We start from the raw sequence: 72089 nt of genomic DNA on the forward strand, positions 1-72089 counted from the left end.
AGCCGCACCCCTACCCTCTCGACCTTCATGGGATTGGCGTGCAGGTGTGCACAACCCCTTGTGGCTCATTGGTTCATCTTTTTTCCTTTCAATTCTCTTCCTAAACATCTAGACCAGCCCTTGGAACCCTCGGTTTGCATCCGTCCCTCAACAATTTAATAAACTTCAAAAAATCTTTTATCAAAACATGAGATGCACATGCATGAGATTAAAAACAATCACTTTTATAAATTTTTCACACACATCAGCATACATGCAATAATATGGATTGAATGGTGCTTGAAAAAGGGTTTGAAAACATGTCTTGATCTTTTTTTCTTACGACATACGAGATACGGCGCGACGAGAGATGAACGGGACGCGAAATCTCCTTCCTTCCTCTCCTTTATGGTTCGGCCCCTAGAGTCCTAGTGTATGTGTGTGTGTGTTTGTGTGTGTGTGTGAGTGTGTGTGCTGCTGAAAAGTGTGAGAGATGTGAGTTTCTTGGGGAGGTAGGGTGGGGTTTTATTTAATTAAACCATTAAATTGTTAATTGTGCTTAATTATTCATAATGAGCTCTATAATTAATTAATTAACCACCAACAAACTAGGCCTATTAAGGTGATAATTAAATACATATTTAATCCACAAAAGTCCTAACAGTATCTAAAAATATTTGGTGCCACTCGTTTCTAGTTTCGTAAACCTGAAACTTCTTATTTTCTAGTGAACGTTTGCTACCGATTAAGTTCGTCTCTTACTATAAATAAATTTGCCGTTTTCTTTATTTGGACTTACTAAATATAGAGTTTATATTTATAACTTTCTAAAAGTAGAAACTTTATCAAAATCGTCTCCGGTTCTCTCGTCTTTGTCGTACTTCGCGTATTTGACTACAGAAAGTTCATATTCATAACATTCGATTAAAAAATCATTTAACCATGCAAATACTAAAACATGCTTCTAGACCACTCATTTAAATAAATTCAAATAGATTTTCATGCATGCGTGTGGTTAGTGTGTTCGGGTTTTTGGGACGTTACAGATATGAGATAATACCAGTAGATAGACATGCACCTCCCTGGGCTAATGATCCTAACAGCTCGACCCATTAGCACCCAAGTAGGTGTACTCTACACTGCCACAAGTACAAGAAAATAAAATTGTGCTTTGGCTAGCAACTATAGCTTTTAGTCTCGTAGTAAACTCTTGATCCTAACCACTGGTATCAGAGCTAAGTCATTGGTTCAAGTCTCCCAAGAAGCATATTTCTATACTTCTTGAGTGGGAGGATGGTGGATTAAACGTACATGAGTGATAGTAGTACTGAGAAGGTGACTGATAAGCCCAAATCTTATAGAGATTTGAGGGATTTAATTTTATAATATTTGTGTTTATATCTAATTGTTATACCTAATTATGTGCTTATTTGAATTAATATTAACAGACTTGAATAAAAGAGGGGAAAAAACCTAGTTTTTAGATAAGATGATTGTATAAGACTTCAAAAACAACAAAATACCAAAAGACAGATCTTGATAGAGATGAAGCCTCACATTTGAAAAATAAAAGCTCTACAATCTTATCTATAATTTTTGAACTTGACATGAGCTTCAAGGAGTTGGAGGATTAAGACCATTAAGAAAGATAAAAAGCGGCGTACAGAAAGGAAGCAGAGAAAGGAGGAACCAGAAAACATGAACAATGGTGAAAGAGAGGAGAAAGACCGAAGACTTTATGCAGAAGATAGCAGTAGAGAGAAAGAGAGAAATAAACTTTTTTAGCGCTTTAAAATTTTCATAATTCTCTTGTGTTGACAATAGACAATAAGAATTAGAGGAGTTTGTAAAAAAAATATGAAGAAAGGGAAGTTGATTGATGAAAAAAATATAATTATAAAAGAAAGGAGGAGAAAAGAATGTTATATGGTGTAATGATTGAAAAGAAATTAAAGGGAATGTTGTTGAGGATTGAAACAAAATGAAGAAGAAAAACCGAAGAAAGACGAAAAAAAGAAGAAAATTGGAAAATGATCAAAGTTAGACTATTGTGCAAAAAAAGAAGCTAAAGGAATGAAAAAAATATGGGGAAGATGAAGGAAAATATGTGGAAGATAAAAAATAAAAAAAAAAGATACAAGATGAAATATAATAATAAGCTGGTGGATTAAAGTTAAATGATGAAAATAGAAGGAAGATAAAAAAAAAAAGTTAGATGTAGGATGATAAAATTCAATGAGGGGAGGAAGATAAGAAATGAAGGAGTGCGCTGTATGATTAAATTGTTTATTTTCTCTCATTTTGAATCTCAATACCTTTATTGTATCCGTAAGCCATAGGCTAACATTATAAGCTTCAAAAGACCTATTGACCGAGTCATATTCCTCCAATATTTAGTGGAAAAATATATGAAAGATTAGCTTATAAAGAGTTTCTTAAAAAAAAAATCATAAGATACAAGCACTCCTTGAACCAAAACACATTTGAGGAATATGAGTTTTGACTTTCACACTATACATGTATCATTATCTTGATCTTTTTTAGTGAATGCTTGAGTTATGAAGTTGCAACGAAAGTGAATTTTATGATTTTTGAAGTGTGATAATTTGACTGAGTGTAACAGAATTTGGTAGGTTAAAAAGTGTTGATTATGTCATTTTTGTGACGAATCATCGAATATGTAAAGTCCAAAATTTAGACGACGTAATCCAACTACATGCAAATCTAGGGAATATGAAAAATAGTTAAATAATTGATTTTAGTTGCTAAATTGATTATGCGACATGTATACATGATGTTTTAGTAGTTTTCTACTTACATGCATTAAAAATGTATTTTTTAGGATTATTCAAGTTGCGATCGAGGAACGGAGACCGAGGGCTGAAAAATAGAAAATATTTTTATTAAATAATTAATTTTAATTATTTAAAATATGGTCGATACTTTTTCATATTTTTGAAAATAAGGGGTTTTGAGGTGATTTTATACGCCGAGACGTAAATTTTATCGGTTTTGGTTTTTCAACAAAAATACGAACGTTTTGGCAACCCGACTAATAAATTCACAAACTTTATTAAACAAAATAATTTTTAATACTTTAATTAAATACTAATAGGCCTAATTAAGCTCCACTAATGAGCCTAAGCTTGTTTAATGATTAATTAAATTATATAATATACAAACCCTCCCCACACGCCCCACTCTCCTATCAAATCAAAAACTCTCCCCCAACCTACACGACACACACACATCATATTATAGGGGAATTTCGAATCTTTCAAAGGAATAATCAAGCCAAGGCCCTCCTCGTTGTCGTTCTTCAATCGTCAATGGATATTCATGCGTAAATTACGCAAAGACACGTCATAATTCTTTCTTTTCTCATCCACCATACCCTAATATGTATTTGTTTATGATTTGCATGAAAAACATGTTCCCTTGATATTTATTTCGTTTTTATGAATATGGGTTGTTTTTACACAAGTTAAAGGGTCCTAGAATGCACTTAATATGCTGCAACGAGAAACGAAAAAGCTGGAACAAAATACACACAAACATGATGCAATAGGGTTCGGCTTGAGGAAGTGGTGGCTTGGCTTAGCCTTGGCTTGGGTCCAGGGCTAGCCAGGGTCTGATTGAGTCAAGGAAAGAGTCCTAGCCATGCTAAGGCTCGAGACCAGGGGCTGAGCTAGGACTCCAACCCGAGAGTGAGCCAAGGCAGCGTGCAGGGGGTTGAGATCTCGGCCAGGAGGCTTCGGACTGGGCTAGGTTGACTCTTCAGGGTCCTAGGAGGGTGCAGGGGAGGTTGGTCCAGGGGTTGGTTTGGTTGGCTAGGTCCTATCCTCACAAACATAGAGTTCTAGTGCATGAGGACTCTCGGCCATGGCATGTGCAAGTGTTGTGGCTTCGGTTTTCAAGCTTGGGCAGAGTACGATGGTTCTAAGGCTCCAAGAGGGTTCCTAAGTGGTCTGGGAAGGGGTTGGCTCAAGGTGGCTCGGGCGTGGCTCTACAACACCAGGTGTTGGCTTGAGGGTGGTAGCTAGGCGCGACTTAGGGTTTGTTCCTTTGGGAAATAAAATCGAAACATGACTCACGGGGGCCGAGTCGTGGTTCACGAGGGATAAAATAATATAAAAAGTTTAAGTTTTAAATTTAAGAATTTTATATTAAAGTTTGAAATTATTCGGGATTAAAACGCCTTAAAAACGAATAATTAAAGATTAATTAAAAAGTTTAATATTTAAGCTAAATAAAATTATGAGGAAATTAATTTAAGCTTAAATAATTATTTGGGAAATGTTAGAGTCAACGAAATTAAGAAAAAGTCAAAAACGTGAAAAATTTTACACCCGAAAATTAGTAAACGTCATGACAGTGCTCTGAATGCTGTTTTATATGCTAAAATGTTTATTTTAAATGTTTATGGAATTTTATGATTATTTATGGAATCTATGATGAAAAGATAAAGTTAAAAGAAATGTTGCATGCTTGTTTTTAAAAGAAAAGATATTAAAAGCATGATTTTTATAAAGTGATGAAAATGTGAAACATTGGAGGAGGTGAAGTAATTGTGACCATTGAGGATATGAGGATATGAATGGGGATATTGTGAGGGGAAAAGCTCCCGGACGGAGCCCATTTATGGGAGAAGGCCCCAGAAGGAGCCCGACGATCGTATTTTCATTCGACGAGGATAGGCCAATGCTCAATTGACGGGTGAGAGTGTCGCTGATGTCCCCGCCGCCCAGTACTGTGGTTACATGTAGATGGATCCATCGATTTTATGAGGAAAAGGAAAGTCACGATTAACGCTCTGAATCCAATAAACAATAAAAAGGAAAAATGTTTCTGCTCGTGATGAAAGGATATATGATATGAAATGATAGAAAGGAAAATATTGAGGTTTAAGTTATGCATGTCATGAAAATGTTATTTTTACGTAAAAGTATTTTCACTGTTGTTTGGGGTTTTATACGTATTATTTGTTATCAAGACTATGATGTGTTGAGTCTTTAGACTCACTAGGTGTGATTGATGCAGGTGAGAATGATAATATTGTTGAGGGAGGCTTGGATGCCTGATCTGACTGGACTGGAGGTGCACATGACCCGATGACCATCGCTTCTACTTTTCCGCATTTATGTTTAAGACTAATGTTAAAAGATTTTATGACTATTTATTTATACTTTTGAGGGATTTTTGAGAGGTTGTTAGTTTACATCAACTTTGCTATTTTAGGAATTTTCAAACGTTTGACGATTTCATGTTTTGACTATTCCCTTTGATTTTCAAATATTAGTTGATTGTTTTATTTTAAAAATGGTGCAAAATTATTTTATATATTTGTTAAGGGTTCGGCTGAAATCTTGGACGGAATTAAAAATAAAAATAAAAAATTTCTAGTACTTTTTAAAAAAGCAAAACGAATAGTGGACGTTTCAGAATATTCTTCAATTATATTTTTATTTTCTGATTTGTTCGAGTAAGAACAAAGATTAAGTGTGTGGGGATTGATAAGCCCAAATCTTATAGAGATTTTAGGGATTTAATTTTATAATATTTGTGTTTATTTGTAATTGTTATTCATAATTATGTGTTTATTTGAATTAATATTAATAGATTTGAATAAAAGAGGAAAAAATCTAGTTTTGGAGATAAGATGATTGTATAAGACTTCAAATGCAACAAAATACCAAAAAAAAAGATCTTGATAGAGATGAAGCCTCACATTTGAAAATAATATATATAAAATCTTATCTACAATTTTTGAACTTGATATGGGTTTCAAGGAGTTGGAAGATTAGGCTCATTAAAAAAGATAAAAGGCGGCGTGTAGAAAGGAAGCAGAGAAGGGAGAAAAAAGAAAACGTGAACAACAAAGAAAGAGAGGATAGAGGCCTAAGACTTTACGCAAAAGATAGCAGCAGAGAAGAAGAAAGACTTGGAAGAAGACGGAAGCTGTTAGATTTTGAGAGAGGGAAGGAAGACAACTTTAAAGGAGAAATCGCGCCAACCACATTGAGATTTTCTTGATGCTTCCTATATTTTATTCTTATGATATAAAAGAACTTCAGACTCAACAAAACAAAGGCAGAGGCAGAGGCAAAAGTTTTCTCTTGAAGGAAGAAAAAGCCTATGGTTGAAAAGCTGGAGGAAGACCTCAATATTCTCTGAGGAACACACACCTAAATCACCGAGAATTCTTCTTATTCTTTCTTTATTATGTTTTTTCCTATTAATTTAAACATGAGTTTTTGCTTTTGTTTTGAATTTATGGAGTAGAATTTTGTAGACTAAGATCACGATAAGGCCGAGACAAGTTATTTTTGATGTTTTGAGTTTGATTTGATTTGATTATTTATTTTTATTCATTGATTGGTATTGTTTAATACATGTGCTTTTAATCTGACCAATTAAATTACATAATTGTTGGTTAATCTAAAACTGGAATGCGATATATTAATATTTTCTTCACTACATTAATCAACATATTATTAAACTAACTAGAAATAATATTCGGTTTCAATGTGCGACTTTAGGTTGAAAAACTTAAATTCCGTAGCGACTTAATGCAGTTGAATCTAATTAAATTCAGTTATGAATAATTGAATTGTTAGATTTAATTAAGTTTATTAATTCAAGGAATCGTTTAATAAATAATTTAGGAATTTTGTCATGAATTAAGTAATTAATTATTGAATTTGAATTTGAGACGTAGATTATATACTCGTCTCAGTATCGTTGTGCGCCTTAATCGTTTTTAAGAATTTGAATTTTTGTCTAAATTAATCTTCCACCATCTTTAGTTTTGGATTTCTCGCATTAGTTAATTTATTTTAGTTGTTTAATTTAGTTTTAACTAATTTATCTCATCTCATTTGATTTTGATTAGCCTAAATTAAGAAAAATAATTCATATTCTAGTATTTGAATGTTGATCTATGTGAGTATGATACTTTGACTTATCATTCAATTATTATTACTTGACATAATCCGTCTGCTAGATTTATTCTCAACCGAAATCACCGTTCAATGGTTTTCTTAGTTCATTACAAACGACAATCAACTTGTTTCGGATCTTTGTATGATGGTGAACTCATGTTTTGACTTCTTTGGGAGAGTAAATTGTATAAAATTATTGTTAGTTAGCAATCAGTAATATTAGTTACTCAGGGCAAATAAGTGAAATGACTATAGAACTAGTGAAGTAAATATGATATTATATTATTTTCTTTTTTTAGATTTTCTATTTCTTACAACCACTGCTAGTCAAATACCAGCAGATAGGATAACAGCACCATTATTTCAATTATAATTTAAATAAAAAAAAATTAGAATCCTCGATCTCTATGCCATGTTGCATATGTTGATGTTCGTCATATGCTACATAATAGGTAACTTGAAAATGTTTGGCTGTATAAAGAAAAAAATGGAAGAAACAAGCTCCTTTCTAGTCCCCTGGAAGCTCGTCTTTTCTTCCCGAAAACGTTCTACGTTATGACATATTAACTACTCGTCTCTCCAGTAATCTCTGCAATAACATTGTCCACTTGAAAATCGTGAAATCGAATATCATCTGAACGATGACCTTTTTGTTCAGCATCTTGGATATGAACTTTGTAGCAGTATGCCATGATACATACTCTGAGATTCTTGACCACCCGAATTGACGTTCTTTGAGGACTACCAACAACGCCTAATGCTATCGCAAGATGTTCAATGTGTACAAACAATGCGTCTTTTCACTCCTCATCAACATCATACAGCTCCTAACTTGAGTCTGGAACATGGTCTCCGAGTTCTGTCTGCTCCATAAGATCTTGCAGTGCCATGTTCATCTGTTTATCATTTGAGAGGCTTCCATCTCCTGACACAAAAAAATGTATTGATTTCTCGACTTCAATCCAGCTGCAAGCTGGCAACTTTTTCATCCCCTTTTTTCTCATTTTAGTTCTCAACTTCATCGCATCTTTCCATCTCCCAGCAGAAACATAGACATGAGACAGGAGAAGGTATGGCGTGGTATCTTTAGGATCAATTATAAACATTTCTTTTGCAATCTTTTCAGCCAGTTCAATGTTCTTGCGTACTCGACATGCAGACAGCAACGTGGACCAAATACTACTAGTTGGTGCAACATGCATGCTGGATATGAACTCATAAGCTTCATCCAGTCTACCCATTCGACCAAGAAGGTCTGCTACGGCAGCATAGTGCTCCAGGCATGGAGAAATTGCATAATTTTGAGTCATACTCCTAAAATAATTCAAAGATTTATCAACCAATCCAGCATGGCTACAGGCGGTCAGAACAGCCAAGAAAGATCGAGGATTGGGCTTCACCCCCTCTATTTCCATCTTCTCAAACAACAAAATTGCATCTTGGGCGTGACCATGCACTGCATATGCCATTATCATAGAAGTACATGAAATTGCATCATGAAATTCCATTTTATCAAAAATCCACTGAGCAATCCTTATGTTACCACATTTTGAGTACATGTGCACGAGGGAGCTAGCTACATAGATATTATTATCAAACCAATGCCTCATAATGTATCCATGAAGCTGTTTACCCAAACAGAGCATAGTCAATTGGGAACATATTGGCACAATGCTTGAAAATGTGAAAGCCACAGGTTTGATATTTGCCATCAACATCTCCCTCAGCAATTCTAAACCTTTATCAAACCAGCCATTGTCCACACACGCGGCTATCATTGTGTTCCAAGAAACCTTATCCTTCTGAGGCAATGATCTAAAAATCTTATATGAATCTTCCACCAGTGAACTATTTGCATACATATCGACCAAACCACTTCCAATAAATACATCTTTATCAAAACCATGCCTAATGGCATATCCATGAATCTCTTTTCCGTTCATGGACTCCTGACGATATGCGAGTATCGAAAGTACACTAGACAAAGTGAAAGAATCTGGCTTCAGATTCCCTATTGCCATCTCTCTAATTGTCATAAGAGCTTCCTCATACATTCCATTTTGAACGTATCCTCCAAGAACTGTGTTCCATGACACCAAATCTCTAATTGGCATCATTTCAAAAACTTTAGTCACGCTATCCTGGGGCAAAGTCCCCTTCTTTCTCTCTTTCAAACCATTGAGGATTTGTGTCTCTCCACCACAAGGATTCAACTGATTCTTCACGCTACTGTCGAAATACTCTATCTGATCAACATCAAACACTTGCCCTCCAAAATGTTGACCTGTCTCATGTGAGCCATCGCCAATCATATGATCACTACTACTACTTTCAATGACAACGGCTAAACACGACTCAGAATCTTGAATAAATTCACGTGAATTTCGTAACTTCTTGATAATCTTTTCAAATCCACATGTTCTGTTTGTTTCAGAAACACCATCCAAAACATTTTGACCATCCAAAGACTCCAACTTTGCATACATGTTCATCAACGCATTCCCAGTGAAAAGGTCAGAATCCAACCCAAGCTGTACAATGCATCCATGCACAGCCTCACCAAGCTTTAAGTCCCTCAAATGAGCACAAGTCTTCAGCACAGAAGGGAACACATTTCTACCAGGGTTCTTCCCCAAGACCATCATTTTCTTGAAAAAAGTTAAAGATTCCACAAAATGACCAGTGGAAGCACAGCACTTAATGATGGATTTCCAGGCCTTGGTCGGTGGCGATCGAAGGCCTTTGAAAAGTGATAGGGAGTCTTGCAAGAGGCTAAAATTAGAGTAAATGGACAGAATGATAGTAGTAAATTCAAAAAAAGGAACACCTCTTCCTTTAAACTTAATTATCTGGGCATGCAGTTGCTTGGCTTGGGAGCTTGTTTTGATAGATGCAGGATCATTCATCAAGGTCTTGACGGTTTGCACAGGACTTCTCATGGGTGTAAATGTAAGCATGTTAAGAAAAAGCTAAAGGTGTTCGCTAAAATGCCGACCTGAAAAATCTCCCTAACCTTAAGCCACCGTAAGTGCTTCCATTGTTACTAGTATACACCAGCAGCTACGATGGGTTCGAATGGAAAGAATCCAAATCAGAATTGAAATTCGAAATTGGGTTTTTGGTTTCGATTGCAAAACCAGAACCGAAATGCATCACTTACTTTTTTAGTTTTTCTTGAGAAACATGAGTGTACTTCAATTGGGATTTCATATACATGAACAAATTCATTTTTATAAAAATTTTATCTTTTTTAATAGAAATTCAGATATTCATAATTTTTGGTTATATAATTGCCAAATAATGAAATAATTAACTTTAATTTGTTCTGATTATCCTAATTTGTATCGTTGCTATAGCGATATTTACGACCATTATTATGAGATCTTATAATTATATAACAAGATTTTGTATTCAACGTATAATAAGATTTTGACAAATTAATTTTTATATTATATAAATTGATGTACAAATTTTAATGTACTTGTAACATCGATTAGGGGTGTGCAACGGTCGGTTTGGTTCGATTTTAATAAAATTCGGTTTTTCGGTTTACGGTTTTTCGATTGCTTAATCCTAAACCAAACCATTTTAATTCGGTCCGATTTGGTTTTTTTGTATTACGGTTTGGTTATTACGGTCGGTTATTACGGTTTGTTTAATAAATTTAGTCATAAATAAAGTTGTACGTTATAAATTTTTAAAAAATATAATAAAAAATCACAATCAAATTGGTTTTGATTATCTTACAAAAATCAAAATAAAGTAATAAAAAAACAGATATAGCTATAATTCTTCTAACCAATTTGTTGAGTATCTCACAAACATCAAATAAAATAATAAAAAATATAGCTATGACAATTGTAAGCAATTTGGAATTTGGATGTGTTGATAGTGAATAATTCCAGCATTGGATCCATCAACTCCTACAAAAAAATCTTCATATGTAGGAAAATGAAAATGGCAACCTATTATGAAAAATAATAAGTTCATATAAATTATATCAATTTAACAAACCTGATTGCAAGTCACAATTATATATCAATAAGGCAGTAAAATAGTAAACATAATGAAATTACTTATATTAATTATTTTATTATTTATTAAATTACTTATATTAATTATTTTATTATTTATTATATTTTAAATGGTCGGTTCGGTTTTTTCGGTTTTAAAATTTCAAAAACCGATAACCGAACCGAAAAACCGAAAATACAAAAACTCAAAACCATAACCGACCGAAAACCATTTAAACCGAACCAAAAAAACCGAAATTTATGGTCCGGTCAGTTTTTTCGGTGCAAACCGTTTAATGAACACCCCTAACATCGATTATTTGATTTAAAAAAAATGGGGGTTTGAATTTGAAATTTAAATATTTATTAAAGTAAATCATATGATTTTTTTAAATTAATAAATCTTGCTCCAATTTAATCTTTTCCACCGCAAGAAAAACCTAAACCTAAACGACACAGTTCCATAAAAAGTTCTCTTTTCTTCTTGTTAAACCCCGTAGAGATCGCTTCTTCCATCCAGAAACAATAGATTGAAATAATCAGGCGAAGAAAATCTAAAGGGCGGACAAGAGATTCTGTTTCACCGTTTGCTGGTAATATTTTTTTCTCTTTTTTCTTTTTATTCACGTTGATGTGTGATTATGGAATGGGTCCTACCCGCGTGGTTCCTGAAGCAGATTTTGGGAGATGTATATTTATTTTACCAGGAAATTCTTCCTGTGAACTCAATATTTGATGTTACGGGGCGTAATCGAAGCTTCCTGATACTTCAGTGTGTATCTCGTATTAATTCTGAGTGCACAAGTCTCAATGAGATTATATTGCGGAACAAGGTTTATTTTTGTTAATTGGGGTATGGGCAATGGTGCTTTTTTACTTTATTTGTTTTCCTGGTGCTGACAATTGCATTGTTGATGATGCTTGTTTCTATGTGTTACTTAGTGCTTAACAAAGACCTGCAAATGGTTGGACATTGGCTCCCTATCACTCAATTTACCTGTTTAACTGCTACTAATTAGTGGACTTTTTGTATTAATTTCGATTTTTGTCAATTCGTGGCAGCAAATCTTTACCAGGCCATTTTTATTTTGTTTACATGCAGAATAGTTGAAGCATAGTTGTGCACGATCTAGGTGGCTGGGATTTGTGAGGTCTCGAGTGCTTCAATTGAATTAGCTTCCTCACATCTTAGAATGGATGCTCAGATATCTTGTGAAATCAACGTGCAAGAAATACCACATAAACAGGTAACTCCTCTTTTACCGCGGAGATATTTGATGTAGCAAAGCTTCCCTCTCTGCTTATTCTCCATTAGTTTCTCGCAGAAGCTTCTTTTAAAGCATGTTTAAAATTGAATAAGTTGGAATAGTTGCTCTCGTGTCCCTGTCTGTTATAGTTGGAGGCTAGGCTGAGAGGCCGCTTGGCCGAAGATAAAGATACAACCGTGTTTCACATCAGAAGTGCTAGTAGCGTCATAACATTGTATATGTGTTCAGTTAGTTTTCTTTAGTTTATTTGTCAACACACTAGACTAGATACTTTCCATTTTCTGTTCAGAAATGAATAGAAGATTCTATTTGAATGTGCAGATTCTTTCTCCCTGAAGATGTTTGTGGTAAGCACCAATTGTTTTGAAAGGCATGGTAATCATATAAATTACTTTCACAAAATCGAGAAATTGCTTGAATTCACGGAATCATCATGAAGTGATGGATATAAATGTTACTGTGTCCATAAATTATTCACAGAAACAGAAAATTAGATATGGAGATTTAGGAATAAAATAACCATGCGGCCAGATTCCACATGCTTAGTGCTATATAAAATAAAGGGAATTTTTGATAGACATTAGCATATTAATAAAGAGTGGTCACCCGAAACATTTTAAAGATTTAAAACCTAAGGAATCTGACTCAAGTAGTCAAGTAGTTGGATTAAGTTGATATCAAGAGGAAAACACTTGACAATATGATACTGTTAAGGGGAAGTATCCAAATTATCTAGTAGCAAAAAGAAAAGCGATTAGAAGCTAATTTGTTGTCTGATTTTTGCTTGTCAGGTCTTGGCAGAGAAGAATAATCCATCCACTGTTCATGATAGAAATGATCGCAAGCTGATCCGGAATATTTGCATTCTTGCGCATGTTGATCATGGCAAGACTACGCTTGCAGATCATTTAATCGCATCTTATGGTGGTGGCCTGCTCCATCCAAAGCAGGCTGGTAAACTTAGATTCATGGATTACTTGGATGAGGAACAGCGGCGTGCAATAACTATGAAGAGCTCGTCGATTGCCCTTCAGTTCAAAGAGTATACCATCAATTTAATAGATTCACCAGGCCATATGGATTTCTGTTGTGAAGTTTCTACAGCAGCTAGGTTGAGTGATGGTGCATTGGTTCTAGTGGATGCTGTGGAGGGTGTTCATATTCAAACTCATGCTGTGTTGCGTCAAGCATGGATTGAGAAACTGACACCATGTTTAGTTCTGAATAAAGTCGATCGGTTGATATGTGAGTTGAGGTTGAGCCCTATGGAGGCATACAATAGGTTGTTGAGAATCATACATGAGGTTAATGGGATAGTCAGTGCTTACAAGTCAGAAAAGTACTTATCAGATGTGGATTCTATTTTGTCTCTTGCTTCATCTGGTGATGCAGGTGACGATAATTGTGAGCATATTGAGAATGATGAGGAGGATACTTTTCAACCTCAGAAAGGAAATGTTGTCTTTGCATGTGCTCTTGATGGGTGGGGATTTGGAATAAATGATTTTGCAGAGTTCTATGCTTCTAAGCTTGGGGCAAGCTCAGCTGCGTTGCAAAGAGCATTATGGGGACCTCATTATTTCAATGCTAAAACTAAGATGATTGTGGGCAAGAAGGGAATCAGCAGTGGTTCGAAAACTAGGCCCATGTTTGTTCAGTTTATATTGGAGCCACTTTGGCAAGTTTATCAGAGTACTTTGGAAGCAAGTGGAGATAGAGGGGTTCTTGACAAGGTAATAAAATCTTTCAATCTATCTATACCTTCACGTGAACTTCAAAATAAGGATCCTAAAGCTGTGCTTCAAGCTGTCATGAGGCGTTGGCTTCCATTGTCGGATACAATCTTGTCAATGGTGGCCAAATACATTCCAGATCCCCGTGCTGCACAGTCTCTTCGAATATCAAGATTGCTACCTAAAAGAGATGGCTTGGATGATAGAGATATCTTAGGTGCCCTTACGGAGGCAGAATTTGTGAGGAAATCTGTTGAGAGTTGTGATTCTGGCCCTTATGCACCGTCTGTTGCATTTGTTTCTAAGATGTTTGCTGTTCCCTTGAAGATGCTCCCACGAGAAGAAATTGTAGATAATTCTTTAGATGATGGAGATTCAGGAGAGTGCTTTCTTGCATTTGCAAGGGTCTTCAGTGGGGTTCTCTTTGCGGGACAGAGGGTTTTTGTGCTTTCAGCATTATATGATCCACTGAAGGTGGAATCAAATCAGAAGCATGTCCAGGAAGCTGAGTTGCAATCTTTGTATCTAATGATGGGTCAAGGACTGAAACCAGTAGCAACTGCTAAGGCAGGAAATATTGTTGCTATTCGAGGGCTTGGGCAGTATATATTGAAAAGTGCTACTCTTTCATCTACTATCAATTCCTGGCCTTTCTCTAGCATGGTTTTCCAGGTTTCACCTACACTTAAGGTCGCAATCGAGCCATCTGATCCTGCTGAAATGGGTGCTCTGATGAAAGGGCTGCGGCTCTTAAACCGTGCAGATCCTTTTGTCGAGATTTCTGTTTCTGCTACAGGGGAGCACGTTCTTGCTGCTGCTGGAGAAGTTCATCTAGAGAGGTGTATTAACGATCTGAAGGAAAGATTTGCAAAGGTGAGTTTGGAAGTATCTCCTCCACTCGTATCATATAAAGAGACAATTGAGGGTGGGATGACTAATCCTCTGGAGAATCTGAAGTTACTGAGTGGGAGCTCTGACTATGTTGAGAGGACAACACCGAATGGTAGGTGTGTTGTACGAGTGCAGGTCATGAAACTTCCAGCTACTCTTACCAAGCTTCTAGATGAAGTATCAGAGTCATTTGGAGATATAATCGGAGGTAAATCTAGGCATGTGAATGACTTGGAAGGTTTGAGGTGTAGTATTGTTGAAAAAGCGAATCCAAATGAGGCCATCAAGAAAAGGATGACAGAGGCCGTGGAGAGTGATTTCTTATCTGGAACTTCTGAGATAGAGAAGGATCAGGTTGAGAGATGCAGAATATCTTGGAAAAACTTTTTCAAAAGGATCTGGGCTTTGGGACCTAGACATATTGGTCCTAACATTCTCCTTACTCCAGTGAGAGAAAATTATACAGAGGGTTCTGTTCTTATCAGGGGCTCTCCTTATGTTTCTGAAAGATTAGGTTTTCTAGATGCACGTGACTGCAATGATGCATCTAGAGAATCACCATTTGTAATGGATGGAACGTTGTTAAAAGAAGCTGAGAGTTTAGAGACCAGTGTATTGTCTGGATTTCAGTTAGCCACTTCCGCTGGTCCTTTGTGCGATGAACCTATGTGGGGTTTGGCTTTTATTGTTGAGACTTACATATCTCCCATGGAAAAACAGTCTAACAAGAATAATTCTTCTCTACATCAACCGGAGCATTATGGCATTTCCACAGGACAAGTTATGAGCACAGTCAAGGAGGCTTGCAGAGCAGCTGTTCTCCAGAGGAAGCCTAGGCTTGTTGAAGCTATGTACTTTTGTGAATTGAACACCCCGACTGAATATTTGGGACCAATGTATGCAGTACTTGCTCGAAGACGAGCTCAAGTCATCAAGGAGGAAATGCAAGAAGGTTCCCCTTTATTCACTGTACATGCATATGTGCCAGTCGCTGAAAGTTTTGGATTTGCTGATGAGCTAAGAAGATGGACTTCTGGAGCATCAAGTGCTCTACTTGTTCTAAGCCACTGGGAAACACTTTCGGAGGATCCTTTTTTTGTACCCAAAACGGAAGAGGAACTCGAAGAATTTGGAGATGGTTCCAGTGTCCTGCAGAATACAGCTAGGAAGCTCATTGATGCCGTTAGGCGACGGAAGGGTCTTCCGGTGGAGGACAAAGTTGTTCAGCATGCAACCAAACAACGGACATTGGCTCGTAAAGTATAGAAGTTAGAATGCCCTATGAAGCATCGCATTTATAACAACTGTAAGGCTGTTCATCAAAATCACTTTAAATAGATGGTTCTCTTGTAGAAACTAAATCATGTGGTACTCTGTATTTTGTCAAGTATTCTTCTTGACGCATCTATTTTGTATGAATATTCACGTATTTTTATTTTTTTATCCTTTACTTAAAGAATGCTTGTTGTTTTTTAGGGGAAATAATTATGATTGAGGAAACACAGATTATTGATTACTAGCCTCTCATTTTTGTTTATGTGATCCCTTTTTTCTCCATCGTGATTGCAGTGGAATTTCAGTAAAAGAGGTATGATAGAGTCCAGTCTGTCTTATAAACATTAAAAATTTTAGTACATGCTATTCTGGAAATACGTAAAATGCCTCAGAAACATCTAGGTTATCAGCAGCTTATTTTTATTCCTTACATTTTTCTCTCATTTGGCTTGTGAGGCTCAGTTTAATAGAGTACCTTGTTCAGTTCTGAGAATTGTGCTGGGTAATCATTCAACAGACTAGTGTTGACATATATATTTTACATGTATTAAATTAATATATGGCATTAAGATAAATATTTACAAGTTTCATATTCATCTCATTCTCTATCTGGAATTTCACATCATTGTTGATACGTCATTCTTTTTTGCCCTAATTGTGCTATACTTTTGCATGTATAAATATTTTGCATTAAAATAAACAACATACTATCTGCAAGTTTAATGTTCATCTTATTCTCTATCTGTAGTTTCTATTCATTTTTGAGTTGTCAATCTTTTTTTTCCTAATCCATACTCAGCTTGTCTTGCCTGCATCCTGGCTCACTGTATTTAGCTATTTTCTTGCTGTTTTGGAAAAAATTTCTTATTGGATCTTGACAACGTGTATGAACAGCCTCAGCTAAGTTGATGACCCAATGAATAAAAATCTCACAGTGAGTAGTAAGTACATCAGGTTCTCCAAGTTTCATCCTTCATTATGATGTTAACTTTGGGAACTTTCTTTTACAGAATTTCAGTTAATTTGCATATGTTACCATCGGTGGTTGCACCCCTCAATTTCAAAGCTTTTTAGTCTCTTTTTTCAGATCCATAATCTGTTTAGACATGTTGAAAAGGTGAATCTTGCTACACATTAATTGGTTGGATAGACGAGAATGTTTTTGATTAACGTAGTGCTTACTTGGTGGAAATGTGACTATATAATGAAGAATTCTGTTATGAGGGATACACATGTTGCCTTACATTGCAAATGGAATCCTTAACTACTTGTCGCATGATTTAGTACTTCCTTTTGGTCCAAATATTGATACCAAGCATCGACTCTTACAGAGGAGGAAGTTCAAAAACATCAAAGGCTGGACACTTTTTTGTCTTTCTAGAAATCAAATGATATCTGAATAGATATGAAGTATAGCAGTTGCGCACCACATGTTCTTTAGAAGTCAAACCAATAAGTGAAGTGCTCACACCTGTGCAACCATACAGTTTCCGTCAGCTGACTTTGAAGGTACCCTTCTGTGTGTTCAGTGCGTCTGCAACTTTCCCGTGCTTTGATGTTTGTATTTCATGTCACACTCCATATAAGTATAGCATATTTTTTGACAAACTCCGAGAAATATGGTATCCTATTTAGAATTCATTTACCAAGTTTCTATACATCGTAATGCTTTTTTGGGTGCCAAACGTCATACACCAACAGTAGATTCCACCTTTCACAACTCTTTGAGAATAACTCAACTTTGGCTATTATAGTAGGGATCTTTTATGCTTGGATATTTCTAGCACTTCAGCAATGTCTGCACTTTGCAATTTTTTTTCAAGTAAATAAATTTTGTTTAAGCTGCAAAAATACATATTGACATCAACATTGAGGACTAAATAAAGGCCACTCACGAACTATGATTTATCTGCTAGGCGGGAGTTCACATTCCAGTGATATCCGGCTAGAGGACGAATAGGCTGGGGGGTCCTTCTAGTTGTAGAGGGAGTTGAAATAAAGTATGTTCTATGGATTGATGAGAGGATATATTGTGTACGCAATACATAGAAGGGTGGGCAAAAGGCTGAGAGGGCTGTTTAGATTATTTCATGCTACACCTGGGTCAAATGATATCAGTCATTGTATCACCCAGCAGTATGGAAAGAATGTTTGGTGGAGTCACAAAGTGATTGAATATATGTTACGGATTTGATAATCGGGACTTTGCATCGATGTTTTAAATAAAATTTCTTATTGTATTCGTTGTTCGAGTTCTGAGGGTATTGTTAAATTTTCTTGTGTATTTGTAGGTTGATTGAAAGCATGAAAGTGGTAAAAAGATGACGAAAGGCCAACAAATCAAGTGCCACGTCCATCAAAAGGGAAAGACACGGGAAAAAAGAATTTTGACTGCTTGGCATGGAAAATAAATTACTCATCAGAGACGCCTGCAGATCAAGCATGAATATGTGGGATCCTGAATCAAGGCTAGGTGGGGAAGCCACGACTCTGGACTATTGTCCGCGTCAAGGACAACACGTAATTAGTTTCTGAAAGAAACAGGCACCAACTCGTGCTGCGTCTGTGCAATGTCTATGTCTACGTCGACCTTCCTTAGTTACAATCTTACAAGCATTTTTCGAAATAGTATGAATGAAGAATATTGAATTTATTTTGAGGGGAAATTTTTGTTGGATATTTTGAGGTTAAAGCAGCTATGTAAGTGATTTCTGAGAGAGAGTGACAATGTTGAAATCTTATTACTTTCTCTTTTGAAGTTATTATGTTTTCGACTAATCTTTTTATTGATTTGTCTTGAATTAATAAAGTTGATTCATTTCGACATAGTTCATGTACCGAACAAGTATTCCTTATAATCGAATTCCTTTGTTTGTTGCAATCTATTATCACAAAAACTCCCGTGAGACGGTATCACGGGTTAATTTTGTGAAACAGATATTCTATGTCATCCAAAAAAAAAATATTACTTTTCATGTTAAATATATTAATTTTTATTGTAAATATGGACAAGATTGATTCGTCTCACGAATAAAGATCCGTGAGACCGTTTTATGAAAGAACTACTCATCTATTATTTGGTATTTAATTTTGTGTACGGGAAATTGGCCTTCAGTTTCCAGCCGTCGATTTTTTTTGTGTTCAGTCCCTGGGTACTTTTTTAGTACCACATTTCCACATGAAGTGTACCACATTTTGTATGACATAGTACCACAATTTTGTGGGTAGAGAGTGAACCCAAAAAAATATTTTGATTGGGGATTTTTCACCAACTTCCCCTATAAAGAACTTGATAAATTATTTGCCCAAGTTATTTAATTTCATTACTGAAACGAGAGATCAAAATTTGCTAAAAAAATATCAAATAACACTCAATAAAATTTATTAGTATTAAAATTAGTCAATCATCGTTTTTACGAGTTAATTTTGTAAGACAAATCTTCTATTCAATCTGATCATAAAAAAATATTAATTTTTATTAAAAAATTATTACTTTTCACTTAAATAACGTAGCATCACAAACCTTGGCTACAAACTGACAATGCATATGAGAATATTTTGTCGAAAATAAGATTTTAGCTTTTATATTTTGATAATAAAAATCAGAAACTATGAAAAATATCATAAAGGCAACGTCTCTATTTAATTAGATAAACTCTTTAATTACACACACACACACACACACATAAATTTTATTTAACTCGATATTTTTTGTACTATTATTAAAAATATTGTTCTACAATAAAAGGTAACTATTTGTAGATTTTCTTATATTGATAATAAAAAAAAGACAAAACTTGTGTGAAACGATCTCATGGGTAGTATTTTGTGAGACGGATCTCTTATTTGGGTCATCCATGAAAAAAATATTACTTTTTATGCTAAGAGTATTATTTTTTATTGTGAATATCGGTATGATTGACCCGTCTCACAGATAAAGATTCGTGAGACCGTCTCACAAGATAACTACTCTAAAGAAAACTATTGGTAATGTAAATCCTTGGAGTTGAATAATTAAGCTTGTTTTCATTTAAAAAAATAGCTTCTATGTAACAACCTGATTAATTTGAATCCAATTTGAGTAACCTAAAGTTAAAATAGTTACTTAATATTTTTTAATCCAATTTAATAAAATTTAAAATTGAATTTAATATAAAAATAAATTATATCGAAATAAACAAATGGGTGAAAAAGTAGGAAAACTAATTGTATTTTGAAAAAAATGAAAATAAAAAACGGCCCAACTTCATCCACGTGGCACCGAGCATGTGTTGGGCCTTTTTTCGCTCAACGGACCGACAAAGACTTTTACCACGTGCAGCTGGCAAGGCCCGTGGGCCCATTAAAGAACTTTATGTAAAATCTCATGGGCCAGTTCGAACCCGCACTTGGGTAGAGATGACAACGAGAGTTTTTATAAAATCTCATATATTTATTATATCCATCCTCATGTTTGTTCTCATCCCCGTCAGTTATTTAATTCATCCTCGTACTGATTGGAGGATTGAATATCAATACTCTATCCAGATATCATATTATCACATATAACTGTATTTTTTCAAATTTGAATTATTTTTAGTAAGTTATAGATACTTACTAAATTGTTGAGAACATTAAAGAAAAAGAAATTTAATATAAAAACTAACAATTTAAACATTATAGAAAAAAATATTAAAAACAATTTATCCTAACATCATTATCCAAAAAATAACATCAACTCGGTATTAGTAATTTTCTTCATTCCATCAAGCTAATATCATTCAACAAAAATATATTAGAATTAACACAATATCCAAAAAATCATATACATACATTTTTACTATGAAGCTTAGCAACTTTATCAACCTTGGTGACCACCAATGAGGTGTCACTTATATATTGGATGTACAATTTTGATATGTTTCATCACATTCAATAGGTGAGTGACACATCATTATTGGGCATAAAGGTAGACATGGTTGAAAGGCAGCAGAACAATACTATATATATACATATATTTATTTAATCTGGTATTCGGATAGGTATAGATATGATTCTTTAAGACCCGTATGCATCCTCATACCCAATTTCCCATTTATTTAATCAAGTAAAAAAACTTCTCCATACCCTCCTCCATTCAGGTCGAGTATCGAATTGTTCGTCGAATTCGGAGGAAATTGTCATCCTTACAGTTGTGGAAATGTATTTAAATTCATGGATTTCGATTACAATTTTATTGTTTTCAATGAAAAAATAAATGAATTATTAAATTCGCACTTTACTTATTTACACGTTAGTAATGCATAATATAACAAATTTCAAATGACACAATTATTGCGTGAACTTAAAATTTATCATAATTATCATGAAATGCTATATAAATTTGAATATGTTGATTTAAAATTTATGTTCTTACTTCTCTATATATCAAAAATACATTTTGAAATCAATCAAAACATAACCTCATAGTTTTCACTAATGACTAATTTAGGGATTCTCATACCCATTTCTTTTTAGAAAAACATAATTGTATATTGTTGATATTATGAGATGGGAAAATAAAGTTTTTGATAACGACAATTTAGTTGAATTTAATTTGACTTTTAATATATATTTGAAAAATCTATTTACATATGAAGAAATTTATTATTACTAGTGAATCTTGGCGTATGATAAGTGCATATACTATACATATATAATTAAAATTAAATATAATTTATTAATATATTATGATGTAAGTGCATTTGAGTACCTTTTTGCTTCTATTTTTATTTTTTTTTATCCATAGGCTTTTGTGAAAATAACGGTATTACGAGAAATATGTGTCAGTTCACTATGTACCCGAAGTATTCATACAATGTTTATAATTAAAAAGTTCATATATTATTTTTTTTTCATGTTATCAATGCATTACATCACATTTAAAAAAAAAAAAGACGTGGCATTTACGTACCATCGGTTTTATTTATTTTAAAAAAAACCTAAACATAAAGAAATTAAAATTCAAACATAAGTGCCAACTTTTTCAAAATATTACTTGGCTATTATTATATTTTTAATATATAAAATATATTTTATATCTAAATATAAATATATTTAAACGAGTATGGTACGAAGATTCACTAGCTAGTAATTGATAATCGTGGTATTTTCGGCAGTATACATTTAACCTAGGGAAAACAATTACATATGTAGCACTTTCTCGGTAACATAATTAATTATTAATAAATAATTGTTTTATCCATATGTTATTTATGTAATCTTGTTGCTAAAAAAGTTTTCTATTGTTATTAATCATAGATTAATCATGTAATGAAATTGCCGACATAAGATTATATATGAATAATCACCATTAAAAAATGAATAAGATTACGTCCGTACTATGAAAGATATATATATAATTTAATGATAGAAAACAGTAAGTCCACTGCCAATAACAATTAATAAATTAAAGAGTAGGTCTCTTGTGAGACGGTCTCACGAATCTTTATCTGTGAGACGGATCAACCCTACCGATATTCACAATAAAAAGTAATACTCTTAGCATAAAAAATAATATTTTTAATGGATGACCTAAATAAAAAATCTGTCTCACAAAATACGATCCGTGAGACCATCTCATACAAGTTTTGCTTTATATTAAATAACCTAGAGATAATATTATAAGAAAATGGTTAAATAAAGTTCTACCATATGGGTCCCAAATATTCCGTGAAGCTTCTTGATCTGATGCTGCTAAATTAATTTATAAAAATATATTTTGTAATCAATTTGGGGAAAATAAATAAATAATAATTGTTAATAATATTAATAAAATATTAATAATTGTAGTAGATAATAATAAATTTTCTGTGATAAAATTTGAAATAATATAAATATAAGAAGAGATGTAATCTAGCATCACAAAATTGTTGGTGGTTGATGCAAAGTTAGGTCACATGTGTTTCTTGGATACCAACAAATTAATAAAATGAATGGATCTTGAAAGATTGAGATTTTTCTTCTTTAATTTCTTCCCACATGTAGATCAAGATAGCTAGCTAGGTCCTAGCCTTGAAAGAATACCTAACTAAATTTAAATATTCAAAATAATTAATTAATTAATTAATATGAGTACATACAAATATATAACCCTTATTAATAATAAACATGCCAATTTGTGCTCAAGATGTCTTGATTTTACCAAGTCATTTTGTTTTAGAAAACTTTAAAAATTGTCATTTAAGATGATCTAGACAATATTTTACTTTTTTAATTAGTCAAAATTTGATTCTAGTCAATCAATTGGTTCATTTTGCAGGTTCAAGCCGATTTTTGTCGATGTGTTAACATGACAACGAATGTTAATTACATGTCTAAGGAAACTATTGAAATACCAGACAATATTTTAAACTCTAAAAATAAAGAAGATTAAAAAATATAAGTTTGTTTCGCTACCAAGTTATGTGGTGAAGTGACATAAACCTTTCCCGGTTAAATGAGGGGCTTCGTCTCAAATCCATGCTAAAACAAAAACCCCTTCGCCCCTCTTCCCCGGCGGAGTTAAAGTTCATGCTAAAATAAACTCCCTTGGTGTGATTAAAACTCTTACTCGAATCTTTTTAAACCACTTGGTTTTTCCCTTTAGTAAAAGAAAAATTCTCCAAAATATCTCCATCGGTTATAGCAATCCATTCATTAGAACTTCATGTAAAAATCCTAAAAATTTGAATTTTTGAAATTTTCTTTCAGCATGACCAGGAGGGACTCGTCGGACGATATATTGGATTGTTCTAGGAAAAATGACGAGCATTCGGAAAATAATTGCACGATAACTTGAATCTAAACCAAAACTCAAAGAAAACTCATCTTAATTAGTATGGTTTGATCTCATATATATTTTTTTGTTTGATCTTTTTCTATTGCTTGCTTATTTTCTCACCACTAGGAAGATTTTAGTATAATACCCTCTTACGTATTGGTTTATTGCTTTGAATTTTTTTTTTTTAAAAAATTTAATTTTGGTATTCTATGTTATCTAAATTTCAATCTTAATGAGTTATCTTTGTTTGTTTTTTTAGTTATATATCTTCTAACGTGATGTTGTTCTGACATGACGTTGACGTCTGCAGTGCTGCCTCACCACTCTTAATAAAAGTAAAATTATCAAAAATTAAAAGATACACGAATGATGAAGATTCGAAAACATATCAATCCAAAATCACAAATAAACAATATACATTACTAACATTATAATTTTTAGGCATAAAATAATGTAACATGTAATTTGTTTGACATAGATTTAGAAACACACTCAATCTTTATGAAATGACAAGTTTTTCCTCTTATTTTTTTTAAAATCTAATTTTCAACCACTATCTGGTTGATTTGCCAACACCTATAAAAGAAATCTTTATATAATAAAGAAAAGACACAAAACATGATATGCAAATCTATAAAATGTCATAAATGGCTATGCATTTGTACCCAAAAGACAAGCCTTTGGTTTTCTGTATTTGTACACTAATTCATGACATGTTGGTTGGTTAAACAGTGCGTCACAGTACCTTAAAAACTACCACTTCAAAGCAGTAAAAGTGATCACTTCGAAATTTTAGGCAAAACCAGATAAACTATGCTACGGTTGCATGTAAACTCCAAGAAGGGACCAATTCAGAACAAAATTAGTCTGCTCGGTATGTAGGAGAATATGTTAAACTCGGTTCGTTTGACCGGTTGATCTAATGGTTACTCGGGATCACATCATTTTTTCATGTGCTATAATGCACCGGAAAACATGAAAAAACATATGTAGCTCGATCATATACATCAATTATATGAATACTTTGGATAATATGCCCAAAGGGTAGAGTCGAATAAATCGTTAACCTCGCGTATATCTCTCTACCCAATTTTTTCCAAGATGACCAAGTGTAATAAAAAGTTAAATTGTGTACTATCTCTTAATTAGGAATTATGAAAGAAGCATGAGAAAAATCACAAAAGATGTGAATTTTGCAATTTACTCGAGTAATATCAGGTGGAAAAACTGGTGGGTATCATACAAATTATAACCATAAGGTGGTAAACTTCAATATTATTCTTGAAATTAAATGAGGAATCTACCAATGTTCATTCAATAGTACAAGAGCACTTCACCCTTCCATCAATACTACTATTCAATCTTTTGGTCAACTTGAATCTTGAAATCTATCCAAAAAAAAATTCTCTTAGACAATTTGTTTAGTTTAAAAGAAGACACTAGCAAATCTGTGCACACAAAATACTGATCAAGAAATTTCCTTAATTTTATGTCAAATTCATTTATTAATATAGCTTCAAGGTGATTATAAGCAAACTTTATTCAATATCGATAGTCTAAAAAACATTGTAGTTAATTAAAGTCTATATAATCTCTATTGGATTTCATTTTAACACCCCCCCCCCCTCTTCGATTCACAGTCTTGCATGGCGTATAACAAACTGGATTTTCCAAGAAATCAAGACATATGTAGAGAATTAAATAGCAGTATTCAAATACAGAAATTAAACTACTGAAAACTCTCTTTTGTAATGATAAAAAAAGTGCGAAAATTGGATAAAGAAGCATTTTTATGATAGCACATCATCAAATATCATATAATTTTTTTTTACCAATTTTTTTTTATTTCCAAAAAAAGAAATATATTAAAGCTTAACTCTTACAGAAATGGAAAACTTAGGGTACCTTTTACTGGACTGGTACCTGAGCTGGTGGCAGATATGCTATATATATGTAATATATTGCATGTCCATCGTACTAACATTGACTCGGCGGTGGCATGGAAGAAGAGCCATCGGTAGCAGAGGGCGGCGGCTTCTTTCTCTTCTTCTTCTCATAACTAATCCCTCTTGCCTTGGCCTGTGAATCACGAACTTCCCGTAAATAAAGCCTGACTGCCCGAGCTCCAAAAGGGTTTGCTTCGGGCTTGCCTCCATTCTCCTCGTACGCTGCCCGCAGGCGTCCTATGAGAGCATCGAGGCTGCCCCAGGCCTGGCGCAGCGGGCAGGGGCAAGGGGCCGGCGGGTTCGGGTGCCCGTAAAAGGGACAGATCGGGGTGTGGACCTTCGTTTTTCCGAACTGATCCAGGTACCGGAGGAATTCGAGGACGTGGGCGCCGCTGCAACGAGCGAGTGAGAGTGGGGGACGGTGGTTGCGGAGGTACTGGCCGAAGGTGTTCCAGTCTCGGCGTTTTTGGTTCTCGTATCGGCTTGTGGTCGTCGGGGATGTGGCAGAGGCGGGCGAGGAGGAGGCGGGCGTTAAGCTACCGGAGACCTGTGCGGCGGCCGTGTCGGTGGTGATGGTGAAATTGATAATTTCTGGGGTCGATGAGTTCATTTCTCGGTATGTATGCTTTGCTTGTGCCTCTAGAGTTAAAGAAAATGTAGTGTAATGTTCTTGATCATGAAGTTTAATGGGATTTCAAGAAATTGGAGGAGAAAATATTGGTGGTTTAAGGCATGGAAGAAGATAATATAGTTTTTGGGTAAATTTATGTTTGATCAGTCCTAGAAAAAGTTGGCCATTTCTATGATGTTTGTTAAGCTTTATTGCTTAGTTCTTATGTGCAGACACGTGAAGGGATTGGATGATTTTTTCCCTAGAAAAGGGGGAGACACTGTAGTAACAGTAATGATTGGGTAAGTGTGGGGGTGGGTGGCAGTTTAGTCAAGCTATGTCGATTAGGATATTTGGAGGTACATTATTAGGGTTTTTTGGGAAATAAAAACACATTGACACTTGAGATAAGTAGGGTAAGGTTTGGGAGATGTTGATGATTTTAGAGATCATAGGAAATTACGAGAAAAGTCGTAAATTTGGTTTTTTAATATTTTTTATTTGTGATTTTAATAATTTATATGGTTAAAATTCAGTTTTAATTCGATATATTTGTTGTTTTTGTATTTTAATTATTTTTCTAATTGTCGTTGATGTAGTACTGACGTGATGTTGACGTAACACTCATATGTCAAGTGCAGAGCCGTATCTGTGTTGAATGAGGTCTGAAACAAAAAATGAAAAATGAGTCATCTTGTTGTAGTAATAAATATAAAATTCAATTTTCAAATAACAAATATAATAATAAATACATAAATATATCAAAACCAATATATTACATCAATAACAACTCAATAAATATTTAAAATAACTACATAAATACTACTCTTCTAGTTTTTTAGAGACGAAAATATTTATCAAATCTGTATAATCCAATTGTCAGACCATTTCTTTCTCAATCGACAACATAGTTATCTCATTTAATCTATCTTGCGACATTGTTGATCGAAGATAATTATCGTAGAAACTACACTTTTAGTCTATATAATTGTAGAAACTACAAAAGTCGCGCATAAAATTTATATAAAACTCATAATTCAATTATAACTCATTAAAAATTTAAATCATACGATGTGTGCTTTAGTTATATATTTAATTAACATGATCTCTAAGCACATTATAGTGTCCATATCATAAGTAAATTTTGTTTTCAGTAAGGATGTTTTAATAGAATAATCTACAAATATAAATATAAATGTGTATTTATAAAGAAGATTTGAAATGAAAATAAAGCATAATTAATGAAGAAAATTACTTACATTCATTCTTAAAAGAAGTATGAGACCATAAACTTTATTTGTTGAATGAGAACAAAAATCAGGGTTGAGATTTGGGGTGGTTTAGGGAACAAATAACATATACTATACATATACAGATATACATATATACATATACATATACACATATACATATATACACATATACATATACATATATACATATATACATATACATATACATATACATATATATATATATACACACACACACACATATAAATTTGGGCCCTTTATTAAACCGGGCCCTGAGGCAACCGCCTGGTTGGCCTCATAAAAGGTACGGCTCTGGTCAAGTGTCATGTAAGAACTTTCACACCAAAATGACTAAAATTTCAAAATAAAATATCAAAATTACAAACGAAAGTGTGGGAAAATTTAAGTTTTGGTGATGAGTTAACCATAAGGAATTAATTCAAGATTATTAAATTCAGCAATCCGAAAAAATTCAGTAGCCGGTAGCCGATAATCTGCTAAATGTTCAGAGAATACTGAATTTAAAGGACAAGCAATTACCTAACATCCACGGACTACTGAATCTTGACAGCGGTCATTTATGTGCATTGATTATATCCTCGTACTTATTGATGCATAAAATCAGCATAAATAACTTTCAGAAAATGTTCAACATTCTAGTTAAAAAAGACACTTTCTCACTGATTTGACGGATATTGTCAAGCATTTAATGCCGTTTTTTGCTTTTGGAATAGGACAAATTATAGTTTACAAATTGGACAAGTGCATTAATGATCTTGATATGACAAATTTATAGTCGTTCATATCCGAATATTTGAAGATCACTTATATAAAGTCACATCATATTTCAGCAAGTAAAAAAAAGAAAAAACACACTCAGCGTGAACATATCTTATTATTCAAAAGCATACTCATACAAGTTTTATCAGATCTTCTAATATATCATCTCGTGCTATATTCTTCTATCTGTAATCTCATTATTGTATTAACATTTTGAATAGATCTTTGCAACTGACATAATAAAATTCTCGATCAGAAGTCAATGTGTAAGTTGTAAAGAAGTTAATATTAAGAGTTTCATAGATAGTGTTAATTCCTACTGAAGTGGGAGTTTACATAAACTGTAAATATCAAAGTATTTTAGTGAATATCTTTAGAAACAAAATAAGGGGAGACGTAGAAAGTCTTTATCCTTCGAACTTCCAGAAACGATCAATGTATCTTTTCATTACTTCTATTATTGTTCACAAAGTTCAGTAGACTCATTCAACATTGCTCGTCAACTGCTTACTGATATTTGAAGATTAAAATCAGATTTCTGCTATTAATACCAGTGGAGGTCTCCTGAAGAAAATAAATTCAAAATACATAGTGCTTTACTCACCCCCTTCTAAAGCACCTCCGCCGATCTTAACAGAAAGATACATAACTAAAACTCAATTTTAATAACATAAAATTGCAAATAGTCAAGCATAAAGAATAGGAAAAACAACATTTCTACAAATATATTACAATGACACTTTGAATTCAATCACACAAAACGTGCTTTTAACGAAAGAAAAAGAAGACAATATATGACGAGATATCTCGAAAAAGCCAGGTTACGTAACAGTTCAATTTCTAGAAGCTAGTTCAACAATTTTTATTGAGTCAGGGAGGGGATGCTTTTGTGCTTGAAGAATCACTGGTATTTTAATTCTTCTTCTGCTTCTGGTAAATCAAAGGTTTACTCATTATTTTTTTAATATAAAATTAATTTATTTTTAAGCACAAATTTTGGTATTTCATTTGGTACATATTATAAGGCATATTTGAAGTTAGTTTTTTTTGTATGGAATTACCCATATCTATACAATTAATATGTTAATGTTAAAATATTAAAATTGGAAACTACTGTATACACAATCATTTGAATGCTTTTATATTCAAATTATGTTCACTTTCTGATCATCTATATGCTTCAACATAAAATACACAGAGTAATCAATAAATCTTAATTTATATTAACACAAAAACTCTTGTGAATGCGTCTCACGGTCAATTTGTTAAGACATATTTCAACCCGACTCAATTCGTGAAAAATATTATTTTTGGTGTCAAAAATATTATTCTTCATGTTAGATATGAGTCAATTCGACCTGTATCATGAATATATACATGTGAGACAGCTTCGCAAGAGACCTACTCTTTTATTAATTGATGTCAAATACTTATTAAACTCATGATTCAATAATAGCAACATAAAATGATGCATTCTTCGAAACAACAATAACTAAACTTATATATAAGCAAAATCCATTCCATACATTGGGCTAAATAAGATTTTGATAATATAATTAGTTGAAATTCGTTATTAGACTATTATTACAATAAATTGGTTTATTTTACACTTGTAGCCATATTTTGGCAAAGTATTGTCGTAACATTAGATATTGTTGACATATTTGTCGCAAGACTCATGGAAAAAAAAAAAAAAGAAGTAAATGTGAGAATATAATTTTTTTTGTGAAAACCAAATTTTGACAATTTGAAATACGAAAAGTCTGTATTTCATCACAATCATTGATCTATCACCTCTAAAGTCCATAATATGAGATTAACAGGGAAAAATAAGAAAAATAGAGATCTTAATTCACATTTTTTACCTTCAAATGAGTAGTGCCAATTAAAAAAAAAAACAAACAAACAAACAAAGAGGGAATAATTATTCATGAACATATAAATCAAGAATTTTGGTGAAAAATATCTCAATAATTGTTCAGCTTTTCTCGGATTATAATAATCAAAATCAATCAAACATGTGAAGTCAATAATCACCATGAATCAAAGGGGAAAACAACAGTTGTTTTGTTACCAAATACTGCTTATAAATTATAGCTAGAAGTTCATGAGTTAAAATTTGTCGTAATAATATTAAATTGAACGTGCGTGTGACAACCTTCTAGCATCATATATATATATATATATATATATATATATATATAGACACACACACACGAAACTATAGATATAAGTCTTCCTTGATTAAAAAGATTAAGAGTGAAATTTGACAATAAAAAAGATAAATATATAAAATCAAAATTGTAAATTTTCAATTAAAAACGGATACACCATGTTTGTCATTTCTCAAACTTCAAAAGGAAAATTAAATGGAATTGGTAGTGTAATTTTGACACTTGAGGAGAATTACTGATGTTCTTGTTAATTCTTAAATACTTTAAAATGTGACATGATTGGTAAATAAAAAAAAGCAAAAACTTGTGTGAGACGGTCTCACAAGTCGTATTTTGTGAGACGGATATCTTATTTGGGTCATCCATGAAAAATATTACTTTTTATGCTAAGAGTATAACTTTTATTGTGAATATGGGTAGGATTGACCCGTCTCAAAGATAAAGATTCGTGAGACCGTCTCACAAGAGACCTACTCATAAAAAAATACATTTGATTGGTTTTTTTTTTTTTTACTAAATTCATTAGCTTTCAGTTAATTTGTACCAAGAAAACTCAAAAGAAATTTTGCAAAGCGCAATTAATGTTGGCGTCCTTGTACTTTAAAACTCAAATTATTCAACAAATATGATGGCTATGTAGTCTATGATAACTAAAGTAATTAGATTCTTGAGCTCTTGTCAAGTGTCCGAGGAATTAGGTTTACGTGGACACCAAATTTCTTAAGCTCTTCTGTTTTCGTCCTCTGACTAATTATCAAAATCGAGTCTTAGTCATGTAATTTTTTTTAATTTTTAGTTTATTTTATTGGAGTGCTAAAGTGGTACGTCACAAAACATATTAGCAATTTTGAAAAGAGTATAAAAGAAGACAATTTACGGAACGAATTCAAAACTACTATATGCAATATATGATGAACTAGCACAAACAAATCGAATTAGATTCAAACTTTAAGCATAGATGATGCTGTAAAAAGGTCATTTTATGATTAAATATTCTTATGGTATTATAAAAGTACAAAATATTACATTGAACAACTTCAAGAAATGTAATCTAACGATTTACTTGATAAATATATAGTTACAAAATAAAATAAAAATACAACTACTCATTTATAAAACTACTCCAATTCAAAAAAAAAAAAGAAAAAAAAAGAGGGTCAATGTTAATATGAGAATCGAGATGAATAGTTTAAATACACCGAAAAAAGTATCAAAAAAATGATTTATATTTCTTTTTCTTTTAAATGGGAATTTTAAAAAAATATATATGTTGGGAGCATTGACCTTGCTAGGAGATATTAACACATGATTGTTGTCAGATTTAAAATATTTAAGTTGTAGCATCATCGTTATAACTATTTGTAAAACAAACACATAGATTGAAATGAATGTCATTATTAGAAGGAAAATGATTATGGATCAATAATTTCCACTGATAGGAAGCAATCAACATGTGATTTTTGAGTTGTTATACGCTTTAAAAGTTTCGAATTGCATCTTTACTGTCAGCTATAATTTTTTATAATGCGACAAGCGTTCAATCCTACAAAATATAATTTAACTTCTTAATATATTTTATTATTTATTACAATTGATGCTTTACCATTTGACACTATTAATTTTGACATTTGGAGGAAATAAGACAGAGATCCAATTACGTAAAACATGGGAATATGAAAATGCATGATTTATAGAGGAAAATTAAATTATTTCAAGTGGTGAACAAGATTTGACAGTTTATTAATTATAACAATGAAAATAAGTACAGTTAAATTAAATAATTTCAAATTTAATGGAATCAATTTGATACCCCATGGATGTGCCCACTATCCCTGGCCCATCCATAGCCCAAATGGAAGACAGGCTCATCAAGGGCCCATGTATTCTCCTATAAATACCAGGTTCGGGTGTCTAACTCAGGGATTCAAAATATTATTTTCAGCAGCACCCTTAGTTGTTCTCACCTTATATCCTTAGTCTCTGACTTGAACGTCGGAGGGGCTACGCCGGGACACCCTCCCGGCCCCCTTCTAACGATCTTATTCGTGATTTCAGGCTCAAGACCATTTCGAAACTTGCGTTTGGACTGGTGACACTTGCTGGAATCGGACCCTAAATTTTCTGTGAGTATCACTTGGCGCCGTCTGTGGGAACTTGAGTTGAGACGTAGAGATAGTAGGCAGGAGAGAGAGCAGAAGAACTAACTCAGCATCATCGCGTCCTCATATGGGACCCGAATAATCTCGTCTTGAGACGAGACAAGAACAACCTCGTCATGAGGCAAGAGCTGAACAACCCCGTCATGAGACAATTGCCGAGAAACCCAGTCCCAATGAAAATGTGGGGAACTTGACCATGGAACAGTTGGGCCAATTTATTACCCGGATAGTAGATGAGGCCGTGAAAGAGAACCAAGAGTCTGTTTTTGCTGAAGAGCAGGCCACTCGTCAGGAGCGGGAGGAAAATGCTGAGAGCCACCAGAGCAGGGTTGAAGAGACACAGCCCCTCCAAAGTGGGGAGATTAGTGAGATGGGAGAGATGTAGAAGGAAATACGGATGTTAAGGCAGCAGTTGGGAAGCAGATCGCCGGCACCCAAGAGAGGAAGTCTTTTTTCACTTGCCATTTTGGAAGATGGGCTTCCTCCAAATTTCCTACAGTCAAACGTGGGAGAATATGACGGACATAGTGACACCAAGGAACACTTGGGGAGGTTTGAGAACGCAGCTCTGTTGCATCAGTATTCAAATGGAGTCAAGTGTAGGGTGTTTCTGGGCACGTTGGTAAGGTCAGCCCAGCAATGGTTTAACACCTTGCAGCCCAACTACCTACGATCTTTCGAGGATTTTTCAGTTGCTTTCTTGCATAGATTCGCTAGCAGGAGAAAGCACCAAAGAAATTATTTGAGCTTGGTTGTGATGAAGCAGCAAGAAACTGAAATTCTGTGAGAATTTATCCGGCGTTTCAACGATGCAGCACTCTGGATATGCCAGCTGCTTCACCTGACATCATGATAAGTGCCTTTACCCAAGGACTGAGGGGAGGAGAATTCTTTAAATCGCTGGTCAAAAAACCTCCATCAAGTTATGATGATCTGTTATCTCGGGCGGAGAAATATATAAATCTAGAAGATGTCCAGCGACATAAGAGGACGGAGCAATGGCTTGGGGGAAGTAGTGACAAGGTGATGGAGATGAAGGAGGCCGAGGGGAGATGGGAGAAGTCGCAAAAGGTTGAGAGCAGTGCTAGATTGCCTTCGCGGGACAAACAAGAAGGATCCTCATCTGGGAGTCGACCGAGGTCTCTCCCGTCCCCTAGGCATGGTCAAGGCTCTCCATGGATAAATCAGAGGGTCAGGAAGCAGAGAAGAGAAGGTCGATGTCAAGATGTCCCTCAAGAACCTGTCGAACCGAGGAGGGGAATGGATGATGATAACCACCCTACGAGAGGAATGATTCATATGATCTCGGGGGGTGCTACTGATGGAGACTCTGGGCGAGCTCGGAAGGCACATGAGAGAAGGTTGGAGAACTTTGAAATATCTAGAGGTGCAGAATTACCGCAAGACCATGTCATCAGCTTTGGGCCGGAAGACCTCCGAGGCGTTGTGACTCCACATAACGATGTCTTGGTGGTGACGGCCACCATTGCCAATTATGATGTGGCAATGATATTTATTGATAATGGAAGCTCCGTAAACGTCTTGTTCAAGAGCACGTTGGATCAAATGAAGGTGGAAGGATTTGAGTTTTAGCCGGTCTCCACCCCGCTGTATGGGTTTGCAGGACACGCCATCCCGCCTTTGGGTCAGATTGTTCTTCTCCTATCCTTGGGGACTGATCCTCGACGGGTAACAAAAATTATAGCCTTCACCGTGGTGGATATCCCTTCAGCGTATAATGAAATTCTAGGACGGCCAGCCCTGAAGGATTTTAGAGCCGTAGCTTCCATTTATCATCAAAAGCTTAAGTTTCCTGTGGGAAAAGGAGTCGGAGTTTTGTGCGAGGACCAAAAATTCGCGCGTCGTTGTTATGAAAGAATAGTGAAGGAAGAAGAAAAGAGAGGTCATGAGCATTCGCATGGAAGCTTAAGCTCAGTCTTACAGTTGTAGAGTCATTCAGAGAAGTTTCTAAGTGAGTAACTTTGTCCTGTGGAGGTACAAGAGGAGCATAGAAGAAAGTTGGATAATGCAATGTGCAAGGCTCTAAAGAGGCCCGGGAACGCTTAGCACATTAGAGAATATTAATCTTGACTTTATTTTTGATGTATTTCGTTTCTGAATTTGTCTTATGTTATCAATTGAAATTTAATAAAGCCAAGTTCTTATATTAAGTTCGTGGATGTTGTTGTATTATGAGGATGATATGAATTAAATTTTACCTACTTAAGCTGCGCCTAGTAGAGGAGAAGAGTGGGAGAGGAGAAAAGTTAAATTTTTCATGCTAAAGCGTCGCATAGCAGAGGATCAGAATAGAGGAGGAAAATTAAATTTTATCTACTTAGGCTACGTCACTAGAGGAGAAGAGTGGGGGAGGAGAAAAGTTAAATTTTTCCTACTAAGACGTCGCCTAGCAGAGGAGCAGAGTGGAGAAGAGGAATTTTATTTTCTTGCTAAAGCATCGCATAGCAAAGGAGCAGAGTGGAGGAGGAAAATTTAATTTTCCTCCTAAGGCATCGCCTAGTAGAGGAGCAGAGTTTGGGAGGAGAAAAATTAACTTTTCCTGCTAAAGCATCGCCTAGCAGAGGAACAGAGTTTGGGAAGAGAAAAATTAAATTTTCCTGCTAAGGTATCGCCTAGCAGAGGAGCAGAGTTTGATGAGAGAAAAATTAAATTTTTCTGCTAAGGCATCGCCTTGCAGAGGAGCAGAGTTTGGAAGAGAAAAATTAAATTTTCCTGCTAAGGCATCGCTTAGCAGAGGAGTAGAGTCTGGGAAATTTTTCTGCTAAGGCATCACTAGCAGAAGAGCAGAGTTTTAGATAAGAAAAACTAATTTTTCCTACAAAGGTATCGCCTAGCAGAGGAGCAAAGTTTGGGAGGAGAAAAATTAAATTTTCTTGCTAAGACATCGCCTAGCAAAGGAGCAGAGTCTAGAAAATTTTCCTAATAAGACATCTCCTAGCAGAGGAACAGAGTTTGAGAAGAGAAAAATTAAATTTTCCTGCTAAGGCATCGCCTAGCAGAAGAGCAGAGTTTGGGAGGAGAAAAATTAAATTTTTCTACTAAAACATCGCCTAGCAGAGGAGCAGAGTTGGAGAGGAGAAAAATTAAAATTTACTTACTTGGGTTGCGCCTAGTAGAGGAGAAGAGTTGATGAGGAGAAATTAAATTTTACCTACTTAGGTTGAGCCTAGTAGAGGAGTCAGGGATGAGGAGGTGAAACCTTTATTTTCCTGCTCAGACATCGTCTAGCAGAGGAGTCAAAGGGTGAGGTGGTCGATGTTTGATTTTTCCTACTGAGGCCCGGCTTAGCAGAAGAGTTAAAGGATGAGGAGGTGGAAGTTTTATTTCCTGCTGAGCCATCACTTAGCAGAGGAGTCAGAAGGTGAGGAGGTGAAAGTTTTATTTTTCCTGATCAGACATCGCCTAGCAGAGGAGTCAGAGCGTGAGGAGGTTGATGTTTGATTTTTCCTGCTAAGGCCCGACTTAGCAGAAGAGTTACGAGATGATGATGTAGAGTTTTATTTTCTTGCTAAGACATCGCCTAGCAGTGGAGTTAGAGGGTGAGGAGGTTGAAGGACTATTTTTCCTGCTAAGTACTATTTTAGCATAGAAGTCATGGGCGCGTGGAAGTGGAAATTATTTTCCTTCAAAAGTTTAGTAAAGGACCTTGAAGATGGGGGCGACGAGGGCATACCGTGTTAGAAAAATTTATTTGGTTTGTCGTTAACGAATGATGTTTACCGCTGTGAAATTACGGGGATCGACCTGCCCAATCAGGTCGTGGGGGTTTGGGGGCAACGCCCCCAAAAGCTCTTGAGAAAGAATCATTCGCAAGGGCAAGGGCGTGCTTGGGCGAGGGCGTGAGCGAGGGTGTAAGGGTTGGCGAGGGCGGTGACTGGCAAGGCAGGCGAGACGGGAGATTGGCGAGGGCGATTGGGCAAGGCGAGGGCCTGCCCGAGGTGGAGGCCAATCGGGGATGGAGAGCGCGCGGGCGAGATCTTGCACGATGGGCGAGGGTGAGGCGTGGCTGGCGAGGCAAGTGCGGCGAGGCTGGGCAGGATGGGGTATGAGCGCAGGCGCTCAGGCAAGAGGGTGAGGCGAGCACGTGTGGGCGAGGGCAGGAGTGCAGGGTGAGGCGAGAGCGCGCGGGCGAGGGCAGGAGTGCAGGGCGAGGCGAGGGTGAGGCTATGCGGGCAGTTAGGGCAAGGGGTGAGGGTTTGCGACGAGGGATGCGCTGTTGGGGAGGGCGAGCGGGGTTGTGAGGTGAGGGCTGTCCAAGGGGCGGGGCTGGCGGCGAGGTTGGCGAGGGCTGTCTAAGGGGCGAGGGGCGGGGCTAGCGACGAGGTTGGCGAGAGCTTACGAGGGCTAGGGCGAGATGGCGGGAGGTAGGCGAGGATGAGATGGTGGCAAGGCGGGGCAAGGGGCGAGGCACTGGAGAGCTAGTGATGGAGAGCTGGTGAATGAATTGCAGAGGAAATTCTGTGTGGAAGAAGTGAGAATGGAGTAAGGAGAGAACCTAATGGGGAAGCCCAGACCAAATGTTTCCTTTCAGAGCAGGATTGCGGTTTGATTTGTTTCCAAATTTTTGGAGACTGACGAGCGGCAGGGAAAAAATCACAACTCGCACCCGATGAAACGAGGACAACACAATTAATCGAACTTCGAACCTATGATTCAGTTCGACTTGGGAGGGGGAGACTGGTGATACTCCAAGGATGGGCCCACTACCCCTGGCCCATCCCTAGATCAAATGGAAGACAGGCCCATCAAGGGCCCATGTATTCTCTATAAATACCAGGTTCGGGTGTCTAACTCAGGGATTCAATATATTATTTTCAGCAGCTCCCTTAGCTGCTCTCACCTTATATCCTCAGTCTCTGACTTGAGCGTCGGAGAGGCTACGCCGAGACACCCTCCCGGCCCCTTCTAACGGTCTTATTCGTGATATCAGGCTCAAGGCAATTTCGAAACTTGCGTCTGGACTAGTGACATTTGCTGGAATCAGACCCTAAATTTTCCGTGAGTATCATAGTTGATCCTTAAAAAAAGGCTTTTAACTCGGCGAAAAAAAGGAATTTTCTTTGGTAAATTCAGTTATTAATCGATCTCCACTTACAAATATATTATCATCTCTTTTCTTAAGTATATATGTTTATTAATAGTTCTTAATTTATAAATTAAGTTATTAATTTCTAAATTAAATCAATAATAACATTATCTACTCAAAAAAAAAATTTAAATTTATCAATATCCTTAAATTAAAAGTAGAAGAAAATTCATTCATGAATAATTAAACTAGTTATTGCTTCTATTTTATTTTCTATGTGAAATTGAAAATATCTCAATTTTGGTGATAACAAACAATATCAAATTATTTATAGGTATAACTGTTGGGTGCAATAATTGTCATTGTTTGGTAGAGCGATCGAACTGTGGTGCTTGAACTGCTGTGCGATTTAAAAGATTTGAGCTGCAATATTATTACCAGCTATAACTTTTGGTAAAGCGGCAAACGCTCGGTCCAACAATTAGTATCAGAACCAAGATCACGGATTCGATTTTCATTGATTGCAAGGAGTGCAATTATTGAAAGTGAGATTATTAGGTGCAATAATTGTCTTTGCTTGGTAGAGCAATCGAACCGTGGTGCTTGAGCTACTATGCAGTTTAAAAGATTTGATTTGCATCATTACTACCAACTACAGCTTTTTGTAAAGCGGCAAGCGTTCGTTCCTACAACAACTGCTATTTCTTTGTATTTACAAGTTTTTTGTTGAACATCGTGAAGTCAAGCCGGACAACGTAATCTTTAAGATCAAGCTGGACTGCACAAACAGATAGTCATATTAAAATTCAGGCTGCATATCTATATCAATATCAAGTTGTTTCTAAGACTTAAATCAGAATGCATAAATACACTCAAATGGCATTGTAATATCTAGCTGTTATGCTTGAAAAACAAGTCAATATGTACACATAGAAGCCCGACATTTCAGAAGATCATTTGACTAATGAATGTACATTATCATCTCCAGTTGTCCAAGAATGTCTTCTAATAAGACAAAGATATACACGTACTTTTATTTTTCATGTATCATCTTTTTATAAGTAGTTAATTGTCATATTTGGATACATGTATGGGCGGAGCTTCCATTGACCTAGTGTGGGTCCCACTCTGCAGTGGCATAGTCAGAAATTTGATATTACTCGGGCTAAACATTTTCTTAGCAAAATAAAAATTAATGCATATAAATTAACTTCATATCAATTTAATTTTATGAGCTATGTTTTTTTTTCCATGTTTTGAGTTAAATACAAGTTGAGTTAGAATCTCAATGTACAAAATTAAAAATAGAATAGTCCACCTAAACTATAGCCGAGATGGGCATAAATGTGGCTCCACCTTGCACTTGGCCCAGAAAAAACATATAATTTTTTAATCAAATTTTATATCATTGTGTTGTTTCAAATTAAATTTAATCAAATTTGTAAAAATAGTAAATTATCTTGGAAATGGTCAATCTATAATTGAATTATTAAAATTTTTTGGATCAATTGTCCCTGCATAGCTGCACTACCTGCGCGCCGCTGCATATTCTTCACGGGTACTAGGACTCCTTCCCGGCCCTGGTGATCGAGTCCTAGCATGGCTAGGACTCCCTCCCTGACCCCTCACGAACCTTAGCTACCCCTGGCCCCAACCAAGCCCAAGCCTAGCCAACAATTCCCAAAAACCGAACCCTCCAGACACACATACGCATGATCGGTTCCAGCTCGTGTTCATGTGCGTGCAGCATGTTTTTGTGCATCCTAGGACCCCTTGAATCATGTAAAAACAATTCCCTTTCACTTCCTAATCATGGCAGCCCCCTTTAACACATAACAACATGATTTTGGAACAAAAAATCAAGCTTTAAAAATCACATGAGATGCTTGTACGAAAATATAACATGATGTAACTTGTTTTTCATGCAAAACTCAATTAAATAAATACTATGGTTTGATAGATGTTTGAGAAGAATATGACATGCTTTTGCGTGATTAACACACGATTAAATGTTGACGATTGCGAAGAACGACGACGAACAACCTAGGATTGAAATTACTTGACAATATCGATGCTTTCTCTTTTTTTTTCCTTGAGTGTCGTGAGTTAAATTGAGGGAAAAAGAGTCCTTGAATTGTTGGGGAAGGGGGCATGTAATAGGTTGGGAATATGGGGTGGGTTTGCACTTATTTATTCCATAAAATCTTAATCAAACTCCAATTGCTAGCTTAAGCTCATTAACAATGTTAATTAAGCTCATTTAGCCCATTAGTGTTTAATAAAAATATTTTGTTTAAAAAGTTTGTGAGTTTATTAGCCGGTTGCCAAACCGTTCGTATTTTTAAAAAAAAAACCAACACCGATAAAAATTACGTCTCGACGTATAAAATCACCTCAAAACTCTTTATTTTCGAAAATAAGAAAAAGCATCAATCATATTTTAAATAATTAAAAATAATTATTTAATAAAAATATTTTTCATTTCAGTCATCGGTCTTCGTTCCTCGATTACAACTCGAATAACCTTTAAAAATACATTTTTTTAATGCAACCATGTAGAAAACTATATTTTAAACATGTCAACATGCACAACATATTTAATCCATGCAATTAAAACATTTAATTAAAATACAAGTGAATTTAATAGCTTGCATGCATGTGGTGCACGTGGCCCTTCAAATTTTCGGGACGTTACATGATCTTTTTCAGTTGTTGCAAAACTTATTTTGTTCAGCTGAATTATTTTTCTATATATAGTTCCTGAAAAAGTATACGTTGATTTGTGTCCGTTGGCTTGTTTTTAATCCATATCAACATGTTTCTGACGGTTGTACACTGTTGCGATCAGTTTTGTATTGTACACTATTGCGATCGGATTTTGTCTTTTGGCTCAAACCGATCCTAGTAAACTAATATGAGAAAAACTGATATTCTGATAAGAACTATTTCAATTGCAGTTGGGGTCATATCTGTTTTGTTCAATTCGACCAGTTCAGCTTGATTATTTGTTAACACCAAAACATGAAATGGTGGTCAAGTGGCTAAGCAAGAAAACATGGAGTCCTAGTCTAGGTGGGTTTCTCGGCCATGCTTGTGATGAAGTGGGGGGCTTCGGTTTTCAAGCTTGGGGCTGAGTCCAATGGTTCTAACGGTCCAGGAGGGTCCCTAGAGGGGTTGGGCAGGGTTCGGCTCGAGGTGGTCCGAGCTTGGCTCGAGAAAAATTGAAGATGGCTCAAGGGCTCGGTTAGGGTCTTCTTCATGGTTTTAAATTCGAAACATGGCTCACGAGGATCAAGTCATGGTTCACGAGGGCCAAATAATTATAAAAAGTCTATGTTTTTAATATGGGAATTTTATATTAAAGTTTTGTTTAATTCGGGATTAAAACATATTAATATGTTATATTTAAAGAATAATTGAAAAGTCCTCGATTTAAGCTAAATAAAAATATGAGAAAATTCATGTAAGCTTAAGTAATTATTTGAGACATGTTAGAGTCAAGAAAATTAATAAAATGTCAAAAAAGTGAAATTTTATGTATAGGGGTAAAACGGTAATTTTACACCCGAAAATTACTAAACGTCATGGCAGTGTCCTAAATGCTGTTTTATATGCTAATATGATTATTTTAAATGTTTATGAAATTTTATATGTTAATATGATTATTTTAGTTGTTTATAGATTTTTATACGTTAAAATGATTATTTTAAATGTTTATGAAATTTTATATGTTAATATGATTATTTTAATTGTTTATGGATTTTTATACGTTAAAATAATTATTTTAAATTTTTATGGAATTTTATATGTTTATGGATTTTTATGTCAAAATGTTTATGATTTAATATGTTAAAATGTCGATTTTAAATGTTTATGGATTTTTATGATTTAATATGTTAAAATGTTTATTTTAAATGTCTAAGGATTTGTATGATGAAACGATAACGTTAAAAGACATGTTGCATGCTTGGTTTAAAAGAAAAACGTTATATGCATGTTTAATTTTATTAAGTGATGAGAATACGAAACGTTGAAGGAAGTGAAGTAATTGTGACTAATATGATGATATGTTGGAGATATCGTGAGGGAAAAGGTCCCAGTAAGAGCCCGACGATCGTATTTCCATTGACACGTGATACGATGATATGTTAATACGTAAGGCCAAGGCCCATTTGACGGGTGAGAGTGTCGCTGGTGTCCCTCGCCCAATACTGTGGTTACATGTAGATGGATCTATCGCCCAATACGAATACGAAAGTCACAATTAACGATCTGAATTCAACGAAAACGAATATGAATACGAACATGAATATGAATATGTTGATATGAATATGGATATGAACATGAATATGAGTATGACTATGTTGATATGAATATGGATACAAATATGAATATGGCTATGATGAATATGAATATGTTTATGTTTAAAGTTTATGCATCATTATGAAAATGTTTATGAAAATGTTTATGTTTACAGTTTATGCATCATTATGAAAGTGTTTATGGTTATGCATGTCATGAAAACGTTATATTACGTAAAAGTATTTTCACTGTTGCATGTGATCTGTATACGCATTATTTGTTATCAAGATTATGATGTGTTGAGTCTTTAGACTCACTAGGTGTGATTGATGTAGGTGATTATGATAATAATGTTAATGGAGGTCTTGATGGTTGACTTTGCTGAACTGAAGGTGCACATAACCCGATGACCAACGCTTCTAGCTTTCCGCATTTACGTTTGTGATTTATGTTAAATATATTTTCACGACTATTTATTTATGCTTTAAGTAGGTTTTGGGAAGTTGATAGTATGAGCTGTATTTCTCAAATATATAGTTGGTTTTTTTATTTTAAAATATTGTCAAAAATATTTCATGTAATTTTGTATGTGGTTCGGCTGAATGCTATGTAAGGTTTAAAAAAAATCTAGTACTTTTTAAGCAAAACGAATAGTAGACGTTTCAGTTGGTATCAGAGCATTGGTTCTGTAAAGGATTGTGCCACCATTATTGCCGGGAAGCTCAGTCGTCAAGCCTCAGTTTGTAAGTTTACATGCTTTATATGATTTATATGATATTACCTACATGTTTACATGATCTATACGTTCAAGATACATGAGCATACACGTTTTGAAGTTGAATTACGTTTATGTTTAAGGTTGCATGGTAAATGATTTTATCCTAAATGATTTTGATATGCTAAAATATTAGATGCATTATGATTTTTATACGTGTTATGTTGTGGAATAAAGAATTATTATGATGTTCATGCATGCTGGCTACGTAGTGGAATTGGATATGTTTAAGAAATTGGTTATTGGGCATTAGGAAAAGATGAAAATATTTTGGGGTCATAAGTTAATCGTGAATATTATGAATGCTTTTGGGACACGTAGATTTTCTAAGAAAATACTGATGATTCGTGGTTACTAGTTGAATTAATTTTTGAGAATTTCACCTAAGGAATAATGATTCGAGGATTGCAACGACTTTATGAGTATAAAAATGTATAATTTGGGATGTTAGGGTTTAATGAAAATGTAAGATTGGTTATGAGGATTGAATTTTTGGATGAATAAGTTTAAAATTTTCGAAATTATGTTATGGGAAACTTGTAGAAGGAAATCAAGAATGTCAAAAACTTAGGGGTTAATTGTATGAATTTTGAAATTAAGGACCAAATGGGATAATTTTTGAAGAAACTAAGAATTAATTTTGCAATTGTTAAAGAAATTGGGGACTAATTTAGCAATAAGCGATAATTTAATGATTTAATTGATAGGAATTTTTGATGATTTGGGCTCGAAAGGATATTTAGAACTCTGGAATATCTTAAGTTATAACATTATAAGGGATGTTAATCAAGGGTGTTATAAGATGAATCAATGTTAGCTTTAAAAGCTAAGCGTTAGCGGATGCGTTTGAGATTTTAATGTTGAAATATGATAAGTTGAGGTACATTTTGAGTATAAAATAAGGAAAGTAATATACGATAAGTATGGTTATCCATCTTTTAATATTTGGAATTGTAAGAAAAGTTGAAAATCGATGTTATAAAAAAATGGAACTATGTCACCATGGGACGCATTAAGTTGAGATTCGCAAATGAGGATTTAGAAGGAAGATTTATTTGGGATCAAGGAGACGTAAGGACACCCTAAAATGTATTATTTTATCAGAGTAGTGCAGCAGAAGCGTGGATTATTGGGATACTAGAACTAAGTCTAAACTTTTGATTATCGAGGATAAGCGAATTTTGGGAACGAAATTCAATTTAAAGGGGGAAGATTGTAACGTCCCAAAAATTTGAAGGGCCACGTGCACCACATGCATGCAAGCTATTAAATTCTCTTGTATTTTAATTAAATGTTTTTATTGCATAGATTAAATATGTTGTGCATGTTTAAAATATACTTTTCTACATGGTTGCATTAAAAATGTATTTTTAAAGGTTATTCGAGTTGCGATCGAGGAACGGAGACCGATTACTGAAAAATGGAAAATATTTTTACTAAATAATTGTTTTTAATTATTTAAAATATGATTGATGCTTTTTCTTATTTTTGAAAATAAAGAGTTTTGAGCTGATTTTATACGTCGGGACGTAATTTTTATCGATGTTGGTTTTTCAACAAAAATACGAACGGTTTGACAACCCTGCTAATAAATTCATTAACTTATTAAACAAAATATTTTAATAAATCACTAATGGACCAAATGAGCCTAATTAACATTGTTAATGAGCCTAAGCTAATAATTAGAGTTTGATTAAGATTTTATGGAATAAATAAGTGCAAACTCGCCCCATATTCCCAACCTATTACACGCCCCCTGCCCCAACAATTCAAGGACTCCTTTTCTCTCAATTTAACTCACGACACTCAAGGAAAAACAAACAAGAGAAAGCATCGATATTGTCAAGTAATTTCAAGCCTAGGTTGTTCGTCGCCGTTTTTCGCAATCGTCAACGTTTAATCGTGGGTTAATCACGCAAAAGCATGTCATATTCTTCTCTTCAAATATCTATCACACGATAGTATTTATTTAATTGAGTTTTGCATGAAAAACAAGTTACATCATGTTATATTTTTGTACAAGCATAACATGTGTTATATCAACAATATCATGTATAATGTCTCCTACCAAGTGAATACTTTTGTGATGGAATAGGACAAAGAACAAAAAAAAGAGTGACACTTTACTCTTCCCAAAATTTGACTACTTTAGATATAACCTCTCTCACAGACTCAGCGAGTGAAATTAGCAATTTTCCCAATAAAAATTAACCCCTTCAAATAGATATTGATCCGAGGATGGGTCGATTTAATACCAAAATTTAACTAAGATTTATTTGCTCGTCGTCTCAGTACCAAACAATGCCTCAACAAACAATTTTTTTCCTTCTCTTTTTGGTTGATATCACACAAGATTCATATCACACCATTTCCATGTTTCTTCTCAACAATACGAAAAACACAAGTCGAGAGGCGTTTATATACATACACACACACATAAATGGGGGTTTGCACATCATAACTACAAAGCTCACCGGCGAGACTAGACAGAATATATCCTTACGATTTGGTCGATGTTGGCACGACAGAGGGGGCAACCCCATTTCTTCGCCTTAATCTCATTCAAACAAGACATGCATCCAGCCATGTGGCCGCAAGGAATGCAAGCTCCCTCGAGTGGGGAGTCCAGGCAAATCGTGCAAGATGAAGCACTACCATCTTTCTTTTCAACGGTAACACCAGATATGTCACCAGCAGATAAATCAACAGGGGTCATGTTGATTGATGGATAGTGGATTGGACCATTATCAATGGCAGCGTCTGAGGCAGGAGCAGATGGAATCGAGACAGTATAAGGGACGTTATTTTGGCTTTGAAAATGCGGAGTCGGACTAGCACCAGAAATGGTTTGCAGAACCTCGTCTTTGCTCCCACTGGGACTATAGCTGGTTGAGGCTTCGGTTGTGCAGCACTTATCATGGGTGGGGGGGCTATTTGCAGAGCTGGCTGAACTCGAGGATGAGTCGACTTGGGATGCAAATCTTTCATGTTCAGCAAACTGACTAGAGGCGTTAATTGCCATAGCGAGCTGATCATCGTCTGAAGGTGGCGCATTTGCTTGAACACTAGGGACTTGATCGTTGAACGGAAATATTGAATGCATCACCTGATATTCAAACTGTTGATGAGTTCTATAAAGTCGAGAAAATGCTAGTCAAAGTATTAGTAAGAATTTAGTTTCTCATAGTATCACCAACCATGTTCAAAATTGGCCAACTAATCCAGCAAGGTATCACAAAACATGAAAGCGTAAGCGTTCAGACACAGATCAAGCAGTCATTGCGGCCATAAATACAAATGCACTTTTGGGAAATTCTTTTCTACATTATACTCATGGTGTATACCATATCCTTATACATCTCCTTGACTGATAAGTGCACTTATACACATTTTTTATTTGGAAAAGGAAACACTGGGCTTCCAAGATGTTAAGAGAAATTTGCTATACTCAAGTTCAAGTGCATATAATGAAAGCCAGGTTCGAAAATGTGATCAACCTGAGGAATTCCTTTGCAAGCATTGCAAAACTGCTGCAGTTGCTGTTTTTCGCTTTCTTGCACAGGTGCCAGTTTAATTCGTCCACCTGTCATGTTAGGAGTAAGTTACAATCAAACGCCATATTTTATCATCGAACAAAAGTGCTTATTTGACAGCATTTTATTATTACTAATTTGATCCTGTGTTAGCAACTGAAGATTTAACAAAGAAGCGCCCCTTAAAATCTGAACTTCCTAACTCCAAGATATTTCATTTTTGACATTGAAATAAATACACTTACGGCCTGCCTCCTGTGAAGACTTGATGCAGCGCCTTCTCTTCCAGCGTCTTGGAACTATTATGCATAAAGATAAAAATTTTCTCACTTATCTAGCATATTTATACACCATATATGAGAATAATGAATAACAAAATGGAATCCCTTACTTCTTGAAACGTTGGATATGATCGCTATAGGATCAGACTGGTTAAAATTTGGCTCCCCAAGATTGGCTTTCCAAAGTGGAATAATTGTCCGTGGCTGGGAATCCTATCAACAGGGTAAAAATTCAAGTCGAGGAATAAATTAACTTCGCATAGTTAGGTGACGCATACACACATGATTGGAAGAATTTTGTGCTTAGTATTGCATCTTCAACATCATGTATGCAATCACTCTCACGAGAATCTGACTAGCCAAATGGCCCGGTGGTAGAATTAATAAGTTTCAGCACTCGTGAGTTTATATCTGTGCATGCAAGGCGACTAGCTGAAAGGTAACAACTAATATATGCAAAATCGAAAAAAAACATGGACTGACAGAGAAATGAATCTAAAGCAAAAGGGCACCTGTGCACCAGCATATATAGCAAGCTCCAACTTGAAAGGTTTACTAAGATTCCGGGAACCACAAGGTAAAACGACCACCCATCTGTGTAGAATTTGAAAGATTAATTAGCATTTGAGATTCTTGAAATAAGTCACTAATTCGATATGAAAATGTCCAATGAAAAATGCATAGACAAGACAAAGAAAAAAGTAAAACGAACTGTTTCACAAACAAAATCACATGTTCCTACCAATTAATTTAAATAATCAGTATGTCCCACACATGCATGAGCAGTAAGATGACAACTTCTAGACAACATAAATTATTTAAATAAGAAATTACAGCAAGGTTAATTCTTTGATAAAAGTTCCAAACTAGCGATTATTAATATGGGGCATGTATGGTACTCACACTTTTCTTGAAAGCAATTGAGGTGCCAGATGGTCCAAAAAGCCTGGGCCAAAAAGTTCTCTCAGCCAACCAGAGAATAAGCACAATTTACCCTGAGCAGCAAAACACAAAATGTCAAGGTTTCATTGTTATTAAATGCAACTAAACTAAACCAGATAATTTCACTACAATGATAACAAGTCTGATAATAGTACCTCAATTCCTCGGACTACATTGCTGTATCCTCTCATTCTGGCAATGTCAAGTGGTGTTTGGCAATTGTCATTTATTTTTAGTGCATTTGCTGAGATTTACAGAAATCATCGATCAAACAAACAAGACATATTTTGTGGCAAAAAAATCATGTACTAAAAAACAAAATAAAGTGTGCATACCTCCATGTGAAAGAAGCAACTCTACTGTCCGTCCAAGGCCTCTTTCCGCAGCATGATGCAGAGGAGTTCCAGCTTGGTGTCCTTAAAATAGAAACCATGAAAATAATCAGATGTTCTGTTAATAAAAGATGATATCAAGCACTTGGTTCTATAATAGGCTCAACAGATCACAGTTACATGAGGTACGTAATAAAGACATTAAAAAGTTAAAAAAAAAAAAACATTTTTACTCATGCACAATCACAAGTTACCCACGACCTTTCTTTTCTTTCTTTTTTTTTGAAAAAAAGGAACAAAACAATAGCCCTTCGATCTGGGTTCTGAATGAGTTTCTTAATATCACTTTCAAATTGATATAAAGCATCATGATAAGTCAAACCTGAAAGAGTAGCACATTAAAGTATAACCAATGACTTAGCAACCAAACCAGGGCTGGAGCTAAAATCTTATTACCGCTATTTTGCATGATAATATAAAATGTCGTGGACATTAAAATTGTATATCATATACCTGGACGATAAGCGTTCACGTTGGCACCTAATTCGATCAATGTTTTGGCGACATTGTAAAACTCCGGACTCGTGCAAGCTAAAATCAGTGGAGTCTTTTTTTCGCTATCAACCCACTGCCATCACAATGACATTTTAGCACAAAAGATTCAAGCCCCAGAGCATGAAACTTAGATCAATCAGTCAGCTCAATTTTTTTGTGGTTTTTCACTCATATTTTCCCTACCAAAGATGCTTATAAAACTCTTTCAACTCTTAATTTTATGAGTCCTACTTTCATACAATTGACAATTAAACGAACAATTTTCTTGCAAAGGCGGCTTCATCGTCGTACTTTTGTAACCACCATCCTTTCTACCCAGCAACTTTACTCAGCATTTAGTTATGTAGATACAGCCAAGGACGCGAACATAACTTTCAAATGCATCCTCCATTTCAGCTTGAAATGTTTTGGCATCAATCAGACTAGAAAATGACACCTCCATCTTTAAGATTAACAGAGTTAAGAGCTGACAAATCATAATACTCGAGACTATTTATATAACTGCATCACAGGATAAAATCAAGCCTAAAAATCAAATGCAGCGACTTAGAATTTAACTCTAAGCCTTCAAGAATTTGCGGACATATTTGACTCTGTATGTCTTAATATAATCGAAAGCTAAGCTCTCAAATTTTACCATACCCTTCTCAAACATAAAACGAGGAATCAGGGATAGACCCCAAAATGAAAAAGATGCGATTTTTTTTCAAAAAATTCAACTGGCCCTCCTTTAAATTTCAATTGTTATACTCTGAACCATAAATTTTTCAAAATTAAAACATAAATAAATAATAGACAGGAGCAAAACATACATTCAGAAAACACCAAAAAAAACTATTTTACATGAAATCATATACCTCAAGCCCAGCGCCTTGACTTCGTAAAGCTTTGATGCCTTCAATGTTTCCCTTACTCACTTCTTTATACAACAGCTCGTCCTTAGATTGCTGCAGCCCCATTTTCACTCTATTGCATATTATTGAAAGATCAATCAAATATTAAATAGAAGACCCCCCAATTTCAACAAGGAAAGAAACAGGAATTTCTTGGAGAAATGATTTTCTAGGGAGATAAGACGAGGAAAGCGTTGGCCGTTGAGCAATCTTGGAGTAAAGGGCTTTAATTTCTGCTAAATTCATTAATGATATGTGGGTCAGCAAAATAAATATGCTTAATGATGAAGATAAATTACTCAAGCTAAAGCTCTTCTAGATTCACTGCTTTTCTTGGAATTTTCCACGACAGTTCGCCTAACGCGGAGAATTTTTTTAAAAAAAATAATAATTTAAAATAGTACAAATTTTATTTTTATTTTGAGAATGAGTGCAATTTTTTTTATACAAAACAATAATTTTTAAAAATAATTCAATTTAAAAGCATAATGAAATTTACTTTATTTATATTTCACTTTTGGAGAATGTTTACTTCTGATTGAAAAAAATGGGATTTTAAAAAACTTATAAATTGTAAGAAATTCACGGTCGGCATCTTTCGATGCACACAAAATAAACTTTTGAACTAACATAGTAATATACAAATCATATTAATTAGGAAAATCACGTTGGGCAAGACGTGTCTAACAAGCTTGTATGAGAAAACGTAATGAGATAATCGAACTTCTGACTATTAAGAAAACCAAACACCCCTCTTAGTTGCATGTTGAACCAGAATTTTATATAAAATACAATAGATATATTTTCTGTTTATTTGTAGTTATTGTGTTAAATAGGGGTGTGCAATCGGTCTATTTGGTTACCGACCGAACCGAATAGACCTATAACTGATTTAACCGATTTAATTTTCGAATAACCGAACCGATCAAAATATTCGTAGAAACCGAATTAACCGAACCGATTTTCAAATCGGTTATTTCGGTTACCAACAAAAATAACCGATATTTAAAATATGCGAATTTTAACACATAAAAAAAGAAAACAATGGAGAGCTTATAAATAACTAGAAATATTGAACAAAAAATATCAATAACAAATAAAAATATTGAAGATAAAATCATTGGATGAATGAGCTCCCTTCTAATGCATGAAAAGTTGAGTTTCTTTCTAATGTATTTTTAATGCTCATATACAATTTAAATTAATATATATACTAATTCGATTAATTTGGTTTAACCGAATTTTTCAAATTAAAACCGAACCCGAACCGAATTAACCGATTTTTTAAAATTTCAAAACCAAACTTCCGAATTAACCGAACCGATTTTTCTAAATAATTCGGTTCAGTCAGTTAATTCGATTTAATCGAAATTTTGCACACCTCTAATGTTAAATACATATATTTTCTTTCAGATTCACAATAATCTACAATTAAACTAAAATTTTGTGGAATTTTCATAAATGGTCTCCAGGAAACTACCATATCAATTTTTCAATTTTCGTCTTAAATTAATTAATTGATAAAATTAGCCAATTAATTGTGTTAAATTCCAAAAATATCCTTTATAAAATGTTTAGTAAGAAGGCTGGTTTTAAAAATACAATTTCAAGATGGGCTTAAAAAATAATTAAATTTCCTAAAAAAATTTCCTCTACTACATTAGGGATTTATTTTTTAAAAAAAAATTGAGGAGGTAGTGTATCAATGATCACACATAGATATCTAGAGATGACAATTTTTCTTGTAAGTTTAGGTCCCGCGGGGAAAACCTGAAACAGAGCGGGCTTGAGACTAATGTTCAGGTTCGGGCTCGAGGATGAGAATAAAGATGGGGATAGAAATTTAATCCTCACAAGTTCGAGTTCCGGGATTCTCCGAACTCTCCCCGAACTTGAAAGAATCAAGGATACAATTCGGGGGCGGGAATGGAGCGTGAATACCCAAAATTCCATGTATATTCATGCACATAAAGCATTGTGCAAGCTTTTTAATTCCTTGGAATTTTCGAAATTTAAACACCTTGGTATTAGATTTTTTTTATTATTTGAAATGACAAGTTAAATGCTCATTCGAGCCTCATTCTGTCTAATTTCAAGCAAAATCAACCAAACACCAAAACTAATTATCCATTACAATAAACCAATAGTACAAGTACGATTTACCCGTGGAAACAAAAAAAAAACATTTTTAATTGATTTTTAATAACTAAAATATTTGGTGAATATATGATCTACAATTTATTAATAGATAAGTAAATGATAATAACTAAAATATTTGGTGAATATATGATCTACAATTTATTAATAGATAAGTAAATGATAATAACATTTCTATAAACTAAAATTCACGTTTTGCACACCAACTTTAATTCACGTTTTGTGTCTGGAGTAGGTCTCTTGTGAGATAGTCTCACGACTCTTTATCTGACAGACGATCAATCCTACCGATATTCACAATAAAAAATAATATTCTTAGCATAAAAAGTAATACTTTTTCATGAATGATCCAAATAAGAGATATATATTTAGTATAAAAAATAATTCTTTTTCATGAATGACTCATATAAAAGATTCGTTTCACAAAATACGACCCGTGAAACCATAATCACGAATTTTTGTTTTGTGGTGCGAGTGATTTGTAACTCATTTGTATAAAGAAACAGCCTTTTTACCATTTAAGACATCGCGATTTTTTGTTTTTGTAAGACTCCATTACTTTGTTTCAGCGATGGCGTATGCTGTTCTTGTGTCTCTATTGCAAACTTCGGAGCGGATTCTTGAATTTGATCCATACTTCCTCCCTTGTACTAGGAAAAATTTCGAATCTTTTAGAGAGAGTATTACTTCCCTGATATCTTTTCTTGATGATTGCTCGCCTATTTGCACCCGAGCAACCAATGACTTGATAACAAAGATCAGGGATGCATCTTATGAAGCAGAAGACGTCCTCGAATCTCTCATCGCCACTCACTTTCTGCACAAGTATGGTAGTGATAGGCATGAGAGATTCGAAAAATTTCCTCGAACCTTGGAAGAAGTGATAAAGAATATAGAATCCGTTGCAAAAGAAGTGAAGGAGTTTCAGTACGATGGAAGTGGATTACACGAGCGGGTGATTTCTACTATTGCCGGTTCGTCGGGGTCAGCTTCGAGGGGCAGTAAATCCATGGTGGCATTAGACAATGATCTGGAGACAAGAATACTGGAACAATTAGTGGGAGGACGAACGGCGCTCGACATCATATCGATAGTCGGTATGGGTGGCGTTGGTAAGACAACTCTCGCTTCGATCTTGTTTAATAGTCAGCTGATCAAGGAAACTTTTGACATTCGTGGGTGGGTTACAATATCTCAAACGTATAATGCCCAAGAAATAGTTTTAGCCATTCTAAAAGACATTGGAGTACCCTTGGGTGGGCAAAAGAACGGTGAGCAGAGTCTATATCAAAGTTTATATGGTAGAAAATATTTAATTGTATTGGATGATGTTTGGAGTACACAGGCATTGGATGATATAAAGAAGTTTTTTCCACAAAATGATAATAGTAGTGGAATCATTTTAACGACCAGGCAATCGAAAGTGGCCACATATGCCAACTCTTGTCGCTCTTATCATGATATGAAACTTTTAGATGACGATTCGAGTTGGCGTCTACTTTGTAAGGAGATTTTTTTGGATAACGATTGCCCGCCTGATCTGGTTGAAATTGGAAAGGTGATAGCAATACGTTGCCAAGGTCTTCCTTTAGCAATATCAGTTATCGCAGGACATCTAGGAGAGCATGAGTAAAGAATACTGGAAATATGTGGCTGAAAACTTGAACTCGGTCTTGAAGACTGCCGATGATCTAATCTTAGAGATATTATCTTTAAGTTATGATTACTTGCCCCATCATTTGAAAGCATGTTTTCTTTATATGGGCTTTTTTCTGCGACATTTTGTTGGCATACCAGTAGCTACTGTGATCAAGCTATGGGTTGCTGAGGGATTTGTGAAACCAAGTGGGTCTAATTGTGTTGAGGTGCTTGCAATGGAGTACTTGATAGATCTTATTGATAGAAATCTGATCTTCGTCCACCAACATAATTCACGAGAGGCCCCAAAGTATTGTGGAATGCATGATCTTTTGAAGGATTTATGCACCAGGGAAGCTCAGAAAGAAAAGTTTCTTTGCGTCATGAATAGCCCGGAGACCTTTTTTATTGAAGAATCAAAAAACCAACGACGATTAATTATTAATCAAAGAAAAGTTTATTTGCGTCGTGATTCAGACGATCCAAATTATCCTTGTGATATTATTAGAGCAATGCCACTTATCCGTTCTTTTGTCCATGATGCTTGTGTTTCTACGTCATTCGTTAGATTAATCTCAGGATTGCTCAAGGTATTGTCTGTCGATGGGATAGATACCAATGACTTCCCAGTACAAGTTCTAGAGCTAGTTAACTTTAGATACCTTGAGCTCGGGTTTGTTAATCAAGTTCCTCCCTCGATATCTAGACTATGGAATCTGCAGACCTTAATAGTTAGGTCCTTTGACGATACAACTCTACCTCTCGAAATCTGGGAGATGCCGCAGTTGAGACATCTCCATATTTACGATTTTTATCTGCCAGAAGTTCTTAATTTTCAATGTAGAGAGACAGACACGTCGTGTTTTAAAGGCCTTCAAACACTCTCAAATGTAATAAATTTCAGGTGCACAGAGGAGGTCCTTACAAGAATCTTGTATCTCAAAGAGCTGAAAATCAAGTTCTCTCGTGACACTACTGATTGGTCGTTTTGCTGTCTAAACAATCTTGCCCATCTGTGTGAACTCAAATCTTTACGCTGCGAGTTCTGGCGGGGCCCAAACAAAACTATTGCGCAAAACATCATATTCCCGTCTTCGTTAAAAAAGTTGGTTTTACTGGGCTCCAGGATCCCGTGGGAAAAGATGACCATTATTGGTATGTTACCCAATCTTGAAATTCTCGAGCTGAAAGATGGAGCCTTTGAAGGATCGCTGTGGGAGGCGAATGACGACGAATTCAGACAACTGAAGTTCCTATTAATCGAAGGTTCACATGATCTAAAGGAGTGGCGTGCCGAAGATGACCATTTTCCACGTCTCCGCCATCTTTTGCTTCGAGACTGCGAAGCTCTGAAGGCAATCCCATGCGGAATCGGAGAAATTCCGACACTTGAAATAATCGAGTTGGAAGCATGTAGGCGTAGTGTCGTGTCTTCGGTGAAGGACATGCTTGGAGAAGACTCTGAAATTCAACTCAAAGTTTCTGAATGTAGATGGGTCTGAGGAATAGCACTATATTATTAGTTTTGTAATGCCAATGATTTATTACTATTCCATGTGTGAAAATATGAAGCAACTCGTAGTATGTGGGATCATTTTATTTTTGTAAGGTATTTTGGGTATCTTTTATTTTTTGTCTTGTTATCGATCAATTAACTGTTTTAGTCTATTGACTTGTATTTTTTTTTCTAATTTGTTGTCTTTTTCGTCGGAATGCTTATGCGTCATCGATAAATACTTACGTGACACTGAAAATACCGATTTGCCATCAAAAAATGTTAAAGTGTGCGGTGTCACGTCTTCAATCGGAAGCAAAATGATTAGTATTTTGATAGAACTCGAAGTTTATAACATTTATTATCAAAGGATTAATAAAACTCTAGCTAGTTAAAATTCGTATTTTGAGGACTCTACAAACCACTTGAGTTTTTAGATATCGAGGGGTCTTAGCCTGGAGAGATTTTCAACAAAAAAAAAAAAAAATAGATTGGAGACCTTTTTCATTGAAGAATCAAATAACCAACTACGACTAATTATTAATCCAACTATTCAAGGAGATGAGAATAATGATTTGGAGCAAAATTGTACTATATCATATGATGAAGCTTCTCCAGGTTCAGATTATGAAAATTGGGATGAACGACGCTGGTTCGGAGCGTGATTGTGATTCAGATGATGGTGATTATTTTGATGATTCAGGTGATGATAATTGGGAGAACGACGATTAATATCTTGGCGATATTATTGATATTAATCGAGCAATGCCACTTATCCGTTCTTTTGGCCATGATGCTTGTGTTTCTACATCATTCGTTAGATTAATCTCGGGATTGCTCAAGGTATTGTCTGTTAGTAGGATAGAGATCAATGAGTTCCCAGGACAAGTTCTAGAGCTAGTTGACTTGAGATGCCTTCGGCTCGGGTTTGTTAATCAAGTCCCTCCCTCGATATCTAGACTATGGAATCTACAGACCTTAATAATTTGGTCCTCAGTCGAAATACTTCTACCGCTAGAAGTCTTGGGGATGCCACAGTTAAAGACATCTCCAGATTTACCAATGTTATCTGCCAGAAGTTCTTGATTTTCAAGTTAGAGAGACAGACACGACGGGTTTTACAGGCCTTCAAACACTTTCACAGAGAAGGTCCTTCCAAGAATCTTGTATCCCGAAGAGCTGAAAATTAATTTTGAGGATAACACTACTGATTGGTCATTTTACTGTCTAAACAATCTTGCCCAATTGTGTGAACTCGAATCTTATCCGCTGCGTGTCGTATGACAAGCCAAATGAAACTCTTTTGCAAAACATCATCTTCCCGCCTTCGTTAAAAAAGTTGGTTTTAAGGGGCTCCAGGATCCCATGGGAAAAGATGACCATTATTGGTATGTTGGCCAATCTCGAAGTTCTCAAGCTGAAAGATGGAGCTTTTGTAGGACCCTTAAGGGAGTACGACGAATTCAGACAACTGAAGTTCCTACCAATCGAAAGTTCATGGGATCCAAAGGAGTGGTGAGCCGAAGATTACCATTTTCCATGTCTCCGTCACCTTTTGCTTCGGGACTGCGAAGTTCTGGAGGCAATCCCATTCGGAATCCGAGAAATTCCGACACTTGAAATAATCGAGTTGCATGGATACATGTCTAGTGTCGTGATGCTTGGGGAAGACGGTGAAATTAAACACTAAGTTTCTTACAGATACCGAAAATTTGGTCACAGATGGTCTAAGGAATTGTACTCTGGTTATCTAGTGCAACATAAACCTTAAAATAATGGAATATTTGCAACAAATCAGAATTCAACTCCTACCCATCAACTATTAAAAGACAATATTCTCTGCGATTTTATTTAATCCGATATTTTTTAATTAATTTTTTTGAATGATATCATTTTCTATTCACACATCACACATTTTACCATCAAGTTTACAAAACCTTTATTCCTTTTACCATTTATATACAATTTTAAACAAATCACTCATCTCAGTTTATACATCATCCAATCGAAAACCCGACCTAAAAAAGAATACACTTCGTAGCCTCATGTCTTTGCTTGCAACAAATATACATTTACCAGATGATGTGAAAGATTAAAGACATGACTAAACGTCGTTTACAAGTGGTAAGTCTGTATGCGAGCGTGTATGCATCCATATATGTACACGTGATGGATGTTTTCCTTTATAACACTCATCGGACGAGACTAAACAGCATACAAACGTACAACCTGATTGATTTTGGTGCGACATATGGGGCAACCCCATTTCCTGGCCTTAATCTTCTTCAAACAAGACATACACCCTGCCATGTGGCCACATGGAACGCAAGCTCCTTCGATTGGGGCATCCAGGCAAATAGTACAAGTTGAAGCACTACCATCTTTTTTCTTTTCAACGCCAGGAACAGAAATGCCCCCTAGAGATAAATCAGTAGGGGTCCTTTCAACAATGGCCGTGCAGGCATTGTGGCTGGTTGAGGTATCAGTTGTGTAACTCTCGTCAGTAGAGTTGGCTGAACCCGAGGTCGAGTCGACTTGTGATGCATATCTCTCGTGTTCAGCTGACTGAAGAGAGAGGTGAATTGCCATAGTGAGCTGACCATCATCTAAAGGTGGAGCGGTTGCTTGAACATTCGGGACCTGATCATTGTAGGGAAATTTTAAAAACATCTATGACACCGAGAGATGCAAACCAAAGCAATAGCAAATAATTTAGTTTCTCACAACATCAACAGCCGTGTTTAAATATGGTAAACTGATCCGGTAAAAGAGAGGGAATGGCCAAATGTGAAGGCATACGCATTCAGACATAAATCAAGCAGTCATTTAAGCCACAAATATGATTGCACTTCTGTGGAAATTCTTTTCTATGGTATACAAGTGAAATAGACCATAGGCAATAACTACGTCCCATGTGAGACCCCTATAATCTTATGGTATAGTGCTACATCTAGAAACCCATTTTCTTCGATTACAATTCTGTTCTAATGTCCTTGACTGCTAATTGCACAATGCTCATTTTTTACTGGAAAAAGAAAACCATAAGCTCAAAGATGTTGACACAAAGTACTACATGAAAGTCAAGTTCGCAAAGCATGTTCAACCTGAGGAATTCCTTTGCAAGCATTGCAAAACTGCTGCAGTTGCTGTTTTTCGCTTTCTTGCACAGGTCCTAGTTTAGTTTGTTGGCCTGCCATGTAGGAATAAATTACAATCAACACCGTCTAAATGGTCTTTTGTCATTGAATAAAACTAGAGCAGTATTTCTATAATGACCATTACTTTTATTTGCTTATTTAATAGCATGTTAAACATTTCCACTTTGATCCAATATTAGCAACTGAAAAATTAACAAAGAAGCACAAGAACCCTTTTTTAGTATCTGAACTTCTCAACTCCCAACTCTTTGGTTTATGATAATTTGAAATAAAAGACACATATGTCATCCCTCTTGTAAAGGCTTCCAGCGTCTCAGAACTATGCATAAAGGTCAAGATTGCTACCTATCTAGCAGATACATACACAGTTGAGAAAATGATGAACAATAAAGTCGACTACTTACTTTTTGAAAGGTCGACTATAATTGCTACAGGACCAGGCTGATCAAAATTTGGCTCCTGAAGATCGGCATTCCAAAGTGAAATAATCTTCTGAGGTTGGGCATCCTATCCATAAGGTAAAAAGTTCAAGACAAGGAAATGATCTTCAAATGATCAAGGGGGTGTAAATACCCCAAGATAGGAAGAATTATTTACATACTGTGGATTTTCAACAGAAGAAACAATATCATGTATGTAACCAACTCTCGCAAGGAATCTTACTAGCCAAATAGCCCAATGTAGAATTTTTCATTTTCAATGAGCATGAATGTGATTCAGCGGATGCAAGGCAACTAACTGAAAGGTAACATCAAAGTACAGGTAAAATTTGAAAAATGAAATGAAAAGCGAAAGGGCACCTGATCACCAGCATATATAACAACCTCCAAGTTGAAAGGTTCTCTAAGATTGCGGGAACAAGGTAAAACGACCACCCATCTGTACAGTATTTGAAATAACAATGAGAACTTGAGTTTCTTGAAAATAAACAATAATGCAAAAGGAAATCGCCGGATAAAAAATGCGTGTTGTTTGGGAAACAGAAGCCCATTTTAACCACATAATCACATGTTCTCACCAACTAATGTACGAGAAGATTAATCCAATAATGGAAATTCCAAACTATAAATTTTTAATATGGGTATGTATGGTACTCACACTTTTCTTGAAAACAATTGAGGCGCCAGAAGGTCCAAAAACCCCGGCACTTTAATTCTCCTCAGCCAACCAGAGAATAAACACAAGTGACCCTGAGTAGCACAACACAAAAAGACAACATTAATTGTTATTAAATGAAACCAAACTGAACCAGAAAAATTCACTGTAGTACCTCGATTTCTCGGACAACATTGATGCATCCTTCTGATCTGGCAACTTCCAGTGGTGTTTGGCTATTGTCATTTATTATTAGTGCATTTGCTGAGGTTTCCGAAATTATCGATCAAACAAACAAGAAAATCACGAATGGTATTCCATATTTTGTGGCACAAAAGTCTCATCGTAAAAATGAAAATAAAGAGCACAAACCTCCATGTGAAAGAAGCAACTTCACAGTCTCTTCAAGGCCTTTTCTTGCAGCATGATGTAGAGGAGTTCCAGCAAGTAATCCTTAAAACAGAATCCAGAAAATAATCAGACACTTAACTTGTAGTAAAAGGTGTTAGCAAGCACTACAACAACGTGGTTATCGGATCAGAGTTACGTAACATACAGGGAAAAAAGAAATAATATTAACAATAATGGACCATTTTTGTTCATGCATGATCACAAGTCACCACACCTTTAATATAAAGAAAAGAAAAAGGAACTAAGAAACGGCCAGTAGATTCGGGCTCTGAATGTGTTTCATTATATAAGTTATCAAGAGCAATATGAAGCATCATGATAAGTCTAAACCCAAAAGGGTAACATCTTCAAGCATAACGATATTAATTTGAACATTAAATCGAACAAAAAATAAATGCTGCAGATATTAAAATTGAAAATTATATACCTGGACGATAAGCATTGACATTGGCACCCAATTCGATCAAAAATTTTGCAACATCGTAAAGATTCGGATTTGTACAAGCTAAAATCAATGGAGTATTTCCTTCAATATCAACCCACTGCCACCACAATCAACATCTTAGCACAAATATGTCAAGTCCCAGTACATAATAATTAGATCACTGAACCAACTCATTAGGGTCTTTCATTCACATTTTCCCTGCTAACAATGTTTCTGATACTCGCTACTACATATTACATATATGACTGGATAAAGCCAAAAAACTCAAAGGTAGTAGCTACTTCACTCTAAAATGACAAGAACATATCAGTTCATGCGTGCAAAACGGTATGTCGAACTAAGTTCCGATCTTAATCGATCGAAAATCATGTCATTTCCATTGCATGTAACGCAATGAATCAAGCCCAAAAGCCTGCAAGAATTTGCAGATATAATCGACACTATACATTCTCTACATAATTCAAACCCAAGTTCTCAAATTTTACCATATACTTCTCAAACACTGGGAATCAGGGGTGGACCGCAAAGTGAGAAATAAGCAATCCATACAAGAACAAGTAATAGGAAGATGCAGAAAACACCCAAAAAAATATCAAGAATTTCTATATGAAATTATATACCTCAAGTCCAGCGCCTTTACTTCGTAAAGCTTTAATGCCTTCGATGTTACCATTTTTCACTTGATGATGCAACAACTCATCCTTAGATGGGCGTAGCAATATGAATATTATGCATCTTACTAAACATATTATGCATATTACTGAAAGACAAAAAAGAAAAAACAAAATAAACACCCATTTCGACAAGAAAAACAAAAAGGAAAACAAAATCAACCCCCATTTCGACAAGAAAGACAGAAGGGGTATCATGGAGGCTCTTTTTCTTTTTTGGGGAGATGAAAGGGGTGGCGTTGACTAATCTTCGGAACTAAGGGCTTAATTTCTTGGGTTTTTCAGGGGGGTCTTCGTCAACACCACCAACAATAGAAATTTGTGAGAAGTTTGAACGATTTTTGTTTCATTTGTATGTCATAAATATATATTTTTTATATTAGTGAATTAAGCAATAAATTTATAATTTATATAAAAAAAAATAAATTTTATTATATACTTAATTTTATGTTTAATATTAAAAATAAGTTACAATGGTAATTTTGAGAAAAAATATTTATATAAAAACAATTTGAGAAATAAAAGATAATGTATGGCATATTCTTTATAATATATATATATATTTATATATATTTAAAAAAACAAACAAACATACATATTTGCACTAGTTATTATTATTATTATATCATAAAGAACGAGTAGCATTCACGAAGCCACCAAATATAAGTTTTTATTTTTATTTTTATTTTTATTTTTTGAAATGAAGTTTTTATTATTATTAGTTTGCCCTTCTATGATAATAGTTAGGTAGATTAATTGTTTTATCTTCTCAAATTCAATCAAAACTCAAAAATAATCATTCTTTTAATTTAAAGTTTCTTTACTTTTCAAATTATAATATTATATTTTATCTTAAACACCGTATTTCAAAAAATTTAAATAATATTTGATGCATTTTTTTTTTTTACAGAATTACAAAATATATAATAATTCTACTTTTTGAAATGCCAAAAACTTGTGTGGTCGTATTTTGTGAGACAGATAACTTATTAGGGTCATCCATGAAAAAATATTATTTTTTATGCTAAGAGTATAACTTTTTATTGTGAATATCGGTAGGGTTGACCCGTCTCACAGATAAAGATTCGTGAGACCGTCTCACAAAAGACCTACTATTTCAATAAACAACGTGAAACCAATATTTTGTTTCTTCAGAAAAATTCCTCAAAATATTTTCCCCGTGGCTTTACTTGAGAAAAATCAAGTTTATAATCGCTCGTAGCAACATATTTTAAGACAAAAATTTGGCTGGCATGTTGTGGGAAACTTGGTACAATTTCCTTGTCAAAATGGTACATTCGAGAGAAAAAGAACTTAACTAATGGGTCGTTTAATAAATTAAAAGAGTAAACATAATAGTCTATCCGAGAATATAAGTCTAAAGACCACGTGTCTTTTTTTATTATTATTTTGGAAATCCGCTATCGCTATTTTTTATATGTTCAGGATAAATTCAAATGATCAACACAGTAGTCTACAAACTACGTTGATCAGATAAACTACGTCTTGTGATAGACTCGAAATTGAAATAAAAAAACATGAACTTTTTTTTTAACATGGGTGAGGTGAATTGTTTTGTTTTGATTTTACGTGAGTTTGGATTTCATCTTTTTCTAGAGCAATCTCGTCGTTGCAGCGTTGCTTGATTGATTATGATGTGGTCGCCCTTGCCCATCTATTCGAGTTCATTTTTATGTCAATTCAGTTTTGTTTTCATTGAGAAAATGTTTCAAGATTCAAGTTGTCAACATTATATTATTTATACGAAACAGTTACGTTTGTAATTAATATTTGATATAATTTTACGTGGGAAGGTGATTTCAATAGGAATTCCGAGAAATCTCGATTGTATATTCATTGGAGAGATTTGATGATTTTTTTAAATTGTAAGGTGTTGGACCTATTTTGTTTGACAGTAATGAGTATAATTGTATGTGACAGTAAATTAGTGTTTTATCATAATTAAGTGTTGTGCGAAATGCTACGACATTTCAGACAACATGCAACGGAATATATAACTTTATAACACAAATTAAATTTAAGTAAATAGATAAACCACACTAAATTTTGATACTTGTGCGGTGTCTCAGGGCAAAAATTAATCACTAGGAAACCAACGAGTTTACATGAAAACCAACACTAGTTATCTTAATCAAAAATCAATTTTCTCAACACTTTGAGAAAATAAAATGCTTTCTAAAACAAAGAACAACAGTAAAACACAATTAAGAAAGCAAAAACACGGTGTCAAAAACTGGAGTAACAGAACGCGATATTCNAAAAAAAAATATTAAATGAGATGAATATGTCATCCAAATGCATATTCCAAGGAAAGATAAACACTTGGTGAACTTACGTTGCCTATTCGAATATCCAGTATTTTAATACATATTGTGAGTATCTCATTTACGAAATCAAGTATTTGTAAATTCAAATTAGGTACTTCTCAATTAAAAATAAGTACTTGAAAATTCTCATGCTTAGTTGATAATTTATTTTTAAAAAAAATATATATATTAAATGAGATGAATATGTCATCCAAATGTATCTTTCATAAAAATACCAACACTTGGTGAACTTACGTTGCTTATTCGAATATCCAGTATTTTAATACATATTGTGAGTATCTCATATACGAAATAAAGTATTTGCAAACTCAAATTAAAGTACTTCTCATTTAGGGAGTAAAATTAAGTATTGGTAGGCTCGAATTAGATACTTTTTATACTAATTTAGGTATCAAATTTTAATTTCAAAAATGACACATCAAAAGTCACTCAATATTACTTGAAACTATATTCTTTTATATCCCAAAATAATCAAATTTGAGTATTAAAAAAAGTAAAATCAAGTATATGTGAAATCAAATTAGGTACTATTTGTATCAATTTATTTAGCATGTTTTTTATTCACAAATATCATCATCAAATAACATTCAATATCATCTTCAAACTATATATTTTTACATACTCAATCGAATTTGAGTATTTAAACGGTAAAATCAAGTATTTATGGACTCGAATTATGTATTATTTGTATTAATTTAAGTATCACATTTTTACTTCACAAATATCATCATCGGTGTCATTTAATATTAACTTCAAATTATATTTTGGCATCCTCAAATAATTGGATATGAGTATTTACGGGGTAAAGTCATGTATTTATAGACTCTAATTAGATACTATTTGTACCAATTTAAGTATCACATTTTAACTTCACAAATGACACCATCAAAAGTCACTTAATATTACTTGAAACTTAAGTATTTTCTTACACATTTGAAGTATTCAAATAGCCAAATCAAATATTTTGAACCCCAAAATAAGTATGTTATCGATCAAAATAAGTATTTTTTCTAATTCAACAATGAGTGAGAAGCTATGTTTTTTCAAAAACTAGATGACATGAATAAGTCATCTAAATGTATTTTCAATGAAAAGATCAACAATTATTGAATTTATCGTGATAGCTCGAAGATCCAGTATTTTCTTATATATTTGGATAATTTAAAGAGTCAAATCAAGCATTTGAAACTCCAAAATAGGTATTTTGTAGGTCAAAATAAATACTTAATTTTATTTCAAGATGAGTGATGACCTGTGTTTTTTTTAAAAATATAATGACATGAATAAGTCATCCTAATGCATTTTTCATGAAAAGACTAACAATGACTGAATTTATGGTGAATGCTCGAAAATATAGTATTTTCTTATATATTTGTGGTATTCAAATAGCGAAATCAAGTATCTGAAATCCCATAATAGGTACTTTATATGTCAAAATAAGTATTTACTTTTATTACATGATAATTGAGAAACAAAATTTTTTTAAAATTATATTTTAAATGGAGAAGACACATGTAATTTTTGTGGCTCAAATAATATATTTATTTAAATAATAAAGGGTAAAAATGTAAAGTTTGGTTTGTGAGGTGTTAAAACTAAAAGTATAGATTTGTCAGGTACTGATTTCTAAAAAATTATTGCTAGGTACTGAATCTTAATTGAAAGATTGACAGATATATTTTTTTTTAGAAATTTACCGTTTTTGTTTCATTTGTATGTCATAAATATATATTTTTTATATTAGTGAATTAAGCAATAAATTTATAATTTATATAAAAAAAAATAAATTTTATTATATACTTAATTTTATGTTTAATATTAAAAATAAGTTACAATGGTAATTTTGAGAAAAAATATTTATATAAAAACAATTTGAGAAATAAAAGATAATGTATGGCATATTCTTTATAATATATATATTTATATATATTTAAAAAAACAAACAAACATACATATTTGCACTAGTTATTATTATTATTATATCATAAAGAACGAGTAGCATTCACGAAGCCACCAAATATAAGTTTTTATTTTTATTTTTATTTTTATTTTTTGAAATGAAGTTTTTATTATTATTAGTTTGCCCTTCTATGATAATAGTTAGGTAGATTAATTGTTTTATCTTCTCAAATTCAATCAAAACTCAAAAATAATCATTCTTTTAATTTAAAGTTTCTTTACTTTTCAAATTATAATATTATATTTTATCTTAAACACCGTATTTCAAAAAATTTAAATAATATTTGATGCATTTTTTTTTTTTACAGAATTACAAAATATATAATAATTCTACTTTTTGAAATGCCAAAAACTTGTGTGGTCGTATTTTGTGAGACAGATAACTTATTAGGGTCATCCATGAAAAAATATTATTTTTTATGCTAAGAGTATAACTTTTTATTGTGAATATCGGTAGGGTTGACCCGTCTCACAGATAAAGATTCGTGAGACCGTCTCACAAAAGACCTACTATTTCAATAAACAACGTGAAACCAATATTTTGTTTCTTCAGAAAAATTCCTCAAAATATTTTCCCCGTGGCTTTACTTGAGAAAAATCAAGTTTATAATCGCTCGTAGCAACATATTTTAAGACAAAAATTTGGCTGGCATGTTGTGGGAAACTTGGTACAATTTCCTTGTCAAAATGGTACATTCGAGAGAAAAAGAACTTAACTAATGGGTCGTTTAATAAATTAAAAGAGTAAACATAATAGTCTATCCGAGAATATAAGTCTAAAGACCACGTGTCTTTTTTTATTATTATTTTGGAAATCCGCTATCGCTATTTTTTATATGTTCAGGATAAATTCAAATGATCAACACAGTAGTCTACAAACTACGTTGATCAGATAAACTACGTCTTGTGATAGACTCGAAATTGAAATAAAAAAACATGAACTTTTTTTTTAACATGGGTGAGGTGAATTGTTTTGTTTTGATTTTACGTGAGTTTGGATTTCATCTTTTTCTAGAGCAATCTCGTCGTTGCAGCGTTGCTTGATTGATTATGATGTGGTCGCCCTTGCCCATCTATTCGAGTTCATTTTTATGTCAATTCAGTTTTGTTTTCATTGAGAAAATGTTTCAAGATTCAAGTTGTCAACATTATATTATTTATACGAAACAGTTACGTTTGTCATTAATATTTGATATAATTTTACGTGGGAAGGTGATTTAAATAGGAATTCCGAGAAATCTCGATTGTATATTCATTGGAGAGATTTGATGATTTTTTTTAAATTGTAAGGTGTTGGACCTATTTTGTTTGACAGTAATCAGTATAATCGTATGTGACAGTAAATTAGTGTTTTATCATAATTAAGTGTTGTGCGAAATGCTACGACATTTCAGACAACATGCAACGGAATATATAACTTTATAACACAAATTAAATTTAAGTAAATAGATAAACCACACTAAATTTTGATACTTGTGCGGTGTCTCAGGGCAAAAATTAATCACTAGGAAACCAACGAGTTTACATGAAAACCAACACTAGTTATCTTAATCAAAAATCAATTTTCTCAACACTTTGAGAAAATAAAATGCTTTCTAAAACAAAGAACAACAGTAAAACACAATTAAGAAAGCAAAAACACGGTGTCAAAAACTGGAGTAACAGAACGCGATATTCAGTCAACACTTGCACGCGTGTTGTATGTAGATATCTCCAACAATCACGGCATTGCAATTGGGAGTAAGGAGTTTTTCCTTGATTTCTAGTTCTTAATAAATTTTAGACCTAGAAAAATTATCCGAAAAGATTTAATGCTAGAATATAGAAGAAAATTAAAATTAAAAGTAAATAAAGTGTCGGGTGTTTCTTGGAAAATTAGGTTCTTCTTGGGAATATATGTTTTGAATCAATAAATTTTAATTTCTTTTTAATTTTTATAATACTCAATTAAGCCTAGCTTGTTTTACCATCAATTTTCTTATATTATATGACAAAATAATATTTACTGTTATTTTTTAAAAAAATATGAAACATTATACCCGAACTCGACTCAACTCGATTTTAATTTTTTTTATTTCTTTAAAAAATTTAAATAAAATTCAAAAAAATAAAAATAATATTTTAATTTAAAAACAAAATCTCGCTGTATATGATTTATTTGAAAGTCTAATCATAAAAAATTAAAATACATTTACTAAATCAAATAAATAATTGTTTAAAAATATAAAATTATGAAAATTTATGATATAAATATATAATAAATATTTTTTCAAATATACAATATATAAAAATGTCTTTGATATTTATTAGTTATATTATTTTTCAAAAAATTTAAAATTAAAATTTTTAGGTCGACCCAGGTTGACCCGAACCCGTTTAATTTTTCGTGTCAAATAATGGCTTCAACCCAACCTCACCCGAAAACAACAAACACAAACCTGATTTTTCCGATCAAATTGTATCGAGTTAGCGAGTTGATCCCATTTTGACACCCCAACCCTCACCAATAACCACGCACATAGTAAAATGTCTAGCTCTGTACAAGTGTCTCCTTTTGCTCATCGTATCAATACGTGCTAACCGGTATCTAATGTAATTGAAGCGAAGTTTCTAAAAAGTAAGAAATGTGGTGAATACTTGTGCAATTAGCCGGAGTTTGAACATAAAAAAGTTTTTTAAGTTTTAACACAATTTAATTATTTTAAGTTAAACGCTAGATATAATAATAAAAGCACCATAAATTTTAGATTAAATACGTAAATTTTCAAATTCTAAACAAAATTATTAAATTGCTATAATTAATAGTTTCCTATAAATCTACTCAAACCGCAATAAAAATGAGCTTATTATCAGTTGGTGTCATATTTTGAAATAAAACATTCAGGACTTTTTATTCAATATTCATATATTTTCATGAAAACATACTCCATCCAAAATAAATGAAATCTTGCGTATTGAGTGGTGATATCTGGAAAAGATTTGGGTCATTTTTGGACTTGAACAGTAGAAGAAAGGCAGGGAACCTAGAGCCGGTCTAGCCCGGACAAAGAAAGAGTACCGTGTTTCTAAACCATCTCATATATGTATCAACACCATAAGCTTGTCAGACAACTACCAAGTTATACCATCTCATACCCATAACATCAACTGGGTGACACAGAAAAACCAAGTCAATGAATCATGGACCCTATCCACCAATAATCAAGGGACATGTTCCCCTCCACGTTCTCAGATTGTGCTAAAGCCAAAACAAGGGCAGCGTCCTCACATCATGGCCAATACACGAGTATCTATTTGAAATGAAGCAGAGTGAAGAGGAATCCTTGCGAGCATACATATGTAGGTTCAACAAAGCTGTCGTGGAAGTACTATCATGTGCCCCCGAGACAAAGACTATATCTTTCACTCAGGAGATCTAGGAAAAAGATTTTTTTGGTCCCAGGTGAAAAGGTTGCCCCGGGATTTTGAGGATCTACTCACTCGATCAGAAAAATATATCGACATGAAGGAGGTTCAGAGATAGAAAAGAGAAACCATGAAGGAGGAGAGAATAGACAGGGCAGGCAGGACAGAGGATCGGGTGTTGAGAGTAAACCCGCTGGGACGTTTTTCTCAATAAACTCCCTTGAAGATTTCCTCAGATCGGGCAGTGCATATTTGCGATGAGGACAGGGTTGTCCAACAGCTGTCATGGCCCCTACAAGTAGGGGTGTTTAAACTTCGGATAAAATCGAAAAAACCGAAAATCCAAACCGAAAAAACCGAACACTGAATCGAACCGAAAACTGAATTTTATAATTCAGATATAAATGTTAAAACAAAAATTTATTTGGTTTGGTTTCAGATTATATATGTCAAAACCGAACCGAGCGAAAAAACTGAAATTTCATTAAATTAATAATTTTTTATTATTATATATTTTTTGAGATGATATTAGTGAATGATGAATTATTTTGAATGATATTTAGTTGATTGTTATTTATGTAATTTATTTATACTTTATATTTAAATGTTTTACTAAGAAATCATGTAAAAAGATAACATATTATATTTTACAATATATTTATCTTATTAATTTAAATAATTGTATCAAAACCGAAATAATTGACTGAAATAACAGAAATATTTCGGTAGAAAACCGAACCGAACCGAACCGAAGAAAAATAGTTCGGATATTGGATTATATATTTGTAAAACCGAAATAAAAAATCGACAACCGAACCGAACCGATCGATGAACAGCCCTACTTACAAAGTCAGTGGATGACTACAAAATTTTGCACATTTCATCAGGAATGTGCTAATGATACTAGTGAGTGCTGGCAATTGAAGCGAGCTTGATCTTTGTCGAACCCGGCTGAAGTCAATACATCTGTAAAAAGAGTCTGGAGACTTTCGTGAGATCCAAAGGATTCAGATTTCATCAAACCTTCTAGCACCCAGAGCTTGTTGGTCCCACTTGTGGAATTTGAGGTAATAAACCCGAAAATAAAGAATAAACTGGACACCGACATTTACGTGGAAAACCCCTAAAAATTATTAGGGTAAAAACCACGGATAAGATGAAAAGAATTTACACTATAATATTTTGTGGTGTACAACTCACTCACTGTGTTTCCAAAGAGAACACACACTCTCTTAATACATGATAACAAACACCTCACAAATATTATAGAACTATAAGATGAGAGAAAACTCGAAGAAGGGATGATTTCAGAATAAAGGAATGGAGCTTTATTTATAGAACTTCCTGTCAGTATGAAAACGCGTTAAAAACGCGTTCCGTCTGAACGCATCCTATCGCGTATAAAACGCGTTCCTTTCTATCTGAGTCAAAAATATCAACCTTTGTTGACTCGTCCATTTAATGCTCATATTGCCGACATTTCTCCCACTTGGTGATTTGATTGAGAATCAAACACATCTCCACACATCCTTTCAATCTTGTCATTCCCTGCTGCTTACGTTTCTGCTAGACCACTTGAGGATCTACACCACTCAAACTTATCAGTGTTCACTGGCTTGGTCAGAAAATCAGCTATGTTATCCTTTGTATGGATCTTTTGCATATCCACACTACCTTCTTCTACTACTTCTCGCACAAAGTGAAATTGAACTCCAATGTGTTTCGTACTGGAATGAAAGGCTGGATTCCTTGCGATGTGCAAGGCACTCTGACTGTCACAAAACAAAGGAACATTCTCTTGTTTGTGTCTGATCTCCTCCAATAACCTTTTAATCCATATTGCCTCCTTGCAAGCTTGAGTAGCTGCCATGTATTCTGCCTCCGTTGTAGATAACGCCACAACTGTTTGCAGTTTTGAAACCCAGCTTACAGCTCCTCCTGTAAGTGTAAACACATAACCAGTAGTAGATTTTCTCTTATCACGATCACCTGCATAATCTGAATCGACATAGCCCCTGAGTGTAAAATTCGATCCTCCATAACATAATGCAGCATTCGAGGTACCCTTAATGTATTTAAGAATCCTCTTAACAGTGTTCCAATGCTCTCTTCCAGGATTCGCCATATACCGACTAACTGCTCCCACTGCTTGAGCAATGTCCGGTCTTGTACAGATCATGGCGAACTTCAAACTTCCCATTGCTGATGCATATGGTACTCGAGACATCTCCATCCTCTCTGCTTCACTGCCAGAACACATCTCGGAGGATAACTTGAAGTTAACAGGAAGAGGGGTAAAAATTGGCTTACTATCTTACATGTTGAAGCGTTGCAAGATTTTCTTCAAATAATTTTTATGGGAAAGCCAAATCTTTCTGTTACTTCTGTCTCGGTGAACTTGCATCCCTAGAATTTTGTTTGCTGGTCCCAAGTCCTTCATATCAAATTCGCTAGCCAACTGTGACTTCAATCCTTGGACCTGATCTTTGTTGGGGCCTGCTACCGACATGTCGTCCACATACAACAGCAAAATGATATAACCATCACCAGACCTCTTGAAACACGTACAAGGGTATGCACTAAGTCTGTTGTATCCAAGGCTCATGATATAGGAATCAAATCTCTTGTACCAACACCTCGGCGCCTGTTTGAGACCGTACAGAGTTTTGTTCAACCTGCAAACTAAGTTCTCTTTGCCTTTTTCCGCAAAACCTTCTGGCTGGAGCATATAAATTTCTTCTTCAAGATCTCCATGAAGAAACGCTGTTTTCACATCTAGCTGTTCTAGATGTAGGTCAAACACCGCACACAATGCCAACACTACTATGACTGTTGTAAGCCGAACCACAGGAGAAAATATCTCATTGAAGTCAATGCCTTCTTTTGGAGCATACCCTTTTACGATCAATCTAGCACGATACCGCTCTACTTGGTTATTGCCATCACGCTTGATATTATAGACCCATCTGTTTCCAATGGCTTTCCTTCCTCGTGGTAGTGTAACAAGATCCCAAGTTTTATTCATGTCTAATGTCTCCAACTCTTCTTGCATTGCTATCATCCATAAGGATACATCCGAGCTTTGAGTATCCTCATGGAAACTCGATGGCTCACCATCCTCTGATAATAGACAATATACAATATTGCTTTCAGTGACATAATCTGACAGCCAACCTGGTGGTCTTCTGTCTCGAGTTGACTGCCTCACATTGAAAACTTCAGATTCAACTTGTTCTTATTCTTCGTGCTCTGGTACTGCTTCACAAGAAACTTGACCTTCGTCCGTCTTATTTTCCACCTGAAATATAGTAGTTTCTGAATCTGGTGTGCCTTTGTCTCCCTTTACTTTATCTTCTTCGAAGATAACATCCCTACTGATGACAAGCTTGTGAACTGTAGGATCCCACAAGCGAAACCCCTTTACTCCATCAGCATAACCCAAGAAGATACATTTTCTGGATTTCGAATCCAACTTCGATCTTTCTTGCTCATTGTACAGAACGTACACATGACTTCCAAATGTATGCAAATGAGAATAATCTGTCGACTTCCCAGTCCACATCTTCATCGGAGCCTTCAGATCAATCGCCACTGAAGGAGCACGATTGATAATATAACAAGCGGTTTTGACTGCTTCTGCCCAAAATGACTTGTCTAGACCCGCAGCCCTCAACATACCTCTTGTTCTGTCCAACAAGGTCCTGTTCATCCGCTCCGCCACTCCATTCTGTTGAGGTGTGTAAGTCGTTGTGAACTGTCTTTTGATGCCTTCATGTTGACAATATGCATCAAACTCGTCACTGGTATATTCTCCTCCATTGTCAGTCCTCAGACACTTGATTTTC

At 34.5% G+C, this 72089-nt stretch overlaps 7 protein-coding genes across 11 annotated transcripts; 3 read left to right on the forward strand and 4 right to left on the reverse strand.

The window, feature by feature from the left end:
• Window positions 1–7268: 7268 nt before the first annotated feature.
• On the reverse strand, window positions 7269–10113 carry LOC140963428 (putative pentatricopeptide repeat-containing protein At3g23330). Its single transcript, XM_073422755.1, is given in 2 exon segments — window positions 7269–7615; window positions 7617–10113. Coding segments are annotated over 2 exon segments (2403 nt in total). The 5' UTR covers window positions 9878–10113; the 3' UTR covers window positions 7269–7473.
• Window positions 10114–11351: 1238 nt separating this feature from the next.
• Window positions 11352–18943, forward strand: LOC140963436 (uncharacterized). 5 transcript variants are annotated; one of them, XR_012172686.1, is made up of 5 exons: window positions 11352–11526; window positions 12041–12180; window positions 12993–16131; window positions 17432–17609; window positions 18392–18942. XR_012172686.1 is itself a non-coding variant. In XM_073422779.1 (4 exons), exons 2-3 carry the CDS (start codon window positions 12127–12129, stop codon window positions 16089–16091), a joined length of 3153 nt encoding a protein of 1050 aa, XP_073278880.1. In that variant the 5' UTR covers window positions 11352–11526; window positions 12036–12126; the 3' UTR covers window positions 16092–16131; window positions 18392–18943. The 5 variants fall into 5 exon arrangements, 2 of the variants coding, with proteins under 2 accessions (XP_073278880.1, XP_073278871.1); XR_012172684.1 differs by having other exon boundaries at window positions 12036–12180; window positions 18392–18941; XR_012172687.1 differs by lacking the exon at window positions 11352–11526 and adding an exon at window positions 12523–12548 and having other exon boundaries at window positions 12037–12180.
• Window positions 18944–25560: 6617 nt separating this feature from the next.
• On the reverse strand, window positions 25561–26722 carry LOC140958817 (protein LIGHT-DEPENDENT SHORT HYPOCOTYLS 4-like). The gene has a single exon (XM_073416388.1). The coding sequence runs from the start codon at window positions 26434–26436 to the stop codon at window positions 25858–25860; it is 579 nt and encodes a 192-aa protein (XP_073272489.1). The 5' UTR covers window positions 26437–26722; the 3' UTR covers window positions 25561–25857.
• Window positions 26723–45232: 18510 nt separating this feature from the next.
• LOC140963457 (putative E3 ubiquitin-protein ligase XBAT35) lies at window positions 45233–49723 on the reverse strand. The gene is made up of 10 exons (XM_073422797.1): window positions 49427–49723; window positions 48528–48642; window positions 48018–48098; window positions 47838–47926; window positions 47644–47735; window positions 47253–47334; window positions 46851–46953; window positions 46705–46758; window positions 46424–46509; window positions 45233–46032 (listed from the first exon to the last, which is right to left on the reverse strand). Exons 1-10 carry the CDS (start codon window positions 49526–49528, stop codon window positions 45409–45411), a joined length of 1428 nt encoding a protein of 475 aa, XP_073278898.1. The 5' UTR covers window positions 49529–49723; the 3' UTR covers window positions 45233–45408.
• A 2467-nt stretch (window positions 49724–52190) lies between these two features.
• Window positions 52191–53252, forward strand: LOC140971875 (putative disease resistance protein At1g50180). The gene has a single exon (XM_073434405.1). It carries the CDS (start codon window positions 52191–52193, stop codon window positions 53250–53252), a length of 1062 nt encoding a protein of 353 aa, XP_073290506.1.
• A 127-nt stretch (window positions 53253–53379) lies between these two features.
• Window positions 53380–54759, forward strand: LOC140971876 (putative late blight resistance protein homolog R1A-3). The gene has a single exon (XM_073434406.1). It carries the CDS (start codon window positions 53380–53382, stop codon window positions 54757–54759), a length of 1380 nt encoding a protein of 459 aa, XP_073290507.1.
• Window positions 54760–56690: 1931 nt separating this feature from the next.
• LOC140963466 (putative E3 ubiquitin-protein ligase XBAT35) lies at window positions 56691–60827 on the reverse strand. The gene is made up of 9 exons (XM_073422810.1): window positions 60482–60827; window positions 59844–59958; window positions 59378–59458; window positions 59181–59269; window positions 59009–59100; window positions 58711–58789; window positions 58315–58417; window positions 57857–57942; window positions 56691–57392 (listed from the first exon to the last, which is right to left on the reverse strand). Exons 1-9 carry the CDS (start codon window positions 60728–60730, stop codon window positions 56958–56960), a joined length of 1329 nt encoding a protein of 442 aa, XP_073278911.1. The 5' UTR covers window positions 60731–60827; the 3' UTR covers window positions 56691–56957.
• Between the last annotated feature and the right edge of the window lie 11262 nt (window positions 60828–72089).

This window comes from Primulina huaijiensis, chromosome 2, assembly GCF_012295235.1.
Source record: "Primulina huaijiensis isolate GDHJ02 chromosome 2, ASM1229523v2, whole genome shotgun sequence".
Classification (NCBI taxonomy): Eukaryota; Viridiplantae; Streptophyta; class Magnoliopsida; order Lamiales; family Gesneriaceae; genus Primulina; species Primulina huaijiensis.

What these genes read in the sequence shown, in the direction of transcription:
- LOC140971876 (XM_073434406.1), top strand. Translation starts at nt 53,380, where the DNA reads ATGGGCTTTTTTCTGCGACATTTTGTTGGCATACCAGTAGCTACTGTG.
- LOC140963436 (XM_073422779.1), top strand. Translation starts at nt 12,127, where the DNA reads ATGGATGCTCAGATATCTTGTGAAATCAACGTGCAAGAAATACCACAT. An exon ending in AAGAAATACCACATAAACAG is followed by an intron (nt 12,181 to 12,992) that starts GTAACTCCTCTT and finishes TTTGCTTGTCAG; the next exon opens with GTCTTGGCAGAGAAGAATAA.
- LOC140971875 (XM_073434405.1), top strand. Translation starts at nt 52,191, where the DNA reads ATGGCGTATGCTGTTCTTGTGTCTCTATTGCAAACTTCGGAGCGGATT.
- LOC140963466 (XM_073422810.1), bottom strand. Translation starts at nt 60,730, where the DNA reads ATGATACCCCTTCTGTCTTTCTTGTCGAAATGGGGGTTGATTTTGTTT. An exon ending in GTTGCTTCTTTCACATGGAG is followed by an intron (nt 59,270 to 59,377) that starts GTTTGTGCTCTT and finishes CGGAAACCTCAG; the next exon opens with CAAATGCACTAATAATAAAT. An exon ending in CTTGCAAAGGAATTCCTCAG is followed by an intron (nt 57,393 to 57,856) that starts GTTGAACATGCT and finishes TACAATGATCAG; the next exon opens with GTCCCGAATGTTCAAGCAAC.
- LOC140963457 (XM_073422797.1), bottom strand. Translation starts at nt 49,528, where the DNA reads ATGGGGCTGCAGCAATCTAAGGACGAGCTGTTGTATAAAGAAGTGAGT. An exon ending in CTATATATGCTGGTGCACAG is followed by an intron (nt 46,954 to 47,252) that starts GTGCCCTTTTGC and finishes CCCTGTTGATAG; the next exon opens with GATTCCCAGCCACGGACAAT. An exon ending in CATATCCAACGTTTCAAGAA is followed by an intron (nt 46,759 to 46,850) that starts GTAAGGGATTCC and finishes TATGCATAATAG; the next exon opens with TTCCAAGACGCTGGAAGAGA.
- LOC140958817 (XM_073416388.1), bottom strand. Translation starts at nt 26,436, where the DNA reads ATGAACTCATCGACCCCAGAAATTATCAATTTCACCATCACCACCGAC.